Raw genomic sequence first — 72,089 nt, 5'->3', positions numbered from 1 at the left:
GGTTGGTTCTGTCCCTTCCTGTTCCATACTTCCGTCAGGTGGTGATCCGCCCCCTGCCCAGGAGTACTGCACCCTGCCCAGGTGAACTGCGCCCTGCCCAGGAGGAGCCTGCCTAACCTCAAGCCTGAAGACTCCAGCCTCCTGCCTAGCCTCAAGCCTGAAGACTCCTGCATCACACCTCCTGCCAAGCCTCGCCTCAAGTCTCTAGCCTCATGCCAAGCCTCGCCTCAAGTCTCTAGCCTCTAACTGAAGACTCCAGCCTCCTGCCTCCTGCTAAGCCTCGCCTCTAGCCTCCAGCCTGAAGACTCCAGCCTCCTGCCTCCTGCAAAGCCTCACCTCTAGCCTCCAGCCTGAAGACTCCAGCCTCCTGCCTCCTGCCAAGCCTCGCCTCTAGCCTCAAGCCTGAAGACTCCAGCCTCGTCCTGCCTGCCAGCCAAGCCTTGTCCTTGCCTAGTTCTGGGGTCTGAGCCAGAGGCAAGACCCAGGTACTGGGTCCTTGTCTAGTCTCTGGCTCAGAGTCCAAGCCCGGGCTCCTAGCTCTCTTGTCCAGTTCGGTTCCGGGTTCCCGGTTTTCATGTCCATGTCCTTGCCCTCACACTGTATCCTAGTCCTGTCCCTAGTCCTTCAGTGTCTGTGTCTTGCACTTGGGTCCATTCCCAGCCACCTCCTTGTGACAATATGTCCTTGATGGTGATGTGTTGCGCAGTTTTGACATAAGAACATAAGAAATTGGAGCAGGAGTAGGACATCTGGCCCATTGAGCCTACCCCACCATTCAATAAGATCATGGCTGATCTGTCCGTAAACTCAGCTCCATCTACCTGCCTTTTCCCCATAACCCTTAATTCCCTTGCTATGTAAAAACCTATCTAACTGTATCTTAAATATATTTAGTGAAGAAGCCTCAACTGCTTCCCTGGGCAGAGAATTCCACAGATTTACCACACTCTGGTAAAAACAGTTTCTCCTTATCTCTGTCCTAAATCTTCTCCCCTGAGTATTGAGGCAATGTCCTCTAGTTCTAGTCACAACTACCAGTGGAAACAACTTTCCTACTTCTATCTTATCTACCTCTTTCAATATTTTGTATGTTTCTATAAGATCCCCGCTCATTCTTCTGAATTCCAGAGAGTATAGTCCCAGGTGACTCAATCTCTCCTCATAGGTTAACCACTTCATCCCTGGTATCCTCTGCACTGCCTCCAAAGCCAGTATATCCTTCCTCAAGTATGGAGACCAAAACTGCACACAGTACTCCAGGTGCAGTCTCACCAGTACCCTGTATAGTTGCAGCATGACCTCCCTGCTCTTGAATTCAATCCCTCTAGCAATGAAGGCCAACATTCTGTTTGCCTTCTTAATAACCTATTGTACCTGCAAGCTAACTTTTTGTGATTCATAAACAAGCTCTCTCAAGTCCCTCTGCACAACAGCATGCTGCAATCTTTCAACATTTAAATAATAATCTGCTGTTTTATTTTTTTCTTCCAAAGTGGATGATCTCGCATTTACCAACATTGTATTCCATCTGCCAGACCTTGGCCCACTCAATTAAGTTACCTATATCCCTCTGCAGACTCTCCACATCCTCTGTACAATTTGCTTTTCCACTCAGATAAGTGTCATCAGTAAATTTTGCTTCACTACACTCAGTCCCCTCTTCCAAATCATTAATGTAAATGGTAAACAGCTGCAGGCCCAGCACCGACCCCACGGCACCCCACTCACCACTGACTGCCAACCTGAGAAACACCCATTTATACCAACTCTCTGCCTTCTATTGGTTAACCAATCCACTATCCAACCAATACACTTCCTCCGACTCCATGCACCCTATTGTATTTATGTCTCTTGTGCGGCACCTTATTGAATGCCTTCTGGAAATCCAAGTATACGACATCCACCTGTTCCCCTCTATCCACTGCACTCATTATGTCCTTAAAGAACTCTGGTAAGTTTGTCAAACAGAACTTGCCCTTTCTGAATCCATGCTGCGTCTGTCTAATGGAACCACTCCTTTCTAAACGTTTCACTATTTCTTCCTTAATGACAGCTTCAAGCCTTTTCTTGACAACAGATGTTAAGCTAACTGGCCTATAGTTGCCTGTCATTTGCCTACATCCTTTTTAAAAAGAGTGGCATGATATTTGCTGCCTTCCAATCCACCGGGACCTGCCCAGAGTCTAGAGAGTTTTGATAAATGAATACCTTGGCATCTTGGTACAGCAGCTTGGATGAGTGATGTGTTGAGGATGTCCATGAAGATCTCAGTGACTACCCATTATAGAGATTTCCTGTCCACTTCAGTGCAGTTTCCATTTCATGCAGCAATGCAGCTTGTTAAGATACTCTGAGATCTGTTTGTTAAGAAGTCCAGCACCCACTTGCACAGTTGTGACCAAGGAGAAGGCGTTTGTTCATCAAGGTCTGTGGGACAATAATGTTGAAAGCTATACTGAAATCCAGAAACAGTATTCCGACATAAATATCCTTGTTTTTTGGGTTTGTCAGGACTGGGTACATGACAGATACTATGGCATCTTTGATAGAGTGGCTCTGTCAGTAAACATATTGGTGAGTGTCTAATGCAGCAGGAATGGAATTTTTGATATGTGCCATTATGAACCGCTCAAAGCACTTCACGATGATTGGCATCAGTACCATCAGGTGACAGTTGTTCAGTTCTGAAGGTGTAGAATTCTTTGGTACATGGTTGATATTGGTTGATTTGAAGCACCTTGGTACAGCAGCTTGGATGAGTGATGTGTCGAACATGTCCATGAAGACCTCAGTGAGCTGGTGTGCACACTCCCTGAGTATGTGGCCTGGGAGGTTGTCTGGCCCAACCTCCTCACATCTGCCGCAGACAGTGGCTTCTCACCTGGGGGGGGGAGGGGTTAGTTTTCATGGCCAACATTGTACCAGGTGCCTCAATGTGTGCATAACAGTTGTTTCGAGCATCAGCGAGGAAGGTCACTGATACAGATAATATTGTTTTCGTTCTGTAGTCAGTAATACCCTTGATGCCCAGCCACATAAACTGGGGATTGCTATCAGACAGGTGTTCCTGAATTTTTCATGTGTAGGCCATCTTTGTCCTCTTGATGCCTAAGATGACATTTCTCCTGACTGCTCTGAGAGCTGTTCTGTCATCAGACCTGAAGGCAGCGTCCCAGGTGCAGCTGTGCATTCAGCCAGAGTTTCTGATTGGGCCACGAGATGACTGTTCCTGAGGTACCAAACTCATCTACGCACTTACCGATATAGCCAGTGACAAATGAGGCATATTTCTCAAGGCCTATGTCTTCTTCATTTGTGGCGATCTCTAGAACATCTACCAGTTAGTCCACTCACAACAGTCCTGAAGCATAGAGACAGCCAGTTGAAGATCTAGAAAGGAAAACATTCTAAAACATTACAGGAGAATAATTGTGATGTTGACAGTGGCTGACCCATCAGAATATGGTCTTTCTTATATGAGCCAAAGGTGGTCTTGCAACCATCGTGGACTCAAAATGTGAGAAACTGGCAGATTGCATGTTTGTGAAAGGCAAATGGCTTGTGTAATCATGCCTTCTGATTTTTGCCTATTTAAAACAAACATTGCTATAATTGCAATATGTTGGATCTGGACTCAGCTCCACTGACTACCTTTTCTCGATAACCGTTCATTTCCTACTATTCAAAAAATCTATCTAACTGTGTCTTAAGTATATTTAATGAGGTATCCTCCCCTGCTTTCTTGAGTAGAGAATTCCACAAATTCCCTACTTTCTGGGAAAAGCAATTTTCCTCATCTCTGTCCTAATCTATACCTTCCTCACCCCCACAAATTTTGAAGCTATGTTCTCTAGTTCTAGGCTCACCGACCAGTGGAAATAACTTTCCTGCCTCTATCTTATCTATCTCTTTCATAATTTTCTATGCTTCTACAATATCCCCTCTCACTTCTCTGAATTCTAATGAGTATGGTCTCAGGTGACTCAATCTTTCCCTTTTAGGCTGATCTCTTCATTTCTGAAATCAACCTGGTAAACCTCCTCTGTACTGTCTTCGACGTCAGTATATCTTTTCTCAAGCAAAGAGAGCAGAAAGTGACTGAGTGTCCAAAAAAAGTATGGAGAGAAGAAGTGGTTGAAGTTCCAGGGATCCTGGTATTGAATTGGTTTATTATTGTCATATGTACTGAGATACAGTGATAAGCTTTTATTTGCATGCCACGCAGACAGATGATGCCATATGTGATGATACTGTACTGGGGTAGTAAAAAGAATCAGAATCAGGTTTATTATCACCTGCATGTGACGTGAAATTTGTGACGTGAATGCAGAATCTAGTGTTGCCATTACAGAGTTAATCCAATGCAACACACAAAATAAACTTCAAGGGCTGTCAAACATTTGTATCTTTTACCTGATGGAAGAGGGGAGAAGAGAGAATGACCAAGCTGGCAGTGGTCCTTGACTATGTTGGCAGATTTCCCAAGACACCCTGAGGTTTAGGTGGAGCCAATGGGGAAAATGTTGGTTGTGTTACGGACTGAGCTGTTTCTTGCAGTCTCAGGCAGAGCAGATTCCATACCAATCTATGATGCATTCTAATGGGATGATCTTCATAAAAATTATTAAGTAACATACCAACTTCATTAGCTATCTGGAAAAGTAGAGGTGTTATAGAGAGGTAACAGTACAATGACAGGAAAGAGCTATATTTTGTGATGAGTTGAGCGACTGAACTACTGGTAGACAAAGCAGTCATGAGAAACTCCGAGAGCAGGCAAAGCAACCTGAGATCAGCCTGAATTGAGAGAAAGCATACGACTCAATCTCCCACACATGGATCCTGGAATGTCTGTCTCTGCACAAGGTCAGCAAGACACTAAGGACCTTCGCCAAGAACTCAAAGGGCCACTGGAGAACAATGCTAGAAGTTAACTCAAAGCCAATCGTACAAGTGACCATCAGATGTGGATTATGCCATGGTGATGCACTATCTCCGCTGTTCTACATAGGTTAGAACCCCCTCAACCATATCATTTCAAATAGTGGATATGGTACAGGTTCAAGAGTGGGATGACCATCAGCCATCTCCCATACATGGATGACATCAAGCTGTATGCCAGAAATGAAAGAGACATTGACTCACTAACCCATCTGACAAGGGTGTTCAGCACAGACATCAAGATGTCATTTAGACTAGAGAAGTGCAACCAGGTGGTAGTGAAAGGAGGCAAACTCATCAAGACTGAAGGAGTTGAATTACGTGAAGGCCACAAACGAGATGTATGGGACAGCTACAAATACCTGGGGATCCTGCAGTTGTGTGGAAGCCACGATGAGGACACAACAAAGGCTGCAAAATCCAAGTACCCTCAAAGAGTGAGACCGGTCCTAAAAATCTAGCTGAACGGAAAGAACAAGATTAGAGCAATCAAGACATTTGCCCTACCAGTTATCAGAGACCCAGTCGCAATAGAAAGTCCTACCAATGGCTGGAAATGGCAGGGTTGAGGGACAGCATGGAGGGGCTTCTCCTGCCAGCACAAGAAGAGGCGATGAGCACAGGAGCAATAGAAGCAGGGGTCTATCATATTGGACAAAACCCAAAATGCATTTAAAAAATAAACTGGAGAAAACTAGTAGTTTACATCGTAAATACAAGATTGAGAAATATTCAAAGGAAGAAGTCAAAAGGCTGCAGGAGAAAAAGAGTGGCCACTTCATTAGATAGCTCCGGTACTTAATAAAATTTCCATTGAGTGTATGTTCATGGTCTTCTGCTGCTGTAACCCATACACTTCAAAGTTTGATAAGTTGTGCATTCTGAGAGGCTCTTCTGCACACCACTATTGTGACATATGTTTATTTGAATTACTGTCGCCTTCCTGTCAGCTTGAACAGTCTGGACACTCTCCTCTGAACCCTCTCATTAACTGGGCATTTTTCACAGAACTGCGGCTCACTGGATGCTTTTTTTTTTGTTTCTCACACCATTCTCTGTAACTCTAGAGACTGTTCTGTATAAAAACCTCAGGAGATCAGCAGTTTCTGAGATACTCAAACCACCCTATCTAGTATCAACAATCATGGTCTGAACAGCAGCTCAATAGCTCCTTGAGCAACAAAATCCTCAATTTCCTTATTTACAGATCCCAGTCAGTTCAGACTGGCAACAAGATCTTCTTCACAATCTCCACCAGCACAGGTGTGCCATGAGGCTGTGTGCTTAGCCCCCTCCAGTCTATACTTATGACCATGAGGCTAGCACAGATCCAATGCCATACTTAAGTTGCTGATGACACCACTGTCACTGGCCAAATCAGAGGTGGTTATTAATATAGGAGGGAGATTGAAAATCTGGCTGAGTGGTGCCACAGCAACAACTTCTCACTCAGCGTCAGCAAGACCAAAGAGCTGGTTATTGACTACAGCAGGAGGAAACCAGAGGTCTATGAGCCAAACCTCAAAAGGGGATCAGAATTGGAGTGGGTCAGCAGCATTAAATTCTTGATGTTATCATTTCAGATGATCTGTTTGAGACAAACTTGTGTCCAATTATGAAGAAAACATGGCAGTACCTCTGCATTCTGAGAAGTTTGCCTAGATTTGGACTATCATCTTAAAAGCTGACAAACATCTATAGATGTGCGGTGGAAATATATTGACTAGTTGCATCATGGCCTAGTAAGGAAACACCAATGCCCTTGAACAGAAAATCCTACAAAAAGTAGTGAATAGGGCCAAGTCTGTCATGGGTAAAGCCCACCCCACCATTGAGCACATCTACATGAAGCATTGTCACGAGAAAGCAGCATTCATCATCAAGGACGTTCACCATCCAGCTCATGCACTCTTCTTACGGCAGCAATCAGGAGCCTCAGAATCCACACCACCAGGTTCAAGAACAGTTATTACTCCTTAACCATCAGGCTCATGAACAAGAGGAGATAACTTCACTTGCCCCATCACTGAACTGAACACAGCCTACGGATTCACTATCAAGGACTCTTCATTTCATATTCTTGATATTTATTGCTTATTTATTATTAATTCTTTTATTAGTTTTTGTATTTGCACAGTTTGCTACCTTTTGCACATTGGTTGTTTGTCCATCTTGTGTGCAGTCTTTCAATGATTCTATTACGTTTCTTTGTATTTACTGTGAATGCCTGCAAGAAAATGGCTCTGAGAGTTGCATATGGTGAAATATAGGCGGGAGGAGAAGATGGCAGCGCGATGCGCTCGCGCAGCTCTCCGGTGAAAAATGATATCATATCTGTTAAATAGGGGCCATGGACAATTCTGATTTGATAGGGACAGACGTGAAAGAACAGAGGAACATCTGGAGAAATTTCTGAAACGACAGTTTGCTGCCGCTGTTACTGGGTGATTGAGAATCTTCCGGAGGGAAGGCCCCAAAATCCCTGGCTTTGCCTGCTGTTGGCGACCGAGGCTGAGGTCGAATCGTTCGGATAGAGATGGTGCTTGGATGACTCAGAGTCGGATTGTGGTCAGGCATGGCAGGGAGAGTTTTCTTCCTTCTCCCATCTGCGTGAGATGTGGGACATTCGAGAGACTTTGAACTTTTTTACTGTGCCATGGTCTGTTCTTCATCAAGTTACAGTATTGTTGCACTGTTGTAACTATATGTTATAATTATGTGGTTTTTGTTAGTTTTCCAGTCTTGGTCTGTCCTGTGTTTTTGTGATATCACACCGGAGGAATATTGTATCATTTCTTAATGCATGCATTACGAAATGACAATAAAAGAGGACTGCGTGTCCTCATAATCTAATCTAATATACGTACTTTGATACTAAATTGATTTTGAACTTTGAACTTTTGAGCTGAACCTGTTGACCATGCCTGCATGCCTTTATACATTGTGGTTGCTGCCACACGATTGTCTGATTAGAAGTTTGCATTAGCAAGCAGGTGTAAGGTGGACCCAAAAAGTGGCAACAGAGTGTAGATTCAACTAAAATTAAGAATGAAGTAACCAAGAAAGAAATTCTAAAGGCATCTGTTAAATCAAAAGCAGATAATAGACCATATCCAAATTGATTAATGATTAAAAGGAATGTGAGTAAGCCGTCTCATAAGCTCACCCACTGTTTAATGGAAACTTAACAGTAGCATCTTTGAACTGGACACTGGGGTGAAATTTTAGGGACTAGCTGTGATGGAGCTATCCTTAGTGGATAAAAACAAAGCATGAATCTTTAACGCTGCTGTACTAAATTAACGCATTATGTTGATAGATAACGACTAGGTACAGCTCCAGCTGCTCTTCAGTTCATGAAGTGAACATGTATAAAAGGACTTAAATGCTACCATAAATGACATCTCTATCCTTTCGAGTGATAAAAATTTAATGATGTATCTGAAATTCTGAAAGATTTGAACAGTCTTCTTCTCAATGATTTTAGATTAACATTGAGACCATTTCAAGAATGAACTATGAAAGCACTAAATGACTTTGATATTTGGACCCAATTTAGGATAGGACTTCTTGGGACACCATAAATTTTGGCTGGATTAATAACCAGAAAGAATGATGTTCTTGTACCCAGAACTGGTTTTGACGCTGGGAAATGGAAACAGGCACAGAATCTATCTATGGCTTTCCGGTCAAAGACAGCCCAACATGAAGTAGCTGCCCGATGCCTACCAAGGACATGACAAGACTATTGAATCCCCTGAATCTGGAAAGCAGCTTTCTTCAAAAAAGATGTCTGGTTGATCGAATATCTTGATCCATCCCTAGTGACGTCAAGACCATCAGTGAGACCACACCACTGTGTTAGTCACCATCACCCACTGTACCGATGAGATTTTTACGCTGCTTATTTCATGCAGATAACCTGTGAATTCTGATCCTGCAATGATCTGACAGTGTGTGAATTCCTTTAAGACCAGCAGACCAAAGTCCTGCCTGCAGGCATGAGGAAACATAACTAGATAAAACTCTGGTTAGGCCACATGTGCAGTTTTGCGTATAGTTCTGGTTGAACCACTATAGGAAGGATGTTGAGGCTTTGGAGAGGGTGCAGAAGAGGTTTCCTAGGATGCTGCCTGATTCAGAGAGCATGCAATATCATGAGAGGCTGGATAAACTTGGATTGTTTTCTCTGGAGCGTCAGAGGCTGAGGGGAGATCTGATAAGTGTTTATAAGATTATGAGAGGCATTGATGGAGTGGAGAGAGAGTGCCTGTTTCCAGTGTTGAGATATCTAATACCAGAGGGAATGAATTGAAAGTGAGATGGAGCAGGTTCAAGAGGAATTTGAAGGGTAGGTTTTTCACTCAGAGAATCGTGGATGCCTGGAGTGTGGTAGAGGCAAATACATCAGAGGCTTTTAAGGAGACATTTGATAGGCACATGGACGTAAGGAAGATAGAGTGATATGAACATGGTGTAGGTAGGAGGGGTCAGTACTGTACTTGGGTGTTTTTGATTTTCCTTTCTAACTGGTTCAGCACAATAGTCGGCTGAATGGCTCGTCCTGTGCTATATTGCTCTGTGTTCTATGAAATATCTCTATTAGTAGCACCTTGACAAGCAACATGGTTCAGTCAGAATTGGTTATGAGAATTGCCACACCTCCTCCCAGGCTTTCAGACATCATAACACCCTTTACACGGCTGCATCTCAGGCATATGTACTAGGCCATGGTGTTAAACAATTGTACTTAGAAAAATAGCTCTGATTCATAAATATTAAAGTAAATTGAGAACATAATGATTTAGTTTTCTCAACCGTCTGGTTAATTTTCTCTTCTCATACTGAAGATTTCACATCTGTTTGCTCACTGAGTAAACCTGGTTATGCCTGGCCAGTACCACAATCTAACATGCTTTTAAAATGATGAACTAACTGGGTGTTTTCATCAGATATATATAACAAAGAATCACTTGGCACTGCAGCACATTTCCACGTTTTAATTAAATTGAAACTGAATAATGGCACACTTCCCACTTCAGACTTGCCAATATTGTGCACTCCCGGCTCAGATACAACACAGATACATGCAATTAATTGTCAATTAGTGCTGATTTATGCACAGCTTATAGAGCAGCCTATAAACACTAGGAATTACAGTTAGACTGACTAAGCTCATTTCATGTAGAGCCCTCATAGAAGACTGGCAGTGTTAACTTTCATTAGTTGGGCTGGATTTAAACCAGGTCCAGAAGATGAAAGGCAAGATACAAAATCAGTGCCCCAAATATATTTATGACAACAGATAGTAAAATTGCCACTTCATATAAATCCAACACTCTTCTCAAAAGAACTTATAGCTTCAACAATCTGAATCAGATTTTTGGTGAAATTGCTGAGCCACGAACAATATTACTTGAGGAATATCCTGCTTGTGAATTGTTGGTCCTGTCAGTTCAGAAACAGCATGTGATGTTCACAAACTTTGAGACTGCCTCTGTTTATCATCTGCATGGAACTGTGTCTGTCGCAGTTAAGTGATAAAACTAGGAATCCCAGAGCGTACAAGGCAATAAACCTCCAAGGCATGCAGAATAAACATTGAGGCCGCAGTAGGGGCTGGTTATTAATGTGCAGGAGAAATTTTATCCAAGGACATTCAGATTGTGCTGTCTATGCTGGAATGCATGCTAAGTTCAAGACAAGAAATATTGAAGATTTTAAAAGTTTTTGTAAATGTTTCCATATTCAGGAATGTTGCACAATGTTCAAGTAACTGAATCCACAGGTGTGGTTCCACTGATAACAATTTGTCCGTAGATCAGGAGGTTCCTCTTTCAAGTTCCACTCTGGTAATTGATGCACAAAAATTTAAACTTACTCTAGTACAGAACTAAGGGAGTTTAGCTCCATTTTTTAGATCAAGTTTTGTGTCAATCTGCTCTCACAAGAGGACATAAACTTACTAATGGATCCATTTCAAAGAACCATGTAATTCTCCCATCACCTGTCTGCTCTTACCCATGAACCAATGACTCAGAACAGGTTATCTGATGTTATCACAGTGTTTTGTGCAAAGTTTCTCTGGGCTCTTTTGATACAGAACTTCTTACTTGGTCAAGATAGCACCAGCGTACAATGCTCCCTCGGTCAACATCCTCCAGATTGCTCATGAAAATCTTTTTTTACTACTTATACATCTGCTTTCTGCCTTAAATGTGTCCCTGAGACTGTTAGAGACTGTGATTTACAGTTTGGAGATCATTTGAGTGATCCAGCGCTTTGCCGTCTATGAGAAGATTCCAGGAAGTTAGCGCGTACTCGGACAGCCTCAATGTGAAGAAACTGCGAGATGGGGCGTGGGCGGGTGTCTGACTCCACTTCTCTGGTTAAAGCAACCACTAGTTTGCTGGTGAAAGTGTCGAGAAAGATGAGACATTAAACGAATACGGAAGGCAAGCCAGAGTTCAATGCTGACTGCTTTCCTTCGAAGGCTGCCGGAGAAAGTCTATGAGTAGCCTGTTGCTGTGTGGCTCACTGTGGCAGGTGGATAGGCCTCTGCCTCATGTGCTGTCCCTCTCTTGTGATGAATGCCTGTGATACCTTAGGATGGTATCGTGGTTCTGTCTTTATGGATTGGACCACTGCATTTATGGACTGTGGACATTTTCAAACCTATGGGTTTTATATTCTGTGTTTTTTTTTTCTTTTTCGTTTTGTTGTGCGAGAGGAGGCGTTTGGGTGCTGACATTCTGTAGTATTCTGTTAGGTTTTTTGTGTAGGGGAGGGGTTGTTTTTTTGGGGGGGGGGTCGATGTTCCTGTTCTGCTAAGTGCAGGGGGATGGAGGGTTTCTGGGGCTGATGATCAGGGTGCTTTTTTTGTGCAAGGTTGGATGAGTTTGATGTTCCTCTCCAAATGGCTTTTGTGTTCTTTCTTTGTTTCGGGGCTATCTGGAGAAGACAAATTTCAGAGTTGTATATGGATACATGTTTTGATAATAAATTAACCTTTGAACCTGACTGAATAGTAGCGGCACTTTGAAAATACTTGATTGACAGTAAAGTGATGTACACTGTAAAATTAAGACGTACATATATTGTCTTTTTTATCTGTTCACTTTTCTGTTACATTGGCATGGATCTTGTGAAGGGAATAATTGCAGGAATATCAATGATCATTGGGAAGGAATAAGTTAGATAACTTCAGGCATCTATTCATATGCAGCTAAATGCTAAAATTGCTGCTTGATTCACTCTGTTCTTCCACATAAGATTTTCAGTATAAATGCTAACTGACAGTGTTAACATTCAAGCACATGTGGATTGTGAAAATATCTGCTGGATGTTGCTAAATGTACCAGAAATGTTAGCATTATTCATTCAAGTGTAAATGAATTTTTAACAAATGAATGAGACTCAGTTACTTAAAAACATATGTGATGTCCACAGCAAAACAAATGCTATCAAACATATGTTTACCAGCTTAGAAATATACAGCCTCATTTCTTCAGACTTTAGTTCTTTTTACTTCTTAAATGTTTAGAAACTTAAATAAAACTTTGTTCCATTATTTTCTGTGCATGGTTTTGATTTGCATTAAATATTTAACTCCTTATATCAGATTTTGTAATGATTTAGCAATCTGATTTGTTATTTATGTTTATTCCTGATCCCTCGCCAACATGGCTCACCAGTTGACATCAGCTTCTGACATAATGATAAGAATTTGCATGCAAAAGAATATTCACGAATGATTGAACAATATTCAATTCCATTTACAACTCTTCAGGAAGAGAGTATTCAGCATGCATTCGATGAGATCCACTTATTGTTACAGCTTGAATTGAACAGTGGCATGTATGTAATATTTTGTGGAACAAGGTAATGCAAATCTAATTACCTACCTTAATGCTACATCTCATAAATTAATAAATAAAAAGGTGATTGATGACAGTGAGAAAAACTTTGCAGACAATGATGACAAAGGCAGTTTGAAAAGATCAAAGAAGATTACATTGAATTTACTCCAATCAGGTAATCCGTCATTCAGTCATTAGCCAGTTTCTACAAACCTGCAATTATACAGCAGAATCTTGAATGTTGTTCTTTAAAAGAAATTTCGGGAGATTTAGCCTACAAGGAAAAGAATGAGGAAAAACACTGAGCTTGAGCTGCAGATTTTTTTAACGTACAGGGGTCAGAAATCGTGATGACATCTGATTTGAAATGAGAGGAAAAGCACTTGAACAAAGAGAACCGCTACCAATATCAGCTGACATGGAATTGAGAAAGTGAAGTTGGGTGCAGTGGCCTTTGCTGTAATTCCTATGAAGTTTTTAGTGAAAGATGAAATAATCAGTCAAAAGTTCAAAGATGAAACAACAGGGAAAATTTAGCCTAATAACTACTGTAATTAACCAATTGATATCAAATTCTTCTATCTGTTGATGTAACAATGAAATTGAGCCATGCAAAATCAACAGATTAGCACTTGTGTTAAAATATCATGTAAAGAATCTAATACGCGCTTTTAATGTTTATAAGATAGCATTGCTAAATATCTTACCAAACTTAAAGCCTTACAATTAAATGGATAGATAGAAGTTAGTCTGGTCAACTTCAGAACTGGTCTACGCTGATAACGTTACTGGTTAAGCAAATCAAGAGAATTTTTGAGCATGACTCTGCCATCTGTTACACATTTTAATTAAAGACAAGTCATTTTAATGGTGCTTCTCTTTTATGTAGTGGTTTAGTCTATTGACTCATAAAGGGGCATGTTTAAATTGTTGGTTTTAGCATTATGTAATTTCCTTAAAGCTGACTTTAGTGCCAAAATGCTACTCTTCGTGTAGTTCTGGGAATGGAAGATATATGATGAATTATTTATTAACTCACCTTAAGTATCATTAACCATTATAGGAACATACCATTTGGTGTTTGGCTGCTAAATCACAACAGTTACAATGCTTTCTTTAATCATTGCTCAAAATTTGATCATTCCAATTAATATTTTAAATGAAAGTCACTTTCTTCACTATCTTTGCAGTTGCCATGAACTGAAGATAATTGCAAAGAAACAGTTTTTTTAATGGTGCATTCAAGTATGCTTCCTTCACAAAGTGATCATGTTTTATTTTTTCTTATTCATGATGCTATTTCAAGATTCAAGGTTGTTTCCGGTACACAAGTGTAAAGGGGCAAAATAATTGTTACTCTGGATCTGATGAAGCACAAAAAAACACGATAAGAAACACAATAATAATAAAAAACAGAATAATTGTAAGTACTTATGATAGCATATACACATAGATTGATTGATTCATAAAATGTCCATAAAGTGTCGCTAGGCAGAGGAGTAATTATACATAAGATGACTGACAAGAAATGATAAAGTTCGGGGTATGGAGAAGTGGGTTAGCGGGTGGGGTGCTGATAAACAGTTGGGGAAAGCAACTGTTTTTGAGTCTAGTAGTCCTGGCGTGGCTGCTGCCGGAAATGGCCAAACAATCCATGAGCAGGATGGGTGGGATCCTGCACGATGTTACTGAACCTTTTTCAGTACCTTTCTGTATATGCAGTGCGTCCTTGAGGGCAGGTAGAATGGTGCCAGTGATGCATCGGCGAGTTTTGATGACCTATTATAGAGTCTTCCTGTCCAGTGCAGTGCAGTTTCTGTACCATGCAATGTTGCAGCTTGATAGGATGCTCTCTACTGTGCATCTGCAGAAGGATGTGCATAGCCTATGCCTGCTTATTGTGCAACCCTATTAATCCCATTCCACTGTATTTTCTATAATCTATTCTCTCTCTCATACCCATCACCTGACTCATTCCTCTGATTCTCCTGCCACACACCTGCACTAGGGGTCACTTACCTTCACCAGTTAAATTATCAACTGGTATGACTTTGGAAGAGAACTGGAACATGTGGGGGCATATCAATATTGAATCTGGGTGTCCAGAGCAGTGAAGCAATGTCTACCAGTGTGCTGCTTGTATTCTCAACCTGTACAATATTTGATGTACCCACACAGGGTGCACACTGCATTGTCCTCATTGCAGCATGGATTAAAATTAGCCAAACATAACGCAGCAAATTTTACCCTTAATCTGCTCCGGCAGAGACTCTGTTTAAGATCCAGGGCAAGCAATTTCATTGATTCAATGCAACCAGTACCTCTTAAAGAGCATTCAGTATGCATTCTGCTTCTCCAGAGTGGGCAATATTATGGGCAAGTGCACTAATGAAACCTGAGCTTTCTCTATGGGCATCTCAAGGGAGTCTTCATCCTGACAGTCCAGAAAGTGTTGGTTTTCCCACCAGGGTGAAAATATTCAATCATGTCACAAGAATTTTCAAGATAAGAGTTTTGCTTCTCACCTCAGTTGCTCTCATCTTACTAGCTCCACTTCAACTGCTTACAGCTCTCCTATACCTAACAGAGATCTACAACTATCATCTCTTTTTCCTTCATGTCCTTCTCCATTATATTTCTCCCTTTCCTATGCTTCATACTTCAATAACTATGCTACTTCAGCAGCTTCCCAGAATGTGTCTCTGCTAACAATATTTCCCATAATACAGTCAACTCTGCATTGGGTTGCGGTTGTGTGGAGATGGGAGTCAAAAGGCCCAGAACAGGGATTTCCAAGGTTTTCAATGCCATCGAGCCTTACAAATAACCGAGGGGGTTCGTCGACTCCAGCATGGGAACCCTTGGTCTAGAACCCACGGATGCAAATCCAAAATATGGTGTAATATATTTAAGACTGATGTGAGGAGAGATTTCTTCAGTCAGAGGGTGCTGAATATGTAGAGTTTTAAGCAGAGATCAGTCAAGATTGTATTGAAAGGAGGAACAGGGGATTGTGGGAAAACACATTTGTGAAGGCAGGTTTTATGAAGATGTTGACATAGCCACTTTCAAATCACAATGAACAATGAAGCACATGTGTCAGGTGGGTGGGAGATGCAGTAGAAAATAATATGAAGCAAAGGGTTGTGCAATGATTTTGGAGGGGTGCAACTCTGTGCAGAAAGGGAGTTTTGTGAGTGAGTATTGTTCCTACCCACCTTCTTCTTTGCTCTGTTCCTCTGATTCCTTTTTCCTCCACCGCTGGTCCTAAGGACCAGACCCTCATGATGGCAAAACAATGGGGGAGTTAGCAGATGCCTAAAAATCTCAAAACTTAGCCAGCAATATACAGCACAGCCTTTTACAATAGCTCTGCACAGCAGTGTGAGATTTGTTTTGTGACATAGTTCTCTTTACAGCCCACCTCCCTATTTCTGGCTTCCTGACCACAATCAAGCATGACAGAAAGGCATAACTCTTGTCATGAAATAGCCAGCTTGTGACCTAGTAGCATTCTTGGAATGAAGGCAGGAGGATTAAAGCAGAATTATTTAAAAGTCAGTTCCTATTTGCAATTTTTTAAACACATACAGAGGATATATTCATAGAACTACAGTATTTGAAGTACAAATACTTCTAATAATCTGCTCTTTCATGTGTTGTGCAGTATCTTCATGTAATGCAGGGCTGCAGCTCACTGCATTGAAAACCTGAGGAAAAATGAGCAGCACTGTAGCAAATCTGTCACATCCTGCTGGCCTCGAGAGGTCTAGCTTCTCATTTTCACGCTTGTCAGCATCAATCAGTGCTGTCAGTTGCCCACCTCTGTTATCAAAGTGATTTATGGTCAGGATAACATTTTTAAAAAGCCATTTAACCTCAGAACATTCATTCACACCAATGCTGACGAGGTTTTGTTATCTTATTGATGCTTTATCTTGCATTTGATTCGCTTCAACTTGATGGCTTATTATTGTATATGAAGCATTGGAACTCCTTTATGGATTACATGCACTGGACTGAGATAATTAAAACAAATGATACCATTTATAATTTTTACAAGTTGTAGGTTTTCCTTCCACTTTCTTGATCCATATTGTGCAACTCTGATACATCAAGCCAAGACTTAGCAAAATTGGCATTTTGCTCTCGACTCTGATCATTTAGGTTCATTTAATATCTGAGAATCCATATGGTATACAATGTGAAATTCATACTCTTCACAGATGCTCACAAAACATGAGACCACATAGAGTGAATGATAGAACAGTGAAGCCCTGAAACCCAACCCCGCCCTTCACAGAAGCAGCAGAAAAAGCATTATTGCCACCCTTCCCCTAGGTCTTCAAAAACCACTGGCACCATCTCCACTAAGGTCCACTGAATTGCTGACAAGCACCATTTTGATATTTCATCCAATGATATGTATCATCAAAAGCTTCCTGCTCAAATTGATTTCATCAGCCGTTTCACTGGCCATGGTTAAAAATTATGATTAGAAGTTAGAGGCCATAGTTCATTTAGGCCAAATGCATATTTATGTCCATATTTCCATTATTACTGTCTGTCTCCATATTTGTTGTTGAATTTGGCTATGTAACTATCTCACCACAGGTACTGTCTCATTGCCCTGTTAAAGTTGCTGAACGTTCCACTGGGGAATTATGCATATGCAGTATTACAAAGTTTGTTGCAAGTTTCCTTAGGAATGTACATTGAGATAGGTTGGTAAGGCTGTACTGGCATGATCTTTCCTGGAGATCTTCTGATCACCTCATCTAATATTTAACATCCACCCTAATTGCTGCAGAATTGAGAAGAAGTTGCAAGTCAACACTTATGAGTACAGATTCACCATAGCTAGACTGCGTAAGATTCCTTCCATGAAAGGCATTAAAGAAAGACTTGGCACACACAGAATTCTGGAGGAACTCAGGACTGAAATATCAGCTGTATTCTGTTCCGTAGATGCTGCCTGGCTTGATGAGTTCCTCAAACATTTTTTGTGCATTGCTTGGATTTCCAGCACCTGCAGATTTTCTCTTGTTTGTGAAAGAAATGCCTGGGTTTAATAATAGCATAGTAGTTAATGATAAAGTTTGCTAAGACCAACTTCAATTCCAGATTTGTTAAAATACTTGAATAAAATTTGCTACAAATTACCTGTTTGTTCTGTAAAATGAAAGTTCATGCTCAAGCAATGATAATATGAAGTCAATGACTGTTTAAAATAAATTTTGTCTGTTCAGTAAAATAATCTATGAGAGAGAGAGAGAGAGAGAGAGAGAGAGAGGAATGCAATGACTTAATTAGTCTTTAGTACAGTCAAGATATGCTCTAAGAAGAAAGACTCCCACTAATGTAGACATATTCAGGTTTCTATCAGGAGATTCCAAAATACAGACATTGAAATACTTATGGAAGGCGTTCACTCTTATAATGAATGAGAAATGTCAGTCAATTTATCCAAAGTAAGCTTCCACAAATTGGTTTAATAATGACCAGATGATGTTTTGCTTTCCCCCCACAGATGTTGTTTGACCCACTGAGTTCCTCCAGCTGTTTGTTTTTATTTTTACTCCATATTCCAGCATCTGCACTCTCTTGCGTCTCATTTTTAAGTTATGTTGTTACATTGATTGGCACACTTGGGAAAACGTCATGTTCTTCAGGTTGGGATTAGGATCACTTACCCCACCTGAAAAACAAGACAAAGGCTTGCACCTTCAGAACACATTGCATTGTGCACCAGGTGCAAACTGAATGGGGTCTGTTCTCTGGGAGAAAGCAACCTTACAGCTGAATGAAAAAAATTCCAGGTCAAGGTGAAGGTCAGGAAAGGCCTTCCTTGCAGAGTTTTTGAAAAACAGTAAGCAGGACAAGCAATATTTACTTATATTTGCTTATACGAATTATAAACAGTGGAATACTAAATGTGGGTTATTAATAGAAGATCTGCCTCTGCTTGAATATGAAAGTTTCTATATGGAAAGAGAATTATTTCTTTCAAGTAGGGTACTTTTATGTAAGGTGATGAGCATTCTCAGTCACGGAGCAAAGTAGAGTACATTGTAAATTCAACTCAACGACTTATCTGATAGCGACGGCCAAAGATTCTCATGTATTTTGGGGTTGCCTGTATTTATTCTCAGAGCTATTAACGTTCGTTGTACTGCAAAACAAGCAGGGTGCTGGTGGTCGGGATGCTCACAGACTTGTGTTACTGAATGTAGTATTATGTTTCCAAAATAATTAAAGGGCTAATAACTGGAACCACCTCCTACAACAAAGCTGTTCTACTCCACACGGTTTTAATAAATGCTTTATTTATTTTTCCTGAGGTTATAAATTCCCTTTAAATTCCCTTTGCTCGATCTCAGAAGATAGATGCCATGCACCACTCCCCTGATGTTACTTTAACAGAATTACCAGACAAACACTGAGGAATTGGTGACACTATTTTGTCTGCGACTTTCCAAGTAACGGTGTGTGAGGTTCAACGGAATGAATCAATAATGGTGCCCTAATGCTAAATCTTTTTTTTGGATTTAAACTTTAAGTATTTCCTTGGAAAGCTTTAGTTTCAAAGTCACAGTCTGAGGATGACTGGAATCATAGCGGCACCATACAGACAAGAATCGTGTATTCTTTATGTCTTAAGCCTGATTTTGTCGTTACCAGAAAGACGGAACTGGTGGTCCAGACAGTGCTGCCAAACTTGGGGTTTAAATTGCACTTTCACGTTGTACTGTTGTGCACAGGCAGCGGAATGAAACGACTGAATGTGAACTACAAAGTTCGCATTGCATCAAACCTAATATTAACTAGAATCCACAAAATCTAGAATAAAATGCTGTTTTTATTTTAACAGAATCTCTACTACGCGTTTTTGAATCATTTTGTAGGATCGCACAGAAATGAGTATAGCCACACATAAAAGTAAACGAGCGAAACTCGGTATGGTATTTTCACTGTGTGAACCCGTGATCGTGAGGTGCAAGTTTGAAAATAATTGGTGTGCCTAAGTGGCCAAGGACTGGAGGCGTCCCCTTTACTTCAATAAAATTAGTGGAGACAGGCGGTAGGAACAAGAAAGAACCCTCAGCACAAGGCGAAAGATAGCAATCATCAACTCGATTAAACCGCTCCCAAATCTCTTCAGCCTTCCATTTAGGTGTCCAATAATTCCCATTGTTTTGGCTTGGAGCTGGAGCTCTGGAAGGGCAGTAGGGTAATGACACTGGAAGCAAAATATTGGGTTTTCACCAGTGGATATCCGTTACATGTGAACTTCCCTCTGGCGCCAGGAGGCATTTGAAGAGGTTGGGGGCCAAGATCGCAGATGGACAACAGTGTATTGAAGTTCGGGAATCTCATTTAAACTCAATTTGCGGGGAAAAAAATATCACTTGTAGGTTTATGTGAAGCTTCTAAGGATGGATGTGCTTAAAAGCCACCGGTCCGCCAGCTGGCCCACACACACACATTCAGGGTACCTACAATGGGCACGATAAAGCAATTTAGGTCAATTTTGCCTCACGTCCAATAAAAAAAAACGTCCTTTTGACACCGTGCCGACAGCACATTCTTCAAACTCCGAAATATTCGGTTCAGCAATGCAAGAAGTTAGAAATGATGCAAATAGGTTTTAAAAAAGTTTCGGAAATTGTTTTTTTTAATACAAACTTTAACTTGCAAAAATGAGCAGATTATGCAGAACAACTTTAGGAATTTCCATTTTATTAATCTCCCCCCCCCCCCGCCCCAACCAGTAACAGGGTTTTAAAATCATTTCTGTTTCAGCTTTATAAAGGTGCTCCCGCTATGTGTCTCCTTAATCCGAATGACTATTTTTACATTCTTTGGCAGCTTCCAATACAGAAATAGTATTTTTACGTGGCAGATAAGAGAGAGCAAATTGGCAGTGTTTTCTTTCGACTGTCCTTTCGAATTCCAGTTTCGTAAACCAAACAGGGTGAGCCTGGCTGGTTAAAGATTCAATAAATCAGAAAGTCTTTGCTCTGTCTGAAGATGGTCGAGACAGTTTCACTGCTCCTCATTTTATAAAAGCACGATTACATCTTTTATCTGGCGCCGCGATTGAATGTGCAGCTATAATTTCTAAAATAACAATTAATGCTTTGTTACTTTGTTTTAAACTAGTGTATTTTTTCATGCCTGCCCGTACAGAGGAAGAAACTGCTCGTGTCCAGGCGTTGTAATCTCTGCTTGCCGCTACCGCAGGACTTGTCCGCCTCACTGACAGATGAAGACTGCGATAGACGTTTATCTGTTACTCTGAAACATTGGTTGAAGGAGCATCACCTTGTCCGAAGCCCTCATCAGGACGGGAGGTACACTGATGTCACTCCGCGTTCATGGTTCGCACACTCCCTCTCGAAGCATCCTAACACCGCCTCGTGTCCGAACCAGTATTTCTTTCTCATTGAACACAACAGGGGAGGTGTGTATTCGACTCCAGATAACGTCGACGGCTTATTCATTTCCGTTGATGCTGGTTGACCCACTAAGGTGCTCCAGCATTTTGTGTGTGTCGCTTCACATTTCCAGCATCTGCAGAATTTCTTGTGTTTAACCCTTATCATTTCTGTTGGGCAAAATATGCTTGGTGTATCATTACAGAAGTGCACAAGAACACAATGACATAGAAAGGGCCAGGAGCAGGGGGAGGCCATGGGCCCCCGGTGTTAAATATGATCATGGCTGACCTATGTTGCCCTCTGCTCTTCTACGCCGTATCTCCATTTTAAATGCTTCTAATGATGCAGCATCCACCAGTCAACGGCGCAGAGAGGGGCAGAGAATCATTGCTCTCTTCAAGAACTTCAAGTACCTCAGTTTTAAATAACTGCAAGTTATGAGCACTTTCAACCAATGGATCTACCAACTCTGCAGCAAATTTGTTTGAAACCATAGCATGCAGTCCATTGGGTCCCAATAATATGTTCACCTTCCTCTCCAATATATTATCCCATGTAATTGGGAATTTGTAAGTTGTAATAGTTTTTGAAGTAGCCCATCTGATATCTTAGGGCTATTAGTAATGTCTTCCATAGTTAAGACTGATGCAAAAAGGTTTATTCACCATATTGCTATTTTCTTCTTTTCTGTTGTTAAGTCACCAGTCTTGTTCTCTAGAGATCTGACTGGTTGCACCATGGTCTGGTATGTCAATTTCAAGTGAGCAGGATCATAAGAAGCTGCAGGGCAAAGTAGCCTCTGTCCAATATATCATAGTCACATCCTTCCCCAACATTGGTAACATCTACAGGAGGCAATGTCTCAAGAAGGCAAAATCTATCATCCACCCACCATCCTGCCATGACATTTTCTCAGTATCTGGTTCGGAGATACAGAAGTCCCATGCCAACAGGTTCAAGAACAGTTACTTTCCATCAACCATTTGATTCATGAACCAACCAGCACAACTCTAATCACTAGAATTTAGCAGCGCTATGACTACTTTGATCATCTTGCACTAAGATACTTTCTTTTTGTTTGTATGGGTTTTTTTTAGTCTTCTACTGCTGGGCTGTAAAATATCCTGGCTCTCTAGCTTTTGTTACTTTGGATGTCCAAGTTCTGAATTGACCATTATACTTTTTAAACCACAAGTTGTATCTTTCTTCCAGAAGGCCAGCTGTTTGAATATCTGCCCCCGTTCCTCTGCTGACCTGCTCCATAGTTTGGTTACCCCATCTACCTAATACTGGTCCTCTTTCTTACCATTATAATTGTCATTCATTAAATCAAGGTCACTGCTGATGAACCTGTGGTGTTCATTTTCAAATAGAATTTGGAATTATATCACACTGTGATCACTAACCCCTGTGAGGGTTTGACTGGAGGATTGCTTATTAATCCTTTCTCATTGCATAAGACCAAATCTAAAGTAGTTCATTCCCAGCAGTAAGCTCTTATAACATGTTACTCTACAAAGCAGTTTCTTCTTCTTCAATACACCTACCAGTTTAATTTGTTCATTCAAAATATGCATTAAAAGCTCCCATGGTAATTACAGTTTACTTCAAACATGCCCTGAGAGATCACCATTTATGCTCAGTCACATTTTGGGGTTCTTTGGACTTAAGACCACTTTTGTCTAACCCTAACTCTAACCCTATATAGTGCACTTTGCTGAAATCTTTCAAAATTATCCAAGATTAGCGTGATGTGTCAATTAAATATTCATTTGTAGTTAGTTGTAAAGACTTGTAACTGTTGGCAGTCAAATATAAAAATTTATGGTTTGTGAGTGTATCCCAATGAAGTCAACAGATCTGCTGCTCTCTGATCCTGTCCAGTTATTTGAAAAGGAGCGAACTGCGTGCAGAGAGGACATAAATTTTAACCGCCACTGGAACCTAACCAGAGCAGATGTTATCAAGTCAACTGTTTCCATGCCTTCCAATCACATTTGTCTGGCAGAGAGAGAGAAAAAATAAATGGGATGGTTTACTGATACAAAATAATTAGCGGAAAAGCAAAATACAAGGGAAGCACATTTATTCTAACCCTGAACTTTTCTAGACTGACTATTACGGCTAGGTATTTCTGCCATCTGAGTAACAGTTTGCATTTTTATTTTACTCGGATTAGCAATGTTTATATTGAAGTGGAGACAATTTCACAGAAGATGCATTAATAAATGTCTGGGGCTGGAGGCACAATGGACTACACAAATGAGGTAAATAGGGCTGTATACACTGACGTTTTGAGAGCAGGGATGTGGATAATTGTTTGGCACATCCGAAATCAAATCAAATATCAGCAAAGGACAAGTAATTTACAACTCAGGAACCAGCACTAGAGCTCAGGTTGATGGTGACCCTGATGGATTACCATTTCACCGAATTTTGTGTCTACAAATCAGGACGCGCTATTTGATCAGTGTGTTGACTGTGCCCAGATTATTATTGATATGGGTGGAAAGGAAGCGGGGTATGCGCAATCGTTAAAAGAAATATTATTCTAACCCCGCTAGTAAATCGCCATTCTAATGGTGGACGTCACATATCAATGCACCTGTGGTCTTTAAAACAAATCTACCATTTGCCCATCAATTCGCCAGCTGAACCATCGCTTCCACCATGTTAATCCAAATGTTGCTCATTTACTGACACATTTTAAGCAACTCGTTTATGCAAGGAACTTGCACTTTCTATGTTAATTCTGTGAATGTTGGACTTGAAAAATATTATTAAATTTAAAAGGGTTGATATGAGGGGAGGTGGTGTTTAGTCCGGTTTCAGAGTAAAACGATTTAGCAAACAACTTCATTCTTTTCAATTGTAAATTCAGTTCAAATTTCAACATCAATGCATTATCGGCATGCAATATGTTAAAATTTAAACGGAATTGAGAGATGAAGAGATCCCTGCAAGAAGTTTTTTATAGCCTGCGACTCGCATCCTTATTCACAATCCGATTTTCGTGGCCGGCAGAACTCTAGCTGCGGTGCATGGTGGAGCGTTGCTGTTGATTTATTTGTGTTTGTCAGTCTGACTGATCTTCAGCGATTATTTATGATATAATGCCAAGTGGACGACCTGACAAATTATCAGAACAGAGGTCGTGGTCAAATTCTGCAGAGCTGCCACACATTTCCTCATTGACTTTTAAAGGCACGAGGACCTGGAAAGGCGAGGGAGCTTTGCAAGTCTTGATCTATCTGCCTGCTTGAATTAATGATGTAAATTGGCGGCACTTGTATTAAACTCACCGGGACGGTATAAAATTTCATTTTTGTTGCCTCCAAGTATCCTCGTTTGGAGTCAGTTCTGCTCTCGCTGAGATAACGGTGCGGCAGCTACAAAGTGGCCCAGTGGTGCGGATATTTACTTAGAGTCATCCTTTCGCTTCACCCCTTTCATAGGTAATGCAGGGACTCCGGGGATGTGGCGAGATCTGTATCTTTGTTTCCCCCTTGGAGACTAAAGTGCTACCGGGATGCCCGGCCATAGAGTGCGAGTGTAAAATCTAGAACACAATGAAAATATTAAACTGAGATCCAGAATGACCAGAATTACCGGATATTACATGTATACTATCAAAAACCGGACCATTTAACTACTAACATTCTGTTGTACAGTATCCTTAGTTTCGCCATAAGATTCTTTATTGCAGCCTCTTTTTTTTCTTTCTATAGATCCTTTTCTCAAGGTAGATGATGGTCCGTTGTACAGATTTTAAGTATCAATTAATGTGAAAATAAACCCGGATTATAAAACGAGCAAAGAGCATCACGACATATTAAAGCCGAAGCTATTACATAGAAATTCAATAAACAAAATCTGAAATGCGTCAGCCTGTATTCTTATTCACACCGCGATCCCTTCACCAAAACATTTTGTCTCAAACATAGGTTTTCATTTCCAATGACGGGGTTCATTTATACGCATTGTTCCAGCTCCACATTGAGCCGATGGCTGCCAGACTTGGAGCCATAATTTCCAGGTTCTCTTGTTGCAGAAGAACGCTGATCTCCTGCTAGGTTGGGGAATGGATGGACGAATCTGCTGCTGGTACTTGGACTTAAACATTTAAATAATTAGTACATATCATCAGTAAGGTGAGCTTGAGCCGCCAATGAATACATTACTCTTGGACTTCAATTACTAACAAACATCCTGGTTAATATTATGTTTTTTTGCCTTGTTTCTATATACTTACATTGGATCCGATTTTTTTTTCTGTTGCTGGCTGTAGACAGATAGACAGCTGAAATGTTGATAATGAGATCCTAAATAAACCAAGATCATAGGAAGTGAACAACTCCAACGGAAAACCAGAGTAAGAAAGCACATAACCAATTACAGATCCCCGCTGGGAATACTGTGTCAGCAGAAAGATGGGAGATTGCAGGAAACATAGCTAAGAGTTTATTTTTCTTCCTGCAGACTTCATCCAGGATCTCTTTCCTGCAAGAGGCTACCTGTTGTATAAAGTTTCAGCGAGGTGCCACATACTCCCGTCAGAATTGAAGCTCGCCACCCCTCTGCTTTATTTAATGCAACAATTTAAAAACAATCCTGAATCTTGAATTTTGAATAAATAACTCAGATGATCTATCGCGAGTAATTACGTGATTAAAGTAAAATAAAGTATCTTAAACAGAAATGTTTGCAGATTACTTTCGTTTTCGTAATTATGTGATCTTAATTATGTCTACCCGATGGTTAGTAGCGACGTTGGCTAACAGGTTGAGCAGACCAACAAGTTGGGTAATGAAGGTCCGTAAGCATTACTGCTGGATTCATCTTTAGGTCGCCATTTATATGTATCACTATTTTGTACTCGGGGTTTGGAGGTACAATTTCAGAATTTCAGGCAAATTTGTGAGACCAGTTAGGACGGAGCAAGACTGTGTCAGTACAAAATAAAGAATTGATGAAGGTGCCGAGCGGGTGTGGAACTGCATTAAATGAACGTTAGTACAATTGAACAAAACCAATATTGTGGGGAGAGGGACTTCTACAAACCTTGAAAACGAGTGTCCGTAGGAGTAATGATACGCACGCATCTTGGAGAACAAACGAAAACTATTGGATTAATAAGGCAAATAGGACATTAAGCTGAATTTCTAGAACGACTGAAAAGCAGAGTTTCGTCAGACTTGCCTTGTCCTATCAGACTACCCTTAGGGGTTCGTCGAACAGTTCAGTTAACTTCATATCAAAAGAACAGAGGCACTGAGGAAACGGCTGAAGTATTTCCTAAAATGTTGCAAAATGTAAATGTATCAGGAAAAGTTCACCAGAGTGTAATTTTGTTCTGGGAGATGAGGGGAAGATGGGAGATGTATTTTGAAGATCATCCAAGCGTTTTTAGTAGGGTAGCCATCGATAATACAAGGAGAAAGGTGTGTGTGTGTGTGTGTGTGTGTGTGTGTGTGTGTGTGTGTGTGTATGTGTGGAGGTTGTTGGGAGAGCCTCCAGCCGATAACGACGCTGGCAAGGATAACTTTGGTTAACCAGGCTGGGTCGTGTTGTAAGTAATATGTCAAGAGCATTATCATAGCCATAACGATGCCTTTCTGAAACTGAGTATACCGGTTTTCCAGAGTCATATCAGACATCGTCATTGTTTCACTGGAAAAATCAGCCGTCTGAATTTGAATTTGCCAGATATTCGGAATGTACATGTAGCGACTGGCAGTTCAGGGCATTCTGATCTTAGCTTAATACTTACGTCTACTGCGTCGTAATTTGCCATTGGCAGGTGCCGTGATGATTATAATTAAAATCGATCTGAACGAAGATGGAAGCTTGAAGTTACCGTGTCAAAATGCCCTGGCAGAGTGCATCCGAAGATGAACTGTGCACTGAAAATATTTCTTACAAAAACAATAAAAAAGTGACCGTATTGCATAGGAAGTAATGGCATGTATCAAGAAAGCCAGAGGTTGCACCGCGGGATACAAATATGTTTGAATCTCCCTGATGCCTTATCTATGAAAAATGTACTTGATTGGTCCGGTAAAAATGCAGAAGCAAAGTTAACATAAAATCAGAAGTATCATCACGTATTAATTGGGTTTGGTGTCAGTGACATTCAAGTTGGCTTCAAAGTTCAAGTTTTTATTATACTGGTACAGCAGCAATCATGAATATATCATACCTGTATCACCACCATCTAAAATTCATATTCAAATCTTAAATCAGCAACACGTCTTTCTCAACTGGAATGGCTCATGCAAATAAATAAGCAAAGTCTGGGTGATAACAATGCAAGTGTAAGAATCAATAGTCAAAGTCCTGGCGGGGTAATATATTTTATAGGGACACTCAGTTTAAGAGTGCACTTCTTAATTATTTGCATTAGGTTGTTTTACCCTTTCTCAAGCCACTGTGTGCGACGTTGAGTGTATTATCTTTACAAGGGAAAGTATACTCTTGGGAAGGTTGAGAAAGCAGCATCATAGTTATGGGACTCAGTAATCTGTGGAAAAAAAAGTGCTGAAGATTAAAAGAAATATTGTTTATCATAAACTTGAGGATATGTGGAACAAGCTATCAGCATAAGTGATTAATGTTGCCTTGATTAACTCCTTTGAAAACAGCTGGATAAACAACTGGCTTGGGACAGAAGTAGAGGTTTTCAGGAGACATTGTTAGAGAATGATCAAATACTCTGTGGAACATAGTGTTTCCTGAACTGCTTAAACCCTGGAAATGTAATGCCATGGAATGAAACCAAAGTTGAATAATGTCCACTTTGAGTTCAGGTTTGCATTTTCACATGGTCATTGTTTAGAGCCAGTTTAGGAAACATTCCCTCTGTCAATTACATCAATTGGACAATGTTCATGGCAAGAAGAAAAATGCTGGTTGAATAAACAAGATAAATGACAAATTGTTATCTGCTTTATTTGGCAACTGACAATAAATGAATCTGTTATTCTTCTGTGGATTTGCTCATTTTGTTTAGTTATATAAGGAAAACTCCATTATGTTTCGACAGATGAATGGGACATTCCTTTTATATGGTCTTCCTCACTGACATCTTGCAGAATCCCTCTTCTATTGAATAGCTAGTAAAGAATGAATCACAATATATTTAAAATTCGTCTCTCTGGTGCAATTTTATTATAATTTGTGAGAAGGTCACAAAGTTCATGGGCATTGAATCTACACCTAGGTTTACTCTCCTTTGGCTTCAGTGCTCCATAATAGGAGGTTGTATGTAAAGTCATTGTTGCCCCTGTTGTATCTGTGATCGAAGTCACTGGAGAGACACTGAAGTTGGTGATAGAGAAGTATTTATTCATCACAACAAGCAGGGTTTCTTATGGAGACATTTACGGTACAGGCTCTCAAACATTACATTTTTATGGCCTTAAATTCAAAGGTAACGGTAGGTGATTCAATACAATTTCTATAGTCACAATGACATTATTCACTTTGATATTAATGGAATTGAATAAATGAATTGACATTACTTACATCCCTCAAACATACGAAGAGTAAAAATCTTTATATTCCGTCTCCGTTCAAATGTGCAATGTGCAATTATAGTAATTTATAATAAATATTATGTACAACAGGATAGTCAATATAACATAGAAACACAGTAGTGTCAGCATGAATTAATCAGTCTGATGGCCTGATGGAAAAAGCTGTCCTGGAGCCTGTTGGTCCTGGCTTTTATGCTGTGGTACCATTTCCTGGATGGTAGCAGGTAGAACGGTTTGTGGTTGGGGTGACTCAGGTCCCCAATGATCCTTCAGGCCCTTTTTACACACCTGTCTTTGTGAATGTCCTGAATAGAGGGAAGTTCACATCTACAGATGCACTGGGCTGTCCACACCACTCTCTGCAGAGTCCTGCAATTGAGGGAAGTACAGCTCCCATACCAGGCAGTGATGCAGCCAGTCAGGATGCTCTCAATTGTGCCCCTATAAAAAGTTCTTAGAATTTGGGGGGGGGGGCATACTAAACTTCTTCAACCATCTGACGTGAAGGAGGCGCTGCTGTACCTTTTTCACCACACAGCCTGTGTGTACAGACCATGTGAGATCCCCAGTGATTTTAATGCCTAGGAACTTAAAGCTGTTTATCCTCTCAACCCCAGATCCATTGATGTCTATAGGGGTTAGCTGTCTCCATTCCTCCTGTAGTCCACAACCAGCTCCTTCATTTTTGCAACTTTATGGGAGAGGTTGTTTTCTTGACACCACTGTGTCAGGGTGATGACTTCATCTCTGTAGGCTGCCTCATTGTTATTTGAGATTAGGCCAATCAGTGTAGTGTCGTCAGCAAATTTAATTAGCAAATTGGAGCTGTGGGTGGCGAATCAGTCATGGGTATACAGACAGTAAAGGACGGCTGTCATGGTCCAGTCCGTGATGTCTGCATTCCGGTTCACGGTCCGGTCCGTGGACTCAGGACTCCGGGTCTTCCAGCTGTCCCTTGTTTGGTTGAGTTAATCATAGGCACCTGATTCCCATCTTGGGGCTTGGAATATAAGTGGCCTTGGGGTCGAGTGTGAGGTGTTTGTTTGTCTTGTGAAGATTCCCTGGGAGCAACCTGCCAGTGGAAGACTAGAGCGGCCACTTGCCATCTTTAGTCTGCGTTAGTCAACCATCCCCTCCTAGAGCCTTGTTATCGGTAGTTGGAGCCGTCTTTGTGGTATGGATTCCGCTGTTTCCCAGGCCAGCTGAGTGGCCGGCAGCCACTCTGAGCTCGGTAGGGATCCAGCTGTTTCCGTAGCCAGCCTAGGTTGCTGGCTGTAACTGCGACTCGGGGCAACCCCCGATGCAGAGATGGACCTGTCTGTTGTTCTTTGGTGTTTGTTTCTTCTTGTCCTCGCCTCTGTGGGGTCAGTCAGGCTATTCTGCTGTTGCTCTGTGGGGGGGATCTGTCTTGTCTTGTCCTTGCCTCTGTTGGTGTCGTGTTAAAAATGAGTCCCGGCTTTTCAAAGGCTAGTCCCGGCTCTATGTTGATGTACAGTTCCCAGTTTTACTCCGAGCTCCAGCCTCCAAGTTATCAGTTTCCGCATTCCAAGACCGTAGACCCCTGCCTGCAGCCTCGAGAGCTTAGACCCCAGCCTCTCTCCAAGTTCAAGAGCCAAGACCCCAGCCATATCCTGTCCAGTAGCCATGTCACGTCCTTGCCTGGTTCTGGGGTCCGAGCCCGAGGCAAGACCCAGGTCCTAGGTTCTTGTCCAGTCTGCAGCTCGGAGTCCAAGCCCGGGCTCCTAGTTCATAGTTCCTTATCCAGGTTCCCTGTATCTAGTCCAAGTCCTAGACCAAGTCTGTATTCTTGTCCCTGCTCCTTGTCTGTATCCTGTCACGTCCCTACTCTAGTCAAGTCCTGTTCCTAGTACTTCAGTGTCTGTGTCTTGCATTTGGGTCTGTTCCCAGTGCCCCCATTGTGACAGATGCAGCTTAATACACAGCCATGAGGGGCAGCTGTGTTGAGGGGCAGAGGTGAGGGAGCCCACTCTCACCACCTGAAAAGGGGGAGGGGGAAAACCAGAGGATGGGCAAGGGTTATAGTGAGGAGGACAGAGGGAGAAAAAGGAGAGAGAGAAAAAGAATGTATGTATATAAATAAATAATGGATCCTTTTTCTCCCTCTGTCCCTCTCACTATACCCCTTGCCCATCCTCTGGGCTTTCCCCCCCTCCCACTTTTTTTTTCCCTAGGCCTCCTGTCCCATGATCCTCTCATATCCCTTTTGCCAATCAACTGTCCAGCTCTTGGCTCCATCCCTCCCCCTCCTGTCTTCTCCTATCATTTTGGATCTCCCCCTCCCCCTCCCACTTTAAAATCTCTTACTAGCTCTTCTTTCAGTTAGTCCTGTTGAAGGGTCTCAGCCCGAAACGTCTACTGTACCTCTTCCTAGAGATGCTGCCTGGCCTGCTGCGTTCACCAGCAACTTTTATGTGTGTAGCTCATGTTGTTAGTTTGATGCAAGCCAATTAACGCAGCCCCATTGTCTTAATGTTTGGCTAATATATATGCAAGCATATCAAGTTCATCATTTTGCAAACTATATCACTTCGTCTGTGAGCCAGCCTGTTTATTCGCAAAGGTATGTTCATAATTTCAATTTACTGATTGCAATTTACAATCCATATTAAGAACTGAAGACTGTTTGTTGTTGAATTAATATCTACTATATTCACGTAATTCCACAATACACCCTACCAATATAGTTGCCTTTTCATCCCCAAGATATACTAAAGTAGCTTCATATTGGCTTTATCAAATCTATTGTGTCGGGGTCAGTCTGTCTTCTTGTGGCATCAGTTGCTTATTAACATGTGAAACCATAGTTTCTGACTGTAACTGGCATCTGTAAGAACACACACATTTAGTAAAGTATTATATTTAAACAATGAATAATGAGAGAGTTGCTGTTGCCTGAAGTACTTTACTTCTTTCATTTGGATTGTTGGTTACCTATATATGATCCTGTGACTCTCCTGTATATTTTTGTCTACTAAGTTACCATATGTAGAATATATAAGAACCAGAATCAGAATAGAAATCAGGTTTAATATCACTGGTATATGTCATGAAAAATGTTATTTTATGGCAGCAGCACATTACAATGCATAATAATAAAACAGCTATAAATGATAATAAGAAATATATAGAAAAATTAAATTAAATAAGTAGTGCAAAAATAGTGAGTTAGTATACGCGTGTTCATTGTCCATTCAGAAATCTGATCATGGAGGGGAAGAAGCTATTCCTGAAACATTGTGTCTGCTAGCTTCTTGTACCTCCTCCTTGATGCCAACAATGAGAAGAGGGCATGATGGGAATCCTTAATGATGAATGCCACCTTTTTCAGAGGTCGCCTTTTGAAAGAGCCTTGATGCTGGAAAGGTTAGTGTCCACAACAGAGCTGGCTAGATTATAACTTTCTGTAGTTTTTTCCAGTGCCGCACTGTGGCCCCTCCAAACCAGATGGTAATGCAACCAGTTAGAGTGCTCTCCATGGTATATCTGTAGAAACTTGCAAGTGTCTTTGGAGACATACGAAGTCTCCTCAAACTCCAAATGAAATATAGCTGCTGTCGTATCTTCTTTGAAGCTGCCTCAATATGTTAGGCCCAGGATAAATATTCAGAAATATTAACATACAAGCATTTGAAAATACTCTCCATTTCCACTGCTGGTCCCTTAATGATGGCTGGTCTGTGATCCTCGACTTCCGTTTCCTGATGTCCACAGTCAATTCCTTGGTCTTACTGATGTAGAGTGCAAGGTTGTTGTTGTAACACCACTAAACCAGCTGATATATCTCACTCCTGTATAGCTCCTTGTCACTTCCGAGATTCTGCTAACAATAGTGTTGTCATCAAAAGGGGTTGAAGCTGTGCCTAGCCACACAGTCATGGGTGTAGGGACAGTAGAGCAGTGGGCTAAGCACATATTCCTGAGGTGTGACAGTGTTGATCAGTGAGGAGAAGATGTTGTTTCGGATCCACACTGATTGTGGTCTCATAGTGAGGAAGTCAAGGATTCAGTTGCAGAGGGAGATACAGAAGCCCAGGTTTTGAAGCTTGTTGATTAGCCCTGAGGGTATGATGGTGTTGAACACAGAGCTGTAATTAATAAGCAACAGCTCAACATAGGTACTATTATTATCCAGGGGTGATCTAGTGAGATTTCATCTTCTGTGGACCTATTGTGGCAATAGGCAAATTGCAGCAGGTAAAGCTCCTTGCTTAGACAAGAGTTGATTCTAGCCATGGCCAAACTCTCAAGGCACCTCAGCACAGTAGATCTGGGTGCAACTGAGTGATAATTTGTTGAGGCAGTTCACCCTGCTCTTTTTGAGCATTCGTGTGATTGTCACCCTTGAACCAGCTTGGAACCTCCATCTGCAGCAATGAAAGATCAAAGGTGTCCTTGGACACTCCCAGCAGTTGTTTGGCACAGATTTTCCCTGCCCTACCAGGTACACCATTTGGGTCAGACACCTTGGGAAGACTAACGCTCTTAAAAGATGTTCTGACTTTGACCTCCAATGCAGAGATCACAGAGTCAGCAGATGCTGCTGGGATTTGTGCAGCTATATTTTTATTTGCCCTTTCAAAGAGTACAAAGGGAGAAAAGTAAATAGCATAACACTTTGCGAAATCCAATAATGAAAATATTGCATAATTTATAAATTCAAGGTTAGTAGAGCATCGTTCAGATCCTGATGTGACATACACTGTTTTCCTGTCTCATTCTTATAGTTATAATAATAATATTTATGTGTTCTCTTATGTACCTAAAGAAGATGATGGCTTCAGTTGTAAACAGAATTCTCATGCTTGTCATTGCCACTCTTTTCTTGTTGTTTGCCTACAGAGGAATCCTTTGGCACTTTCTAGAAGATCTAGGAATTATAATTCCACAAATGATATCATAGAGGTACTTTGAATTTGGAGAGTTTTTTAAAATTATTGGCTTTATGGTAGTCTGTGCAAAATGAACATTAGAGAGCAGTGGAGTATGGATGTATGGAAAATTCAACACCAGGGATTAGAGAAATATAAGAAATTATAGTAGACAAATGAGCATTTCTTTTAATCTTGTGCTATCTTTCCCACGTGTTGAGATTATCCAAATAGATTGCTGTATTGGGTGATTGATAGCTACTTCAGTTCTTCCATATTTTTAATTTACATTCAGGAAATATGTCTCTTTAACAGATGAGGTATTATTGGTCACAGTAGATCACACAGTATGATACAATATAAGGAGGTTCATTGCTACTGAAGCAATAAACTGTTGTCAATGTGTTGGAAGCTTTTATTCCATTTTTGGTCAGTGATGGAGAATATGAAGAGAGTTCAGAATTTCAGAGACGGCTTCACGGGGGATTCTAAAATGTAAGTTGTTGGATTTTGAAAGAATAGCAGCTCAAGTCTGAGGGATCCCAGAAAGCTGAGCAGAAGGTGACATCATCAAATATGAATGCTCAAGGGGTCGTTAAAGCGAAATAAGGACCGGAGCAGAAAATGCTGGGAAGTTAGAGACAATATTGACTTTGAAAGTTGGCTCAAACTAAATCAGAATAAGGATTGTATGTATCAATCAGTTTCAGAAGAAGGAGGGATCAATGGGATAGATTAGAAAGCATCAGAGGGCATCAAATATATTGGCTTAATTTGGGATGATGATAATTAAGTAAATAATGTTCGTGGAAATCCATAACTTGTTTTCACGAATTCCAAAATAGTGGATCATTGTGATCCTGGTGTGAAAGGCGGTGGAGAGCAGGTTGATCTGGATATTTTCAGGGTAAGAAAAAATGTGCTGAAAGATTTCAGCTGGTCAGGCAGCAAGTGTAGAGGGAAATGGACTGTCAACATTTCGGGTCGAGCTCCTTCATCTGGATGCAGATCTGTTCAATTCCCTTTGCAGATGCTGCCTGGTCCACTGAGTTCCTTGATCAGTTTGCTTTTTGCTCCAGATTCCAGCATTTGCAATCTCGTTCATCTTGATATTGTTGGGGTAACTTGGTATATTAAATCTATCTAGTGTCGGTGAATAATACAGTCAGACTGTGGGGAAAAATAGGGACAAGGATAGAGCAAGCAGAAAAGTCAGTGTAGAAGTTTTGTTGGCTGAGTTTGGATAAGTAGGATCTGAAATGAGAAGAAGTAGGTCTTCGAAGCAGAATGTGGAAGAGATACAAAAAAAGAGGATAAACAACAGAGCTGTGAAGAGTCTGAGGAAGATAATCAAAGTTAGTCTACCACATTTATGGTAATCATTGATGATGCTGATCACCACAACAGCCTTGGATACCCTGAACAAGATAACTACAAATAAGGGAATTAAACAGAAATGGGCACAGAGCAATATTGTGATGGAATATTTGAAAAGTTCAAGTTCAGGTTCATTGTCAGCTGACTGTACATTTATACAATCAAACAAAACAACTTTCCTCTGGGCCACAGTGCACCCATCAAACATATATCACACACAGCACACAAAACAATGTACTACCATAAATAAGTTAATAACATATACGCAACAGAAATTTCAAAGTGTATGTAGTGTGCAGCACAGGTAAGCAGTTAACAGTAAACAGCTCTCAATCCTAGTGATGAGACCTCAGTTATCCAGTCAGGTAGTTTTAGTCCTGATGCTCCTATACCTGCTTCCTAATGGTAGTGGGTCAAATAGATTGTGGGATGGGTGGTCAGGATCCCTAACAATGCCTCAGGCCCTTTGCTCCTGGTAAATGTCACAAATAGAGGGAGGGAGATGCTGGTGATCTTCTCAGCAGCTTTTACTGTCCTGTGTAGGTTCATGTGGTCCAATGCCTTGCAGTTTCTGTACCACACAATGATACAGCCAGACAGGACATTCTCGATTTTGTTCCTGTAGAAAGTTGTTGGAGTGGGTACAGGGAGCTTTGCATGTTTGATCGCCTCAGAAAATATAGATGCTGCTGTGCCTCCTTGACGAATGAGAAAACGCTGTTGGTCCAGGTTAGATCATCCATTATGTGAACACTAAGGAACTTTGTGCTCTTCACTCTCTATGGCAGAACCACTGATGTGCAATGGAGGGTGGTTAACCTGTGCTTTTCTGATGTCCACAATCATCTCTTTTGTCTTGTCCATTTTGAGATTCAAGTTACTGTCCTCACACCATTTGATAACCCTCACTGCCTCCTCTCTGTATGTAAACTCGTCATTGTTGCTGATGAGGCCAACTACTGCTGTATCATCAGTGAACTCGATGAGGTAGTTTCAGTTGAATCTGGCAGTGCAGTCATGAGTGGGTTGAGCACACAGCTCTGGGGGCACCAGTGCTCAGCAAGATTGGTTGCAAGACAGGGGTCTTTCCATCAAGAAGTCCAAGACCCAGTTACAGAGAAGACACGAGTCCCAGTGAGGAAAGTTTACCCACCATCCTCTGAGGGCCGATCTTGTTAAACACTGAACTAAAATTGACGAACAATAACCTGGTGTGTGAGGCATCATTTTCAAGGTGGGATAGGATGGAGTGGAGGGCCGAGGCTATGGCATCATCAGTACACTGGTTTGAGTGATAGATGAGCAAGAAAGGGTACAATATACCTTGGAAATAAGGCAACTCTTAGACAGAACAGAATGAGCACATTTTGTAAAGGGAGAAGAGGTGAAGCTTGGGGCCAGATTCTGAGCCAAATTACCTTCAATGATACCAGAAAATATTTGGCCAAGGAAAAGTAGGTGTTAGTATTAAAGATTACTGAGAGTGCAGAAGGCAATTTTATTGAACTCAGTGCAGGAAGAAGGCAGATTTCAAGTTAAGTGAATGTAGGATGGTAGGATGAATCATTAGACGTAAGAAGATCAATGTCAGGATGATACCTGAATGAACAGATTCAATTTTTAAAGTTAAACCTCTCAATGCGACTTTTTTTGTTAAAATTTAAAATGGAGAACTAGAAGAAGGAAATCAACAGTGGTAATTTGTTATTAAGTAGAGACAAAATAGTCAAAGAGCAATTAACAGTGGTGCTGCATCATATTGCTCACGTGATCTATGCACATTTTAATGATCAGTGAGCAAGCACGTTATATGGTTGACGAGCTTATCTGGACTCTCAGATTTAATAGTAATTCAGCCTTAAACTTAAACCAGGCCATTTGAATGTCCTGAAATTGCAGAAATCTTTAGTTCAGGATAAGCTAAGGATTAATGCTGCAATTAATTCTGTTCTCCAAAGTGTTACAGCATAATTTATGTTTATTCATTTGCCATTAATAAATCAGTCATAAATGCTCGATTAAACTGTACTTGTGTCCGTCCCAGCCCTTCCTAAATTTGCAATAATGATATCATGTCATACATTGCATCTCAAAACAAATGCATTCAGTTGGTTTAAATTATTAATGATCTTATTTCTAATTAACATGCCTAATTTACGAATATTACTTAAAAATGTACAAAGATCAGATAGCATTACGTGTAGTGGTGTAAGATCAAAACTTCTTTGCTAATGTGGGAGAATATGCTTCTTAAATTTTTGCTCTTCGAGATGATGGATGCTAGTACTGGCAAATAAACATTTTCCATTTTAGGCAACATTAGCCACTTCAAGGCCAGGTTTAAACCAGTAAGAATCAGAGCAAAACTGTCTGAACTAATTACTAAATGTCTGAACCCATCAACAAAGATCACTTTAAACTGCATGAAGTAACATTTTCATATTAGTCACCCTGATGTTAGCAATTAGCAGCAAATGTAGGGCAGTTCTGACCTAAAGGCCAGTGCAGATTATAAACAGGGCTAAAACTGCCCACACTTACATCACATAAATAGATTGCAAACGCATCCATCCCATTAGTTGGTACTGGCTTTGAACCCAGATCCCAGAGGTGAAAGTATAAAATGTCACCCATGACATCCAGAGAAATATGTTATTGATGTACCATTGGGATCCCACACTGAAAATGTGTGCTTTTCCAAAGGGAGTGTGTTTTGAAGTTAAACTAACTGTTTGTTGGATTACAGAATGAGAAAATGAAAAATAAACAGACTGCAGAAGTCTGCTGTGGACAACATTGAAACAAACTGGAGCAGTTTAATCAAAAATCCACTATAACCATTAACTTCAAATGGATGATTAACTAATTTTGGAGCACTTTTAGCTTTATAGACACAAAGCTACAAATCAGTGGTCTTTGGTTATATATGACAATAAGGCTGCCTAAGGAAGTTTTTATCCTTGTTGTACCTTTGGGCCCAAGCATAAGATGAACATGCTAGTAAATATAATGGAAGCTGAAAAAGACTGACACCGTAAAATAAAATCACTTGTTATTTCAAAGAAGTGTTCACAATGAAGCTGTTAATGATGGTGCTGAATTTATTTGTTGGAAAATATGTTTTTGAGTAAATCAATAGAATTGGGAGAGCTTTGCTGTACTCATTGCGAGTATATTAAATTTTTTTAAAGAACTGTTCTTTGGTTTAATTCCCAGTCTGAAGCTAACTGAACAATTATGTGCCTATGGAGAGCAGCAATCACACTCCTGATCATTCTAGTGTCTCTGTATGATTGATGAAATGTGTATGTTTGGTTTAATAGCCTGATAATGTTTACTGACTGGACTCAGTCGATGAGGGGGGACAAGGTACCATGAAGTCACTGCAGGTGTTGTGTATATTGCATTATGATTGGCTATCTTCAAAGCGGGGGATAAATACTTCAGATAAACTGATATATTACCTGTGCATCTGCGATTATTCTCCCATGTTACCTTTTTACTTTGGTCAGGGACCCCTGGTATATCCAGCAGTTGGACAGCATGGAGTCTAATGCTGTGTTGAAATTATCTGGAACTGCTCCACTAACAGAGATCTCACCCATTCAGAACATAGCCATTCATATAGAAACAGATAACTCTGGAAACAACGTGAATGAGATTTTCCAGCATTTTCTGTTCCTACACCAGAAGATATGTTTAGAAAGGGTTGCCGCTCTGACATTGATAGTACAATTGAGATTTCAGGTCATAGCCCTTTAGTCAGACTGGGAAAGAGAAAAATCAAGTTCGTTTTAAATTGCAGACGAATTAGGGGTGAGACAGAGAAGAGAAATGGAATGTTTCTGATAGGCTTGAATTGCTATGGGAATAAGTTGTAGGGATCATCTGTCAATAAGTTCATGAGAGCATTTAGACAGAAAATAAATAGGGGAAAAAATGAGGGTAGTATTTCCAGGTGAAATAGTGACCGACTTGTATGTATTACAGTCTTGCATATTGCATTTTGTGTTCATAATGTGTTTCCCCCACATTGAATGACCACTTTGTGAAGCACCCCCATTTAGTTTGTGGGTGTGAATCAGAGGTCCTAATTGTCTGCCACTAAATTTTCTATCACATTCTCACTCTGACCTCTTTGACTTCCTGCACTCCAGTGACAGTGACCAATGTGAGCTTGAGAAACCACACTGAATCTGGGATGATAAATTATGTGGCAGGCAATAAGGAGTCCTGATTTGTTCCTGAGGATTGAACACATGTGCTACATTGCAGCCATTTAGACTTAAGACATAAACTTCTACAACTTCAGGTAACTAATTTCCCAGTCTTCAGCAGAACTAGCCATTTTTATTGTAAGCCATCCATTTTGATACTTTTTCAGCTTTTTACTGTTTCTCCTTCCTCCATTATTTTCTTTGTCTGTAAACCTTCAGTTAGGAAATTGCAGCATGTAAGGGTTACGATACCACACCAGAAAGTTATGGAGGGTAATTGGGCTCATCAATGAGAGGGATGGACCAAAAGAAATGTTATGGTTACTCGTCAGTTATTGCACACATTGCACTTCAGAGGTTTCTGGCCCTTGAACCTAAAGGAAAGAACATGAACAGCATTGTGTAAATGAAAGTTCTTCATGTCAGTGATCATTAAGTTCCTTATAGAAAGCAGAAATTATACATATTTTTAGCCAGCAATGCATACAATCTACTTAATCTGTTATATCTAAATGGGTGACTTAACCTCTGTAGTGTCACCTTATCTATCCCTTAAGTAAAATATTCAGTTTTTATGAAGTGGTGAACCCAGAGAATTAAACTAAAATGATCGAGTGATAAATTTGTTGTGGACTTGAGTGTGTGATATATTCGCCAGCTGTTATATGATGTGCTTTTTAAGCAAAGGAGTATGAACATTCCTCCTGATATGGCAGGTTTAGACTTAAATCCCTCTTTCACAGTGCTTGAATTTTTAATGAAGCAATGATCTTCCCTTAGAATACAATATTCCTACCTAGATTTTGCCAAATTATCAGTGTTTATTTAAAATAACACTGGGATAATCTGAAGAGGATATTTCTAAGGACGATCTTTTCAGAAAATATGTCAATGGCACATAGATCACATATCTGGCAGATAGTCAGCATTGATACAGATTATTCCATCTAATCTACATTTGGTCTTGCATTTGATCTTTAGGTTATAATTCTGACGATCAAACTCATCATTTTCTTGATGAAGGTATCACACATCAAACATGTAGTTTGAAAACATCTTGGTATCTTGCCATTGAAAATGGACTTCATTGCAGTGGTTTTATTTATTTTTATTTATACACATTTAAGGACATTTTTGAGACTCTGCTTCATTAGAACATCTGACCTGATATTAGAACAGGTCAATTTTTTTCGTCAAAATAGGTCAAGATTTCTTACCCATGTAACTAAAGGCTTAATATTAATTCACTAAACAGACTAGGTTTGAGCCTATCATTCAGTAGCTGCCAACCAAATGATCGTTTCCAGTGATGATTTACCGCGACTTCCCAACGCCTCTGGCTACCTTATTAGTCCTTTCCCATTGCCTCTCCAGTCTCTAATAATCATTAACGATCTAACATCTATTTAATATGACTAAACTGCGCGATGAACTCAACAGATTGGCTGAACAAACGAATCTTCACGGGTTCAGGCACATGGTTCAGGCTACGAAAACACGTCAAGTTATCGTATTTCACTGACAACTGTGAAATCCGAAATTGATGCATGGTCCTGATGAAGGGTCTCGGCCCGAAGTCGACTGTTTACTGTTTTCCGCAGATGTTGACTAGAGTGCTGAGATCCTCCAGCATTTTGTGTGCGTTGCTTTGGGTTTCCAACATCTGCAGATCGTACCCCATCTGTTACTCATTTTTATGCACACATTCTTTCTCTCACTCTCCTTTTTCTCCCTCTGTCCCTCCTAATATACCTCTTGCCCATCCTCTGGGTCACCCCCCCCCTTGTCTTTCTTCCCGGACCTCCTGTCCTACGATCCTCTCATATCCCCTTTGCCAATCACCTGTCCAGCTCTCGGCTCTATCCCTCCCCCTCCTGTCTTCTCCTATCATTTTGCATCTCCCCCTCCCCCTCCAGCTTTCAAATCCCTTACTCACTCTTCCTTCAGTTAGTCCTGACGAAGGGTCTCGGCCTGAAACGTCGACTGCGCCTCTTCCTATAGATGCTGCTTGGCCTGCTTCGTTCACCAGCAACTTTGATGTGTGTTGCTTGAACTTCCAGCATCTGCAGAATTCCTGTTATCTGCAGATTTTCTCGTGTTTGTTACATTTGTATTCTGCGGCCTGTGAGCCGCGATGATTTGGTCACGTGCCGTGTAAAATGAATTATTGCAATACTGGTGAAGATCAATAAGTTAGGCAGCGGTGTACGTGATTTCCAAGGCGTTTTATAAGGCATTGGACAGACCGAACTTGGATTATTGTGAGCAGATTTGGGCTGGCATTGGAGAAGGTCCAGAGGACGTTCACGAGAATAACTCCAGGAATGAAAGGGTTAACATATGAGGAGCATTTGTTGGCACTGGGCTACTACTCGCTGGAGTTCAGAAGAATGGGGGTGGGGGGGATCTCATTGAAACCTCTCCAATATTAAAAAAAAACCTAGACAGAGTGGATATGGAGAGGATGTTTCCGATAGTGGGGAGTCTAGGGCCTGAGGGAACGCCCTCAAAATAGGGGGATGTCCATTTAGAACAGATGAGGAGGGATTTCTTTAGCCATTGGGCAGTGAATCGGTCGAAATCATTGCCACAGATGACAGTGGAGGCCAAGTCATTGAGTATATTTAAAGCGGAGGTTGATAGGTTCTTGATTAGTCAAGGCGGCAAAGGTTACGGGGACAAGGCAGGATAATGGGCTTGAGAGGAATAATAAATCAGCCATGACAGAATGGCGGAGCGAACTCAATGGACCGAACGGCCTAATTCTGCTCCTTTATCATACCGTCTTATGCTCTTATGATGAGAGAAGGAGCCTACCCGCACTGTAGGTTTCAGGACTAAAGCTCTGTAAAAATCGAACTTAAGGTCATAAAATCAAGTCGGTGTCGTATGTTCGGCTTTGATGCGTTCCAGAGATTAGTGTAAATGTGAATCAGTATCGGTATTTCTGACAATATGAGGTGCAAGCTAAGAGCAATTGGAATGAAACCGAGATCTGTTCAGTTTCAGATTGCAACATTTGACAATTACAAGATCTTCTTGTAAACTTCTCTAAAACATGAGGATAATGTAGCAAAGAGACACTGTTGTCGCGCTATTACGAAGTGAAGGGTAAAGACAGCAGCTAGCATAGGGTAACCGGCATGTAATCTGAAGAGCAATTGTCATTCAGTTAAATCCTCTTCAGCAGTAGTGAGACTGCAAAAGATAGTAGAGGAAAACATTATTGAATGTTTTACCATGAACAAAATGGGACAATAAATACCAATAAACATCAAATTAAACTGAATGAAATAAGTCGTCCTACGCGGAGAAAGGAGGTGCAATAACCACAGTTCTGTTCGCTCCTTTTTGCAGTTCTAACAGTGCGGGATCTGAGCCAGTCACTAACTTGTGCAAAGTGCAGTAATGAAGCAGCACGATTTCGGGCCACACTGAGAACTTAAGCTCAGCTGTCACTAATGTCCTGCCTTCTCCGAAGATAATGCTCTGCTTTTCAAATTGGGAAACAGGCCGCCCATTAGCTTAAAAAATGCATCAGGCTTCAGACTCTAGATATCTTCAGTGAAAGCACGGGCTGAGTTGTTTAATTTCGTATCATTCCTAATCAACGGTAAACCATTTGTCACTTTACAATCAGAGGACCCAAAGAATTAACGAGAGATTGCAACTGGCGATCCTACCTGACATGGACTTGGGACTTCCAGCCATTCCCATCGCTTCGTTACTTTCGTTAGTGGAATGGCAGTCTACAACGGAGAGTAACTGTTATTCTAGGTGTGGTCTATTTCCCGCTCCAAAAACGTCCGCAGTATTCGACTATATTAGCTGGACAAATACTTTGGTCTATTTTCACCCTGGGCTCAACTCTGAGCAACAGGAGCTGACCAGCTCTCTCCTATCGAAATCAGTAAAGATCATTTCTCAGAACTAAGATTTAATTTTAATGCATTATAAAATGGAAATGTTGAACGGCTGGAGGAGAAACATGGCGGGCTTTCAAAATGACCCCTACTGATATGTTTGAAGGACATCATCTATCACAGGTAGTTGATAAAGTTTTAATAATATTATGATAAACATTTAAAGACGTATAGATATTTTAATGCCTAAAATTGACACTATAATAAAATTTATATAAAATAATATCCTTTAATTAATCCAAGGAATGTCCATTTTATATAAATAATATGAATATTCTGCCAAGCCCAGCTCTAAATATCTTTTCATGATATTTCCTCCTTATAATATTTCCAAACCCTTCCTTTTCTCAGGTTTGACCGCTTTGGTCCGAGACTGGATCTTAGCTGATGATTGCCATTAATCTCTCCCATCCTCTGCCTTTTATTCATTACGAAATCAATCATTTCTATCATAAATCTTACCTACGGGCAATCATTTCTCTCCCCACCTGCACAAACAAGTCCGAGAACAGAGAATCACAGACTTCATAAATCTCGCACGGCTGTCTTTACATTTTCAGAATTTACTGCCTCCTTGGTTTACATTCTATAAGCCAATGATGCTGGCGAGAAATCCGCTAGGCGCTCAACTTCACCACACCCCCCCCCAACAGGAATGGTCCCAGCTAAGCTGAAGATACAAAAGGAAGGTGATGAAAATAGGGATTCAACGCAAGTGGAAAGTACCATGATCCAGGCATGGACTGAACGTTGGCTTTATGACTGAAAGACAGCATCAGGTTTTATTCATAGCTATTGACGTTCACGCGGAGAACCAGCACAAAATGTGTGGCCTCTTGGAGCTCCCGCGTTTCCGCACATAAGCCATTGTTTTCCGAGGCCCAGGAGAAACTTTAAACTCAAGTCTTAAAGCAGAGCAAAAGAGGATCTCATCATTCTATTTCCTCAAATTCCCGATCGTTCGTCCGTTCCTCCGTCTCTCTCTCTCTCTCTCTCTCTCTCTCTCTCTCTCCCCTCCCCCCCCCCTCTCCCTCCCTCTCCCTCTCCCTCTCCCTCGCCTTTTTGTTGACGCAGGTATATCAGGCGATTTGCAGATTGGACAATGATGTATGGTGATGAGGAGTAACTGCGAAATTGGAAACAATAAAAGATCGCACTATAAACCAGCATTTCCAAGCGCCGTTAGAATGAATGGTGGTTTCCCAAGAAGGGCTTGGGATTTTTTTAAAAACCAAGGGACAAACTTGGAGCAAACATATATGGGCATCCTGCTTTTCAAACTGGAGAAATGTTGTAAAGACAAAAGGCCGGTTTTAGTTCAACGGCGGAATTTCCCTAATTATAAACAAAACTTTGCTCAATTAGAATATGGATGAAGTTGTTTCCAAAGACATATTTTATTCCTCGAACCACGAATGAGCGAATAGGGAAGGGGTGTTAAGGTCTTACTTAGTTGGGGCTTTTCACGGTCTTAGGACTACCCAGAGTAAGTTAAGGCTGATTAAGTAATCGTGAAGTGTAATCGATATTGTGAAGTAGGTAGAGAAGAAGGCAAAACACAGAAACACCAATAGTTTAATGGACATTTCACCTGTTTTTGAAGAATGTATGTTTTGTTTTTGAAGTTACAATTAGTTCCTTTTACCTAGTTATGTTAACACGCCTGTTTAATATTTTATTTTAAATTGCGTGGGGTAAAGGAATCCGTGCACATAAATTAATATATATAATAATTGAAGTCTGCGACTCCGGTAATTCTTTTGAAGCTGGTGAACCGGGCCCATCAGGGTTGAACAGAAAGCGTTTGTTGAGTCGAGAAATCGTAAAAGAAAGCCATTCGGAGCGACTTCCTTTATAAGTTAATAGTATATTTACAGAAAATATAACCATAAAACATGTAAGTGGATATTTTCTTTAAATTGCTTATAATATAAATACCTTGAACTTCGTCAACAGATTAAGTTCTATTCGTGTCAAATCATCTAGTTGTAATTGCTAAAGAATTTCCAGATTTGTTTTATAGACTAGTCGCAAAATGTCGAATCTCTGTAAAGTTTCCGGAACAAGTATCCCAACTGAGAATCGCGCGCTACCAGCGTCTGTCAAAACGCCGTGAGCCCTCCCCTCTTGTTCCAGGACCCGCCTCCACGGCAGCGAGATAAATTGCGGATGTCGCATCCAGATCGCAGGGTCTTCAACCAAACTAAGTGGAGGAATTCACTCCAGCTGAAAAGCGCCACGTTCCGAACCTCTTCAGTGTCTTTAAACTAAACTTGCAGGAGATCGTGGCGATACCATGTCCACTGGGTCCGTTAGCGATGCCGAAGATCTTCAAGAAATGGAAGTGCTGGGCATGGAGGAGGAATGCGACGCATTAAAGAGGAAATCTAACAAGGAGTTCTGCACCTCCAACGACAGCAACGAAGACAGCTCCAACAACGAGCACGAGTCCCCCAAAAAGGGCAGGGGGTCTTCGGGAAAGAGGCGCAAGACAAGCTCCAATAAATCTCCCTTGAATGGGGTGACCCAGGAAGGGAAACAGGTTCAGCGAAACGCAGCAAACGCCAGGGAGAGGGCCAGGATGCGGGTGCTGAGCAAAGCCTTCTCTCGGCTCAAAACCACCCTACCCTGGGTCCCCCCGGACACGAAACTCTCCAAACTCGACACCCTGCGGCTGGCTTCCAGCTACATCGCACATTTGAGGCAAATCCTAGCCAACGACAAGTATGAGAACGGCTACATTCATCCAGTCAACCTGGTAAAAATCTACCTTTTGCTAGAACACAGAACTTTTCACGAGGTTTTAAAAACCACACACGCAAGCGTGTGCATCCGACTCTGGGCGTGTGGAGGGTTGTATTTGTATGTGTATGAATTTGTCTGTTCGTCTGTTTATTCTTGTATGTATGTGGGTTTATGAATTGCATTATATACATGCGCGAGCTATTATGTGAAGGTTTGTTTTATTAAGTATCCAATTACATCCGCAGAGGTGTAAAGGGACAAGTTTACAGCATATATGTATTTGTATGTGTCCATGTATATGAGTGAGTGTGTGTGTGTGTGTGTGTGTGTGTGCGCGCGCGCGCCAATATATGCGTGTGACTGTGATTGTAGCATGGCATTAATGTTTCATATATGCATGAAATTGTGTGCGAGGAATTTACATGTGATTCTGTGAATCACTGTGCGTGAGTTTATGTGATGTGTGCGCGGTTGTGTTAATGTCTGAATGTACACGAACCGGCTCGCAGAGCCCAGCAGCAATAAATCAGTCCGATGCATTCAGATAAACAGACAGTTTTGTGTTTATAAAACTTTCCCAGACGATAACAGATAAGCACATCGAGCTTGTTGCTTTAAACAAGACAACTCAGAAACAATAATCCACAATTAGTTAACCGAACCAAATCTTTCGCTTCATTTTATCAGAGTCTATTTAAGATCTTTGTGATCGGGGAAAAAGTAGATTTTTATAGACAAGTCTAACGAAAGTCAAATTCGGTAGAAAGGGGGTGCTTTGCTTAGAGTGCGAAAGTAAAGAGAATCTGTTATTAAGCTATGGGAATTTGTAACACTTATAATTGGAGCAGGAAATAAAAGACGGAGTTGTCTAATTGAACAGAAGCATAGGTTACGCTACAATTGGGGTATATGGACAATACAGAGGCAAACCTTTTATACAAACTCTTATTAGTTATTCAAGTAGAATACGTATTTCTTTATTTGTTAGTAATTAACCACAAATCACCTTAATATGGAGGTGCAATTAATATTAAAGCGCGGAAGATGCAACGCAAATCCTTTGAACTTTTCTCTGAAGGGACATTGTTTTCCGTTAGATCACATCTGAACAATAATAATCAACCCACCTTTTTGCTTCTGCACTATCGTTAACTAAGGATGTCAGTAGATTAAAGAATTGGAGATCTCGTGAAACTTCTTTCAACAGTTTTGGAAACCAGAGGCCACAGAAAATCTGTTTAATATTTTTTCAAGATCTGTTGTATCTGTTTTCTTTCTTTTTACTCATTATATCTGAGAACAAAGAGGAGATTTTCAGATACACTTGAAATTATAAGTATCCCTTTAAATAGCTGTTTTCTTGTTAAATGAAATGCATATTTTCCGTTTCTAATACCACAAACTGCAAATCACCTCCAAAACGAAATATTCTGGTAAAACAATATTTCAAGGCTTTCCCAAAGAACAAAGGTGAGAATTTCTAAATAGTACTGGCAGTCTCTGTGAATATTATAAACCACCTCTTCACATTATACATACTTTGAACAAATTAATTTTAATCAGCAATTAGAGATAATTGTTCTTTGATTTCTAGAATGTACAGTATATATTTGTTTCACTTTAATGTTACAAACCGTTTGTAGATACAAAGTGGGACACGCAGCAGGCTGACATATAATCAATATATTTGCCTTGAACAATTCCCGGAGAATACTTAAACTTTGTACAATTTTCCATTTAAAATAATTTAATTTTATCACGTCCATACAAATATTTTAAAACTTGTTAACCCGAAATTCATGATCTGGCAGTGGATTTGCGATTGTTTTCAACTTTTTTTTAGAACTAAGAATATCAATTAGATACTTCCTGATTCTTTCAGAACATCTGATCCTTTCAAATGTTGAAACTGTATCCCTGAGACTTGCAGAAACAAAAAGAAAGGCCTTAATACAGAAACTGAACACAATATATCTATTGGATTTATTGTCTGCTAAAATACTTATTACCGTCTACTCCAGAAATTCACATTTTTTCATATAGAAAGAAAGCAAAAAGAACTTTATATACTTTAGAGGGACCAAACATCGACCAAGAATTGAAATTACATTTCAAATTTCATGGTCAATGATATTGAGTGGCTCTTTTGAACATGTGCAATTCTTGTACTTTAATTGAGTTTAAATATCAATAATCAAAGTAGAATTCTTAATTTGTTTTATCAACGCATGTCTCCCAAAAACGGGAATGGTGACTGAATTTCGTTCCTGGTTTTACCAGATGAGACACGAATAATCTCTCTTGACGCAGATTGGCTTTTGGACTTGGATGGAGTTAACTTGTTTTTCGGGTTGAAATCATCAGTTAGTTCCCTTTGTTTCTCTGCTGTCTGAATATATCAAGGTAAACGATGGGATAACCTAGACATGACAGGTGGCACCAATAATGAACACACTTGACATGATGTTTGTTCGGAATGCAAACCAACGTTGTCCTTTTTTTAATTTTAGACATGGCCGTTTATGGTTGCGGGAAAGCCAGAAAGCGAGCTAAAGGAAGTTGTAAATGCAAGCCGTTTGTGTGGGACTACAGCGTCATGACTAAAAGGGGGAAATAACAAAATCACAGGAAAATTCAGAAGCCAAAGAGAAATATCACTAAACCGAGAAAGGAACGGTCGAAGCCCTGTGCGTATCTCAGACCGGCCGAATGTTCCACTCCTGGCGTATCGATATCGTTCAACTGCTTTGCTGGTCAAAGTACGAAAGGGATGTTACGCCCTCATTTATAATAGTGACTAGACTTTAATACTGTTGGGCAAGATGTTGTAGGTACGTTGAATTCCACAGATGACTTTGATAGTCATAGGCTGTGTATGAAAGCATCATATAAAAGATATATATATATATTTTCTTTATCCGCAAGTCTTTACAAATCCTGTAAATAAAAAAATTTGCTTTATATTTAAACTACAGTGATCGTGTCACCATGTATGACAGTCTCCCGTCTCTCTCCATGTGCATGTGCTATGATGCAGGCATTGCTGCGCTGACTGATGGCCTTCTGGGTTTGCTTCCATCAGACCCCCGAACCTCGACAATAGAGACGACGGAGTGACAACAGTAACCATTTGTTTATTTATTCCACTAAAAGGATAAGCAAGAGATAGCTCATGTTTGTTGAGTCAGGGCTCAAAGAAAACAAACATCTAAGCCGGCTTTGCATCGCTGGAGTTTAGGTATCAGTTGCTGACCCAGTCCGTGCCAAAGGAGAACAGCCGCTCGAAATCGAAGATAAGATGCTGAGTTAGAAACAAAACGTTCAGGTTTGGGACTTCGGGGACCCTTTAGGTTTTAGGTGTTCATAAATGTAACTTTAAGAGGCGTTGAGGAAAACAAAACGTTTATATTTTTAAAAACGCAAACACGAGGAATTCTGCAGATGCTGGAAATTCAAGCAACACACATCAAAGTTGCTGGTGAACGCAGCAGGCCAGGCAGCAACTTTGATGTGTGTTGCTTGTCGTTTAAATTTTTGTCAGGTTTCAGGACGAGATAAAATTACAACACACTGCTTACTGGTACAATGGATGTTTCGTTGTAACGCTTACCTTATTTTTTTTTGATCGCTGCCCCAGGCCGCAAACTCGATTGTTCTCGGTAAAACTGGCAGAAGGCAACATGTTTAATTAGGGGTATGAAAACATGATTCAGCAACTGAAATATAAAATAGAGAATATTGGAAAAACTCAGCTGGTCAGGCAGCGACGGTGGAAAAGAGAAATGACCAACATTTCGAATCAACGGCCCCTCCTAACCGACCTCCACTGTTCGTCCACATCGGGAATTACCGAAGCACAGGATTAGGGCTTCACCTCACCCAGTGTCTGTTCTACTAACCGTGTACCACCACTCAGGCAAGATGTCGAAAGTAATCAACACAAATGAAATTAAGTTCACCAATCATTAAATGATAAAGTTAAATAGAAAGTGGAGTAGAAATCTGGCGATCAAATATGGAGAGAGAAATGTCAATGTGACTTTATTTTGAGATTGCGCAACAGCAACATTTCATAACGTATAATTTAATTGATCCACCCCGAAGGCACTCGGCCCGAAAGGTCAACTGTTCGTTCATTTTCGTAAATGCTGCCTGACCGGCTGAGTTCCTCCAGCATTTTGTATGTGCCGCTTTAATAAGGTAAGGTTTTATAAGCCAGACGGTGGGGAATGGGGGAATGAATGTACGATTACGAATGTGGTCTGGTCGGCATCCATCATAAACAGAATGATACTGCAGAAGACTCGACGTACTTTTAAGTCCTCATCGCCACCCTCGCCCCCAACACCTTTAAATCGGAGCTGAGACAAGAAAACGGCACAAGGAATTAAAAAAAACTGTATGGGCGCCGATTAAATAATACGGCATAATTTAATTTGGGTTAATGATGTAAGTTGACATATTTGAACCTTTGAGATTACATGATAATTAAAATTAATCAGATTGTGTTTCAATGCAGATTTCCGGGTGTTTTTTTCCCCCCAGCGGACCTTTCCCATTTCATGAAGAAAGACAATAGCAATTAGTTTTATTTTTTTTAACTCATAATGAGTTTCGGGGAATTCTCAGAAAATCTGCTCTTTGAATTTCAATAACGTTCATTTGAACAGCTCGGACACCCAGGATTACTACTTTTGAAAACAAATGAAAGATTTTAAAATGTTATTCCCCCTGTTCCTGCTTGGTAGCTGCATTGTTCTTGCTTCTCTGTTGGTAAGTCCAGTATTTTCACTGGGCTTTTATGGTTTTGCTGTGACTCAATCCCTTTAATTTTGTTCTTGATTAGTTCCAATTATCCAGTCAATCAAGGGACCAAGGCTATTGCTTTTCCATCCATCTCCTTTCAGATTTCAAGATGGACATCTGAGATCGCCCAGTAAGAGACATTCACCAAAATAAGGCATCTCATCAGTAGCAGATTTAGAACTGAAAGTGATTTTATGGAATAGTCAATGTTAGGACTTATCTTATTCCTAATTTATATAAATGACTTGAATGTGAATGCGCAAGGCTTGATCAGTAAGTTTGTGGATGACGCCAAATTAGGAGGTGTTATTGATAATGAAGAAGGTTATTTTAGATTACAGGAGAGGATCTTGATCAGTTAGAAATGTGCGCTAAGGAGTGACAAATTGATTTCATATAGATAGATGTGCGGTGAAGCATTTTGACAAGTCAAGCTGGTATAGGACTTATATAGTGAATGGGAATGTAATGGAAGAGAGGGGCTAGGAATACCAGCGCTGAGTTTGATGAAAATGGTGTCATAAGTGGACGGGGTAGTGAAAAGACCATTTTGCAAGCTGGCCTTCTTCAGTCAGGGCAATGAGTATAGGAGTTGGGGCATTATGTTGCAGTTATATAAATTGTTAGTGAAACAATACTTTGGGTACTGTGTACAGTTTATTCATCCTGTTATAGGAAAGATATAAACTGGATAAAGTTCAGAAGAGATTTACAAGAATGTTTTCAGCACTATGAAGAAGTTGACAAGGATAGGACTTTATTCCTTGGGATGTAAGAGAATGACCAGTGACCTTATAGAGGTTTATACAACCATGAGAGACATTGATAAGGTGGAAGCAGCCTTTTGCCAGAACTAGGGGGCATAGATTTAGGAGTGAGAGGAAAGATTTAAAAGGGACTTAAGGAGAGTCATTTTAATGCAGATGTGCAGAAAATTGGGACTAACTTGGTGGGCACCATGGTCAGGATGGATTGGTTGGCCTAAAGGGTCTGTATCCATGCTATATTGGTCTATGACTATCCTGGAAGTTGAAATCCTTTAAGGTTTCTAATTTGACCCTTTCTTCCTTTATATAGTGCTTTGCAAACTCTCTTAGATATTTATGCAACATTGAAAAACCATGTTCCAGTAATGATAATTTCACGTTCTCGACTGCATAGAAGTTGGTGTTCCTGATCACAGACCATCTGAGAATATGTCGTAACCTATGCAGAGTTAAAAGGAGGAAGTTTGGCTTGGTATTTGGTGTGGGAGTTCAACTCTCTATAAAACTAGCCAATCTGTTGATTTTTGACAGGGAGTTTTGCACACGGTATTTGTTTTCCTCGGTGACATTTTGCTTAAATGTGATGCTCAAATGTATCTAAATTCAAGTAGCCAAAGTTTCTTATTTGCTTATTTATCTTGTTATTGTATACATCACTGCAGTATTAACTTCTGAGCTATGAGCCTGCTCCATACATATTCTCTCATTTCAATTCTTATTTCAAGACTGTTAGTTCTGTTCCCATTCAATGTTTCACAAATCACCCACTCACAATTGCTTTTAAAATCTTTGTGACTTGAGTCATATGCCCTTTCAACTTTCTCCAAAAAAACCCAATTTTGGAGCATAAAGTGCCAGGAACTTCCTGCCTACTTTCATAAATCAGTTCCTAGCTTATAGGAATGCCACAGGGACATTGTGACTTGAAGAAGGAAGGCATGAACTTACAGTGGAATGTCACTTGCACACTGCCACTATTTAATGGGTAGCACAGTAGCATAGCATGGTGTAACACTATTACAGGGCTATCGACCTGCGTTTATTTCCTGCTACTGTCTGTAAGGAGTTTGTACATTCTTTCTGTAACTGTGTGGGTTTCATCTGGGTACTCCAGCTTCCTCCTAAATCTCAAAGACATATTGGTTAGTAGGTTAGTTGGTCTCATTGGTATAATCGGGCAGTGTGGATTTGTGGTCCAGAAGGGCTTGTTATTGTGCTGTTTCTATAAAGAAATAAATAATGGTCATGCTGTTGTCCAAAATGCTGCCCAGTTGGATCTGAGATGGATTTGAGCAGCCATCTGAGATAGGTTCTAAACTAAGAGTGTGTCTTTTCAAATAGTGGTTTATTCTAAACAATTTTCTGACCATAGATTCATCAATGTTTTGAATATATTAATTGATGTGTGGAGATTGTTCTCCTAGGCCAAGATTCAGATTGACATCCATGTAACTCATCCAGATTGTGGAGGTTACAAATCATAATCTCAGATAGTAGAGAGCATAAGTACTCTGAGTTTAAATGCTGCAATCATTTTTGCCCATTGACTGTATAAGACAGTATGAAAAGGATTAAACAAGCAAACAGTAGTTTATATTTACTGTGTGATGAGACTGCTGGAATGAACAAAAAAAAAATCAAACTACTGGAAGAATGCAGTGGGTCAGGCACATCTGCAGAAGCAAAGAGATAGTTAATGTTTCAGATAAAGACCCTGTATCCTTTTGCCTCCACAGGTGCTGCTTGACCTGCTAAGTTCTTCCAAACAGCTTTTTCTCAGGTCCCAGAACCTGCTGACTTTTGCGCCTCTGCCTTAGTAAACAAGTAACCTCAGAAGCATCTCCTAAAGTGTTACAAATGTCTATTAGGTTTGAGAGTGCTTGACTTCAGTTTGAAACTAGGATATTAAATCTGTAAAAAGAAAACTAAGTACATATGATTACTAGGAAAGATTGGGAAACCAAATTAAAATATATCACAGTACATAAACAATGACAAATGTTTAAAGAGTAGCTCATGATTTACAGGATTTATATTCCTTGATGGATGAAAACCCTCAGGAAAAGTGGTCTAATGAGAAATTTTAAAGATTGTAATCATTTAAAAGCACAAGATCATAATATTGCCAAAAGGAAAGCCTAAGGCCTGAGAAGATATTAAAACTGCAACAAATGAATCCTAGAAAGAGAGAGAAAATAGATTATTAAAATAAACCAACAAGAGGCAAAAATGGATTTAAAAAGCTTTTCTAAATATATATATATATATATATAAAGGAAGGTCAGTGAATGAGAAAATGTGTTCCTTAGATGCAGAGACATAAGTCATAATGGGGAATAAGGAAATTGCAGAGGCATTAAACAAGTGCATTGTATGTACTTTAATGAAGATATACTGTAAATTACACCATAAGATAGTGACAAAAACTATATTTCTCATATGATTACACAATTTAAATTAGTCATAAGGCTCATTACTGGAGTAGTTAGTGAAGCTGAAAATTGGTGAATACTTTAAGCATATATCCCTGGGTCTTTTGTAGTTTGGTAGCCAGCAGATGGTGGATGTATTGGTTTTGATCTTTCAGAGTTTTCCGGATATTAGATTAGCTCTCATGAATTAGAATAAAATAAGCATAACCTTGTGATTGAAGAAGGGAAAAAGAAATTAGGGTATTGTCCAGTTACCTTAGAGAAATGCAATTATTTGTTCATTGAAGTATGTTTACAGAACATAATATGTCTGTGAAGATGAAGTTATTTGAAGGATCTTGAACTTGGATTTGATACACAATTCTGTTAAGATTGTTTTTATCATTAAAGATTGTAGAATTCAGCAAAGGATGCATAAGATATTGTAATACTGCAGTTTGGGATACTAAGGCATTCAGGGTGGCTTGATGGGAATTGCCTTGGCTTAAGAGCTCGGTTCTTTCTGAAATATTATAAGGAGAAACTTCATGCTCGGGTTTTAAAATCTTTAGACTTCTCAAACTTGAGGGCTGTGGATGCCCAGACATGCATTCGATCCCTGTTGGGAGGAGTAGATACATGGATACTAGTGGAATCAGAGTGTATGGAGATTGAGTGGGAAAGCTGGAAATGAGGCATAGGATCAGTTACTATTTGAATGAGAGGACTGTTCAGTATCTGCCTTCTATTCCTTATATGCTTGTAACGATCAGTGAAAAGGGTTGAAGTGTTGGAGGATTGGAGAGAGTTGGGAATGGTGGGAGGGTTGAGCTTTGATGTTAGGAAGAAAGGATCAGCCCATGGCATGTAACTCTTTTTCTATTTCTTATTCAATCGAATTTATGACAACTTGTTCTTACCAGAGAAAATAAAGCTTAAAGCTGTTTTTTTTTACCCTAAATGTTGGTTGCTTCAGTTCTGCTAACATGTCAACAGCAACTCAGTGTTGACTTTCACTCACCTGTTCCATCACAAATGTCCAACAGTGTGCATTATTGCTTAATTTGTTTATAAATCCTTTTAACTATGCAGACTTTGTGTATATATCATGTATTTAAAAGAATATTCACTCTATTTTACATTATTTCTGCATGTATTTCCTTTTTTGCATTAATTATAAATCTTAACTTGTTCAAATTAATAGCTATTTTCCAACCTGTCCTTGGCTTCTGTTGGTGACCAGTGCAGCAGGAACCTTCCAGGCTTGGCACCCCTCCTGTGTTTTCTGAGCTTTGTTTCTTGGTAATTTCTGCTCAGCATCTGCCTGTTTGACATGGCTGTAACTAAGATCTAACTGCAACTGGAAGTTAGAGGTACATCCATCCCAACCTCAAGCACTGAGAGTTAAATCACTAGATCTCAGCACCAGAGTCCTTTACTATTGTTTGTTTCTAGTGAACAGAGGGCTGTGAAATCTTACTCAAACTCAGCATGGTCTAATGTGTTATTTATCTGCAAGGCAGACCTGAATGCTAATCTTGATTGATCTTTGGTCTCCAGCAGGAAATTCTGAATTTAATTTACCAGCACCAGATTACTAAATTACATTTCATTAGAAAAAAATATTTAAAATGATTCTACATAAGAGACACTTCTGTATTAGAGTTTGTCTTTTGTTTGGAGTTTTAGTAATTTTATATTCTCAAAATTAGCTTGGACTTAAACCTCAAAAAGTGGCACTGCAATCTGGCAATCCCATTCATCATTTCTCTAGTGTACGCCTTGATGAAATTAACAATGTACAGGGCTATTTTTCACTTAGTTTGGGGGAACGCAGACAAATTACTGCTCACTATTGCTTCTGTTGACTGGGTAGGAAATTGCACTGATGTTTGTGTATGTGGCCTGTTGTCATGCTATTGGGTGATTTATGAAAATGACATTTTGGCTGAAACAAATGTACAAAAATCTGTTATTTAGTAGCCATAAAATCTGGATATATTTATATATAAAGGGAGTTACAGATGGAAAAGTGATTCTATCCTGTCCAGAATTGATTATAGCAAAATAAAGTCAAGTGCATAAATGCAACATATCAAAATAAGCTTCTTAATAATACATAAGCACCCAGGATCAGACTGAGTTTGTAAGCAAACTATCAAAAATGTTTATAATATGGAATAGAATGGAGTAAAGCAAAACAGAATATTTTGATATACTGAAAAAAACCACAATCATTTTAAAAACAAATATCTATTTATTTTGATCATTTGTAATAAATAAAAATATGGCAACAAATGAGTCATTTATGTAGTGATTACTCATTACGTTAGCTGGCCAGTGGGTATAGTGGCATCAGCACCAGACTTCGAGGTGAATGGTCCCAAGTTCAAATCTGCCCAGCTCCTTGCACACTTTCCATCTGAGCTGGGCTGAGCGTCAAGCTAGTAGCTCGGCCTCATAAAAAACTGACAAAATACGGAAAAGGCAAAAATGCTGCCTAATGTGCCACAAGGTGCAAAAGAGAACATCAACTCATTACATCAATAACTGTCCTGCTGTTGTTCTGAAGAAATATGCTTTTAACATGATCTCAGTCAGATGCACACTTTAAAATAATTTTAAAGGACCTTCAATAGAACTTTTTCCAGAAAAGAGTTAGAAAGCTACGTCATAAGTTACCGTTAAGGTGTAGCACGTATCAAACATATGTAGTAAGAACTCAGACAGCTTGGATATTGTAGCAGATAGTACAGTTATATGTATATTGCTTTAGACCTTTGTGCAGTATTCAATATGGTATCAAATATCTGCCAATCTCAAACTGGAAAACCAATGACCTGAATGGAAACAATCAGCAGGCTGGATTATCCTCCACCCATTTTCATTTCGTATGTGGACACTTTTTTCAGTAATCATGGTAAAACTTCTAATATGAGTGAAAGTAATCCATTCCTGATGTATAAATTGGCCATAGAGGAAGGAATAAAAATTGCAATATAAAATAGGGTCTTTAGCTTGGAATCTTTCTCATCAGCCCAATGTATTTTAAATTGAAAATCTAACTTTCATTTTTATCAAGATCAAATTAAGCTATTCTGGAATTTTGGAATTTATATATTCTTGTCAATATACCACCGTTTTTCTATTGATATATCTGTGGTTAGATAACCCTTAGCTATGTCAGACATATTGAACGTAGAATGCAGGGAGGAAATGGAGATGGGTAGCTAGCAGATGCATCCTCCCACTCCTTTCCACCACCACTACCACCACAATCACTCAATACATCCCGTCACATTGATTACTAACCCAAACACAATGATATCATCCTGTTCAAATGGATTATAGTATTAAAAAAAAAACTGGAGTTCATTAACAGAGCAATTCGAAACAATTTTCTCAAGTTTTGAGTTCACAAATGCACATAGAGATAATATTACATATAATTTTAAATCATTAAAACCAGAGCCCAAAATAATAATCTCTTAATTGATCCATAATGTTTAACTCTCTCATTGGGAATGCAGGCCATAGATTTCAGTGAGATGACAGTTTACGTACAGTAAAAATCGAGCTTGCAAGGCATTCTTCAACTCTACTTACTTCCTTTGCAAGAACCACACACGATATATCATTTAGGGATGTAGCAAGAAACTACATCATCCTGGCCAGACCACCACTGAGAAAATAAACTTGGAAGCATTATCCCAGCACAGCTGTACGGCTGCTCTGGATCTGCAGAACATTGCACTGTAGGAGGATAGTTATTAAAAGAGGGAGAAAACAAATTCCCATGGATTCGAGGATCAAGCTAATTCTTCAGCTGGATCCGTGCCTGGAATTTCATTGGGTTGCCGGATACAACATTTATCTTAAATTAAAATTTATGCTATTAAAAGTAACTACAATGCCAACAACTTAATGAAATATTTTTAACTTCAGTACAGCATCAAAAAAGACTCTTGGCCAAAATACAAGGTTCAAGGTCAGAATAGGACAGCCTAATCCGCACAGATTGTAGTGTTTTCTAATCTGTTGCTAATCTACAAAATAGGCAAAGCAGAAAAATACTGAAATGTTGGGTAAGTGGCTGGCCTAACAACAGAAAAACATATTTAAGTAGTCATACATTAATACTTTTATAAAAAGTTTTAAATGGTGAGTTGTTGATTTTAACCATACTAGCTGACCCAAGTGCCAATACTGATGCATGTCCAAGATGGGAGGAAAATGCCAATCTGTCCCATTCTTACATAGCTCAGCAAAGACATATAATATGTTTCCAGTTAAAGGCTTGATAACACTAGTCAACAATTCTTTTCCGAAAGTGTTGCTTCCTCAGAATTTTTTTTGATAATGATAGACCACTTGAAGCTGAACACAAATATAATTTTGGTCTACTTGTATCATGCAGGAATGTGGAGAAACAAGAAATTAACTTTCATTGAATATAGAACATAGAACATAGAATAGTACAGCACAGTACAGTCCCTTTGGCCCACAATGTTGTGCTGGCCCTCAAACCCTGCCTCCCATATAAGCCCCCACCTTAAATTCCTCCATATACCTGTCTAGTAGTCTCTTAAACTTCACTAGTGTATCTGCCTCCACCACTGACTCAGGCAGTGCATTCCACGCACCAACCACTCTCTGAGTAAAAAATCTTTCTCTAATATCCCCTTGAACTTCCCACCCCTGCCTTAAAGCCATGTCCTCTTGTATTGAGCAGTGGTGCCCTGGGGAAGAGGCGCTGGCTATCCACTCTATCTATTCCTCTTAATATCATGTATACCTCTATCACGTTTCCTCTCATCCTCCTTCTCTCCAGAGAGTAAAGCCCTAGCTCCCTTAATCTCTGATCATAATACATACTCTCTAAACCAGGCAGCATCCTGGTAATTCTCCTCTGTACCCCTTCCAATGCTTCCACATCCTTCCTATAATGAGGTGACCAGAACTGGACACAGTACTATAAGTGTGGCCTAACCAGAATTTTATAGAGCTGCATCATTACATCGCGACTCTTAAACTGTATCCCTCGACTTATGACAGCTAACACCCATAAGCTTTCTTAACGACCCTACCCACCTGTGAGGCAACTTTCAAGGATCTGTGGACATGTACCCTGAGATCCCTCTGCTTCTCCACACTACCAAGTATCCTGCCATTTACTTTGTACTCTGCCTTGGAGTTTGTCCTTCCAAAGTGTACCACCTCACACTTCTCCAGGTTGAACTCCATCTGCCACTTCTCAGCCCACTTCTGCATCCTATGAATGTCTCTCTGCAATCTTTGACAATCCTCTCCACTATCTACAACACCATCAACCTTTGTGTCGTCTGCAGACTTGGCAACCCACCCTTCTACCCCCACATCCAGGAATATAATGCGCTTAATTACATCACGGTGTTCACACTTTTAAATAGTTCAACTAAGCTAAAAACGTTTTGTGGATGATTTTTGTTTATACTCATTGCCTGAGAGCTCTCCCTTAAGTGTCCAACAATAATCAACTAGCACTGATGGATTCAGCTGCCCTGATACCGTTTCTCCATGACTGCAATGACCTGGTGAAACTTTTCACCATGCTCATCACTGACAGCACCAAGATCTGCAGGGAAGAAGTCTAAATGGGAATACAGAATATGAACCTTTAGTGGAATGTTGCACTTAATGGTTTTGAATGCTTGAAGCATGTTGTCAAACAGATGAGCATAGTTTGGTGCTCTGTACTTGCCAAGAAGATTTTCAGCCACATCCTTGAATGCCTTCCATGTGATTTTCTCCAGTCCCACTATAAGTTCTTCGAATTACCTGTCATTGAAGACCTGTTTGATTTGTGGACCAACAAAACTGCCTTCTTTAATCTTGGCATCAGTTATTCTGACTTGAATTATAAATTGGAATAAAAAATATAGGCAATTTCAAAAAAAATGGCTCATGATAGGGAAATTTCATGGCAATTTTCATGATCAGCAGCCAGAAATCCATAAGAAGTGCCTAAAAGTTTTCAGGAAGGAAAATCTTTGTCATCCAGTGTAATTGATAACCTAGTCACTATTTTACTTTGGTCTGGAAAGGAAAGGAAGTAACTGAAAATCAATGCATTGATTGTGGACATGGTACGAATGAACCTTTGCTTCTAACTGGATAGTAGTCTAGGCACTGGTTGCTGATCAGATGGACTTTTGGTACATATGTGTCTAAAAATGAGCAACACTTTAAATTGTTTGAAAAGGAAGAGCAATTAATCATATTTTCAAAATTAGAAATATAAATAGCTTGTAAAATGATATTGTAATCATGTAGCAGTCATCCTTGAGCAAAGAGGCACCAGAATTACTATTCTAAAATTGCTGTCAACACCACTTTTAACTTAAGTTGTTATCTGATCAGAGATTGGTAATAAATGGAGTATAATGTAAATAAAATGTCATTGTCCTCTTATTTAATCCACCAATGTATTTTTGATTTTGACATTATGCTCACATCATATAAATATTAGTATCGGATGAATTAACCAGATCTTTTATTCCCTATGTCCACATCTGTGTTGTTTTAACATTAGGAAACAAGGATCCACTTAATTAATTCCTCAGTTATCTTCATGAGTCTGACTTCAGATGGATGCCAGATAAAATAAGTTGTATTGTCAAAGGAGAACTATAAATAATGCATCACCATCAGACAATCCACATGCCAACAGAACAGATGGCGTTCATTCAGTGTCAGTAGGTGTTTCTTCACACGAGATAAACTGAACACTTTTAATGATGGATTATCAATTACAAAATCTGTGTATCAATGTACCTGGTGTCGTCATAGTTAACGCAATGTAGCTCAAACTTCATTCTCTTCAGACAGAGACAGCTCAAGGTAGAAAGAGAGTAGAATATCAATTGGCTCAAAATAAATTTTATTAATCAGTTATATCCACAGAACTTACTTTTTTGTGGTTATTAATTTTTTCTTTATTTCAATAAAACTCTTCTACTACTTGCAATGAAGACATAATTTTATCTCTTTTGTCTACTCAGAAGGTTGAGAAATAATATTCAACGGGAAGAAAATGTTCAGGTGGAAAATATTCAACCTGGAACATGCAAACAAGGGGCAGAAGTAGGCGACTGAACCCCCTGACTCTGCTCTGCTATTGGATACAATCATGACTGATCTGAAAGTAGCTTCAACTTGGCGTTTCTGTCTACACACCATAACTATTTGTCCATTTACTTATCAACAACCAATTCACTACTGGCTTAAAATGAACAAGATTCTGTTTCTACTGCCCTTTGAGGAAGAGATTTCTAAAGATTTATATCTCTGCAAGAAAAAATGTTTAGCATATTATTTTCCAGTCAGAGTGACTTCTTACTCTCAGTGGCCATTTTTTTTTAGGTATGCTTGCTCGTAAAGCAAATATCTTTAATCAGCCAATCATGTGACAGGAACTCAATGCATAAAAGCATGCAGACGTGTTCAAGCAGTTCCACACAAAGTTCAAAGTAAATTAATCATCAAAGTACATACGTCACCATATACAACCCTAAGACTCATTTTCTTGTGGGCCACACTAAATACTAAGAAACACAACAGATGAAACACCACACACAAAAAAGGCAAATAACCAATGTGCAAAAAACCACAAACAGTGCAACAGAAATAATAATAATAGCAGATCAATGTAGAATGATAGTAAAAAAAACTTAATCCTTAGAGATATGTTAAACTAAGAAATCATGAAGTTGCACAAGAGCTAGAAAGAAACAAGCCTAAAGACCATGACAATATTATGCAAGAGAATAATGAAGGTGCAAACCTGAAGCACTGATGAACATACAATTGCTTCAACTGCTTCACAAACTGAAGGTAACAACAACAACACATGTAGAGCCATTGCAGAATGCTGATGATGAAGCTGAACTTACAGACAAAATTATCGTAATATTTAACACCAGGCTGACAGAATATAAGGGGATTGACCCAACAAAAAGACCCGATATGCCAAAACAAAATATGTCATCAAAATCTGCAAACGTTGTCAATACTCTCAACAATATTATATTGCCATAATATTTAGGAAAACTTGAAACATTTGAAGAACTACACACAATAACATATTGTTCCGCATCAACAGCAGTGCAGTGCAATTGTTCCAAAATAAAGGTTCTCATTAACAGAAACCTAAAACTGAGTAATGAAACAAGAACACCAAAATGGCAGAAGAATAAAGAAATACATTGAAACCTAAAAGAGCAGAAATAGCCCACCCAATGGAGTGTAAAATGGATAACTGAGCAAGAAAGTTAAGAGAAAAACTAAGGGAATAGTAAGGAAATATAAGGTCCATGCAAGATACAATCAACCTAACAAAAGCATTGTAGAGTTTATAGATACATTGAGTCAAAGCTTGGTGCATATAAAGCCAGACAAAATGGATATATGAAATGCTCCAAACAAAGAAAACAGAATTATCAGTTCAGAGACAATGAAGAAGGTTTATACTAGGCACTGAAAATAAATTCACCATCCCAAAACGTCATCAACCCTAGCACAGAATTGCCAACAAATGCAGAGATAATGAACTTTTGGTCTAATATCTGGTCAAATAGGGTGATACACAACCAAGAAGCAAGCTGGATTAGGGAGGAAAGAGAATGCATCCACACATTTGAAGAAGTGCAAATGCCTGAAGTTACAATGGATATGCTAAAAGTTATTATAAAAAATTGCCACAATAAGAAAAGTACTGGCAGTAATAATATCCATAGTTATTGGTGTAAAATTTACTTGTCTTCATACATAATCCAGCAATTTTCTTAAAAATCCTGAAAAAGTGTCTGAATTTTTGGAAACATAGAAACATAGAAAACCTACAGCACAATACAGGCCCTTCAGCCCAAAAAGCTGTGCAGAACATGTCCTTACCTTAGAACTACCTAGGCTTACCCATAGACCTCTATTTTTCTAAGCTCCATGTACCTATCCAGGAGTCTCTTAAAAGATCCTATCGTTTCCACCTCCACCACTGCTGCCAGCAGCCCAATCCCTCACCACTCTCTGCATAAAAAACTTACCCCTGACATCTCTGTATCTTTTGACAGAAGGTAAAACCTATCTCTTGCTTAAAGGGGAAATCAGAAATGATCAATCAGAATATCATCCTATTACTCGTTTACAAACTATATATAAAATTGTAACATCATGCATCTCACAACTAATCAGCACTCACTTAGATAACCACAATATATTTACAGAAGAGCAGAAAGATTGCTGTAAGGGTATGAAAGGGTATCCAGTTAAAAGCAAGTACAGTAAGGGTGGGGAGAGCCAGCCTTAGATAATTAAGGAAATAAAAGAGAGCATCAAACTAAATGCTCATGCATAAAAATCGCTAAGAGTAGTGGGAAACTGGAAGATTGGGAAAACTTTAAAACCACAGTTGTTCAAGCTCACCGTCATCTTTTCAGGCATAATTAGGGATGAGCAATAAATTATTTGTCAGTAATACCCAGATAGAAAGTGACAAAAAATGAACCTGAAAAACTATTTTGGAAAGCAAAAGGAGATAACCTCACCATGTTTGAATTTTATGCTCATTGAAATGAGTCCCATTAGGATACTGGTTTTTGATACAGCATTTTCTCACCCGCACCTTCAAAGCTCCCAACTTACCTACAACTTACGTTTTCCAATTGTCCACTGCTGATGGGGTGGAAGATCCAAAGTTAAGTGACAATGAAAGAACAGCTGCATATCTCCAAGTCAGGACACTGCATGAGTTGCTGGTGTTCATCTGATCCTGCTGTCCTTGCTAGTTGGGGAAACAAGCTGTGCTTAGATTTGAGTTATGGAGCAAAGGCTGTCGCACAGTAAAGGCAACACAAACACCTAAATGTGTCTTTATCTGTCTTTTGTTTTGTCACAAGAGAAAAGTCACTCTTTTAAATTTCTACAGATGTACTGTGGAGAGCATTCTGACTGGCCACATTATCACCTCCTATGGAGGTGTCAGTGTGCAGGTTTTGGAAAAAAACTGCAGAGGGTTGTAATCTCAGCCAGCTCCACCATGAGCAGTAGCTTTCCCATCATCGACAACAACTTCAAAAGACAACGCATCAAGAAAGTGGTATCCATCATTAAGGATCCTCACCATCCAGAATATGCCATCTTCTCATTGCTACCATCAGGGAGGAGGTACAGGAGCCTGCAGACACATACTCAGCATTTTAGGAACAGATTCTTCTTCTCTGCCATCAGATTTCTGAATGGACAATGAACCCATGAACACTACTTCACTTTTTGCTCTCTTTTTGCACAATATATTATTTTTTTAATATTCCTTATTGTAACATAGTATTTTTATGTATTGCACTCTACTATTGCTGCAAAATAACATACTTCATGATATATGTCAGTAATAATAAACCTGATTCTAATTCTGATTTTGAATCCAAATAATCCTGATATCTATACAAAGAAATATTTGATCTGCGTATGACTCAGTCACTAACACATAGAGCATTTCTTTTATTTGGTTGATTATCCGAATGCACAGTCTTTTTCCCAAGGTTGGGGAATCAAGAACTACAGGGCATAGGTTTAAAGTATGAGAGAAAGATTCAATAATAACCTGAGAAGCAACTATTTCACACAGAGTGTGGAGCTTATTGTTTTTGGAACAAGCTGCTAGAAGAAGAGGTTGAGACAGGTACAACAGAAACATTTTAAAGACATTTGGTCAGGTAAGATTTGGACTGGAAAGGTGCAGATGCATATGGGTCAAATGCAAGCAATAGTACTAGCTTAGATGGGCATCTTGGTTGCTATGGACAAGTTGGGCAGTAAGGCCTGTTTCCGTGTTGTATGATTCTACGACCCTATGGCTGAAATGCAATCAATGTAGAAATCCGGGGTGTGTGGTATGCAAGTTAGTCATAACCAAAGTGGAAACATTTGATATAAATTGGCTCCATTGCCAAATATATGAGGTGTTGTGTGTGACGAGAATAGTTAGGACCCAATGGCTGGAGTATCCATGACTAGTATCTAGAGATGATACGCGACTGAAAGGAAGACAGGGTTCTAAACTAGATGCTAGGCGAGAATCCTAAGTTGAACTGATGAACTGAGCACCAAACCTCAGATCAGCTGCTCTTTAAATATTAAAATCCTGGTGCTAAAATATGGTCACCATTTAGCAGGGTGGGCCTAAATCTTTAAAGGGGCTGTGCCAGCTATCCATATTCCAGAGAGTTAGAGCGTCTAAACCCCAGTGCCTGACAGAGTTGGGTGCGTGCCACAACAGTTATGAAGGTAGAAAATACTAGGAACACTTAGCAAGCTAGAAATCTGCAGAGAGGAAAGCAAATATGAGGATTCAGATTAAAAATCCTTCATGAGAACTGGGAATGTGTAATAACAAGGTAGTTTTAAGTTGTAGAGAGAATGGAAGAGGAATGAAAAGCACACAGTAAATACCTTTGATTGGTTGAGATCAGGGTTATCCAGCTAGCTTAATGTTTATAGAGCTGTCTGGTTAGTAGATTAATATGTGATGTCAGAGGCAGAGAAAACAAACAAGCAGACATGCTGAAGTTGTGAAGTGCTGGTCAGGGCTATGGTTAAATTCAGAAACCAAAAGGAAAATGCCAGAAATGTGTGGAAAGAGAAAAACTGAGCTGATGTGGCAGATTGATTAACCTTACAGCAGAATGGCCAATTCTTGTACATACAGGAAAAACTGGTTAATTGAAAGTTTTGAATTTTTAAGATTACAAAATGTCTAACTAGAAAATGAGTGTTTTAGCTCAAGTTTACCCAGGTCTTTATTGGTCAATGTAGGAGTTCACAGATAGGTCAGAATGGGACAGATGGAGATCAAAGTGCCAGGCAACTGGAATTTCAGAGCAGCCTTTGTGAATCAAATAGAAGGAAAATGTAATACATTTGCTCTTTACCTGGTCAAGACCTTGAAATCCTTGATGTTGCCATTGTTGAATTAGCTTAAAATGGCAGTGGTCTGTGCTACGTCTGTAACATCAGCACATGAGTTACCTACATAAGGTACTATCATCACCAGAAATGACCAGCATCCAGGCCATGCCATCTTCTCACAGGTACCATCGGACAGCTGGTGCAGAAGTCACACACCACCCATGTGCAAGAATGGAAATTTCCCTTCAACTATTTGCTCTTGAATCTACTTGTACAGCCCTAATCACTATCTCAGTAGCCCAGTGCTATGACTACTTTGACCACTTTACACTGCAGTGAGTTATTTTCTTTTGGTATTAATTGTGCTCTATTTTTGTGTTATTTTGCATAATTTAAGGTGCTAATTTTTGTTCTTCTTGTATTTGTTGTGTATCTGATGTTACATACCTGTGAAGGAGGCTGAAGTAGGTTTTTCATTGCATTAATGTACTTGTGCAATGACAATCAACTCAACTTTTGGGGAATTATGAGACTATCAGGCAGGAAATTGGAAGTTTATATTGGGAACAGATGTTCTCAGGGAAAAGTACGGAAGAAATGTGGCAAATGTTCGGGGATATTTGTGTGGAGTTCTGCATAGGTACATTCCAATGAGACAGGGAAGTTATGGTAGGGTACAAGAACTGTGGTGTACAAAGGCTGTTGTAAATCTAGTCAAGAAGAAAAGAAAAGCTTACAAAAGGTTCAGAGAGCTAGGTAATGTTAGAGATCTAGAACGTTATAAGGCTAACAGGAAGGAGCTTGAAAAGGAAATTGGGAGAGCCAGAAGGGGCTATGAGAAAGCCTTAGAGGGCAGGATTAAGGAAAACTCCAAGGCATTCCACAAGTATGTGAAGAGCAAGAGGATAAGATGTGAAAGGATAGGACCTATCAAGTGTGATAGTGGGAAAGTGTGTATGGAACCGGAGGAAAGAGCAGAGGTATTTAATGAATACTTTACTTCAGTATTCACTATGGAAAAGGATCTTGGTGATTGTAGTGAGGACTTGCAGTAGACTGAAAAGCTTGAGCATGTAGATATTAAGAAAGAGGATGTGCTGCAGCTTCTGGAAAGCATCAAGTTGGATAAGTCGCTGGGACCAGATGAGATGTACCCCGGGCTACTGTGGGAGGCAAGGAAGGAGATTGTTGAGCCTCTGGCGATGATCTTCACATCATCAATGGGGATGGGAGAGGTTCTGGAGGATTGGAGGGTTGCAGATGTTGTTCCTTTATTCAAGAAAGGGAGTAGAGATAGCCCAGGAAATTATAGACTAGTGAGTCTTACTTCAGTGGTTGGTAAGTTGATGGAGAAGTTCCTGAGAGGCAGGATTTATGAACGTTAGGAGAGGTATAATATGATTAGGAATAGTCAGCATGGCTTTGTCAAGGGCAGGTCATGCCTTAAGAGCCTGATTGAATATTTTGAGGATGTGACTAAACACATTAATGAAAGAAGAGCAGTAGATGTAGTGTATATGGATTTCAGCAAGGCATTTGATAAAGTACCCCATGCAAGGCTTATTGAGAAAGTAAGGAGGCATGGGATCCAAGGGGACATTGCTTTGTAGATCCAGAAATGGCTTGCCCACAGAAGGCAAAGAGTGGTTGTAGACAGGTCATATTCTGCATGGAGGTCAGTGACCAGTGGTGTGCCTCAGGGATCTGTTTTGGGACCCTTACGCTTCGTGATTTTTATAAATGACCTGGATGAGGAAGTGGAGGGATGGGTTAGTAAGTTTGCTGATGACACAAAGGTTGGAGGTGTTGTGGATAGTGTGGAGGGCTGTCAGAGGTTACAGCGGGACATTGATAGGATGCAAAACTGGGCTGAGAAGTGGCAGATGGAGTTCAACCCAGATAAGTGTAAAGTGGTTCATTTTGGTAGATCAAATATGGTGGCAGAATATAGTATTAAGGTAAGACTTGGCAGTGTGGAGGATCAGAGGGATCTTGGGGTCCCGCAGGTTGACTCTGTGGTTAAGAAGGCATACGGTGTATTGGCCTTCATTAATCATGAAATTGAGTTTAGGAGCCGAGAGGTAATGTTGCAGCTATATAGGACCCAGGTCAGACCCCACTTGGAGTACTGTGCTCAGTTCTGCTTGCCTTACTACAGGAACGATGTGGGAACGATAGAAAGGATGCAGAGGAGATTTACAAGGATGTTGCCTGGATTGGGGAGCATGCCTTATAAAAACAGGTTGAGTGAACTTGGCCTTTTCTCCTTGGAGCGACAGAAAATGAGAGGTGACTTGATAGAGATGTGTAAGATGAAGAGAGGCATTGATCGTGTGGATAGTCAGATACTTTTTCCCAGGGCTGAAATGGTTGCCACAAGAGGACACAGGTTTAAGGTGCTGGGGAGTAGGTACAGAGGAGATGTCAGGGGTAAGTTTTTTACTCAGAGAGTGGTGAGTGCGTGGAGTGGGCTGCCGGCAACGGTGGTGGAGGCGGATACAATAGGGTCTTTGAAGAGACTTTTGGATAGGTACATGAAGCTTAGAAAAATTGAGGGCTTTGGTAAGCCTAGTAATTTCTAAGGTCGGGACATGTTCAGCACAACTTTGTGGGCTGAAGGGCCTGTATTGTGCTGTAGGTTTTCTATGTTTCTATATCAACTTTTGACTTTATATTCAAGAATGTTTTAATTTTAAGGTTTAACACAACTGAGAACCAATACTCCTTACATGTGACAATAATAAACCAAGTACCAGTACATTAGTATGATAAATAATTGGGAAGCTTTCAACATAACATTTCACCTCATTTCCAAGCAAACAATATGTACACCTTTTGACTGTAGTCCAAACTCTACAACTTGTTTCAGTGGTGAAGAGTTCTCCCACAGCTTGGCAATACTGGTTCCTTTTTTAAAATGGCCTGTTTGGTCTGCACTGTTCAGCAAGGTTTGTGCTGTGTTTCCTGTGAGCTCATCATTGGCTTCAGTCTGCTAAATCCCTTCATCAGAATACATTTGTTTCTGTGGTACATAATGACCTCCCTCCGGTTGCTACTCCAGTTGTAATTTTCGGCTTCTCTAGTCTGGCAGCTGTTGCCCATTGTTCAGGATCAGCAGTTCCAGTGTTTCTGGACTGCATTGGAAGTGACCACTGTTTCTAAACACAGAGAGACTGTGAAATGCATTAGTCAATGCTTTTCTTGTCTCAGGAGATGATTTGTCTTCTTTTCCACCATTAAGGAGGTGTGGTGATTACGTTCTGTGATTACTAATCACAACCGCAAACTAATCACAAACTTTGGAAACTCACCTGCAGCAAGTCTATGACCTTGTTCAGATCTGGTGATCTGGGCCTTCACTTTGTGAATGTCAAAAATAAGAAAATAGTCATCCATCATCAGGTAGTTCTTGGCCTCAACTGTGAGAATGGCGAGAACATCCAAACTCCGCACAGCCGGAGATGGAATTTTACCTGGAGCGCTGTAATGATAATAGCATTACGCTAACTGCTACACTATCATGACACTTGGTGCTGTCCTTAGTCAAGTTCTGTCTGGCACCTCATGTTCAAATTTAGGCACCTGCTGCCTTCTCTCCATAGATTTGCCCGTGTCTCATGTGCCAATTTTTTCACATCTGTGTTCATCTCTGTGCAGCACAGTGATTTGGGAGCTTTCTTCTCTTCATAAGACCATAAGACATAGGAGCAGAATTAGGCTATTCAGCCCACTGAGTCTGCTCTGCCATTCTATCATGGCTGATTTATTATCCCTCTGAAACCCACTCTCCTACAAGAGGTGATAACTGCATCTGCTCTAGCAATTCTCTCCACATTTACTCTTCAGCAACTGCCTATATATTTGGAAGATAAACACTCAGAAGCACAAAGTTCATCTTGAATTTAGTGAATGGAGACTGTCCTTGGGAGTTACTTCTCTGGTGGTCTTCTCATAACAATTGACCATAACCATTGAGCATATTTACAAGGAGCACTGCCATAAGAAAGCAGCATTCATTATTAAGGACCCCACCATCCAGGCCATGCTCTATTCTTATTACTATCTGCTCATATGGCCTCACGACCAGCCGCTTTTCAATATGCCAAGGACGCGGCCTTCAGTGTGTCGGATTTTCATGACTCTGGAGGCAAGCTGATTCAAGACTGGTGCCACCACCACCACCGACTAATGAGTCACAGGAGAACAAGAGAGATCAGAAGCAGCGGCTTGCTGCTGGCTGTGTGCCCAGAGGCACAGGGCATGGAAAAGGCAACGCAGCAGACTTTTAACACTGTAAATCAGCGAGTTGTTTTGCTATGTCTCCCCTCTTGCTTTGAAACAGGGACACCTCTTTTTCCGTTATTAAGGAAAGAAAAAGCCTGCGGTATGTTGAATACTGGATGAACGAGTAGTCTTTGGGGTACTGCAAGTCTGTGTCTTTATTAATGCTTTGCTGCGTGCTTGAGTGCTTGGTGGGAGGTGCAGATGCTTTATTGCTGGTGGGGGAGGAGTGGGGATCGTTGCTTTGCTGCTGCTTGTGCATGGGAGGGGAAGCTGGGGGGGATCTAACATTTAATTGTCATCCATTCTTTGCGGCACTCCTCTGTTTTTTGGATGTTTGTGAAGTAAAGAATTTCAGGATGAATATTGTATACATTTCTCTGACATTGTGTACCATTGAAACCTATTGAAATCAATTGGTAGGAGGTACAGGAGCCTTAGGACCCACACCGCCAGGTTGAGGAATAGTTATTGTTCTACAATCATCAGGCTCTGAACCAGCATGGGTAACTTCACTCACCTCAGCACTGAACTGATTCCACAACCCACAGACTCACTTTCAGGGACACTACAACTTATGTTTTCAGTATTATTTTTTCCACAATTTATCTTCTTTTGCACATTCGGTTGTGCATCAGTCTTTATTTACATATAGTTTGAACTTTGAAATTTGAACTTTTTCCCATAAATTCTATTGTATTTATTTTCCCATAAACACCTGCAAGGAAATGTGTCTCGATGTAATATATAGTGACATACAGTATATGTACTTTGATAATTAATTTACTTTGACCTTGATTTTGTGATTACTATCATTTTGCACCAAGTGATGTTCCTTCTACAGCTTCTTCAACAATGGTTGTTGTATGAGTAGATCCTCGGCCTTCTCTTAATTGCCGCAATAATGTGTGAAAGCAATCTGTCTTTTCTGTAGGAGGGAATTCACAAGTCATCCTGCTTGGATGGTAAGGAATAGATGTATCCTGAGTCACAACACTATTAAGGGGTTTACGATTAGTTTGCACACATTTGCACAGGCAGCCACAATTGTGGAACCTATCAAGCTCAAAACCAATGGCTTCATTTCAATTTAAACTTAACATGGTTCTGTGTAGTTCAAAGCTCTCCTGATATCAGTTGTTAGTTGGCCATCTTACATTTATAGTATATTTTACAATAAACTGTTTATTAGTGGCTTTGGAGCACCTAGACAACAGCGAAACATACCAGGCTGCTGTTCAATACCATCATCCCTTCAGTACTAATCAACAAGCTTCAAAACCTGGCCTCTGTTCCTCCCATTGCTACAGGATCCTTGACTTCCTTGTCAGGAGGTCACAGTCAGAGTGGACCAGTTAGAGCATCTTCTGCTCAGTGACAATCAACACAAGTACACATCAAGGAGTACTTAGCTCACTGCTCTGGTCCCTCTACATTAATGATTATTGGTTAGGCATCACTGAAATGCCATCTATGAATTTGTCAATGACACAACTGTTGGCAAAATCACAAGTGATGACAAGGAGGTATATAGGAGTAAGATAGATCAGCTGGTTGAGTGGTGTGGCAGCAACAACCTTGCACTCAACATCAGCAAGACCAAGGAATTGATTGTGGATTTCAGGAAGGGGAAGTTGTGAGAAAACACACCAGTCCTCATTGAGGGGTCAGCAGTGTTAAGGTGGAGCAGCGTCTTGGGAGATCTACGTTGGGCCCCACACAAGGATGCAATCATAGAGAAGGCACTGCAGTGGATCTCCTTCATTAGGATTTTTAGGAGGTTTGGTATGTCAACAAAGTTTCTTACAAATTCCTACAGATGTATGGTTGAGGGTATTTTGACCAGTTGCAGCATCACTTGGAATGAAGGCTCCAATATACAGGATGAAAAGAGGCTGCAGAGGGTTGTAGCCTCAGCCAGATTCATTACAGGCACTGTCCTTCCCATCACTGAGGT

The 72,089-nt window shown here is 40.1% G+C and overlaps 1 protein-coding gene across 1 annotated transcript; it reads left to right on the top strand.

The window, feature by feature from the left end:
* Nucleotides 1-45,356: 45,356 nt before the first annotated feature.
* On the top strand, nt 45,357-56,200 carry tcf21 (transcription factor 21). The gene is made up of 2 exons (XM_063040411.1): nt 45,357-45,940; nt 48,438-56,200. Exons 1-2 carry the CDS (start codon nt 45,479-45,481, stop codon nt 48,525-48,527), a joined length of 552 nt encoding a protein of 183 aa, XP_062896481.1. The 5' UTR covers nt 45,357-45,478; the 3' UTR covers nt 48,528-56,200.
* The last annotated feature ends 15,889 nt before the right edge of the window (nt 56,201-72,089 follow it).

The sequence above is a fragment of the Mobula hypostoma genome, chromosome 2, assembly GCF_963921235.1.
Source record: "Mobula hypostoma chromosome 2, sMobHyp1.1, whole genome shotgun sequence".
In the NCBI taxonomy this organism is placed as follows: domain Eukaryota; kingdom Metazoa; phylum Chordata; class Chondrichthyes; order Myliobatiformes; family Myliobatidae; genus Mobula; species Mobula hypostoma.
The sequence above is the reverse complement of the archived record's forward strand: the minus strand, read 5'-3'. Positions and strand labels throughout refer to the sequence as shown.

What these genes read in the sequence shown, in the direction of transcription:
- tcf21 (XM_063040411.1), top strand. Translation starts at nt 45,479, where the DNA reads ATGTCCACTGGGTCCGTTAGCGATGCCGAAGATCTTCAAGAAATGGAA. An exon ending in ACATTCATCCAGTCAACCTG is followed by an intron (nt 45,941 to 48,437) that starts GTAAAAATCTAC and finishes TTTTAATTTTAG; the next exon opens with ACATGGCCGTTTATGGTTGC.